The sequence below is a fragment of the Ranitomeya imitator genome, chromosome 2, assembly GCF_032444005.1.
Source record: "Ranitomeya imitator isolate aRanImi1 chromosome 2, aRanImi1.pri, whole genome shotgun sequence".
Classification (NCBI taxonomy): domain Eukaryota; kingdom Metazoa; phylum Chordata; class Amphibia; order Anura; family Dendrobatidae; genus Ranitomeya; species Ranitomeya imitator.
In genome coordinates this window covers 502,370,126-502,442,214 of record NC_091283.1, presented here as the reverse complement: position 1 = coordinate 502,442,214, position 72,089 = coordinate 502,370,126, and the positions used below count along the sequence as shown (strand labels likewise).

Below are 72,089 nucleotides of genomic sequence, written 5' to 3'. Positions count from 1 at the left end.
TTTCCGAGAAAACAAGTGCAGATCTTTTACTGCGGAAAAATAGTCAAACGAATTAGTGGGAGAAAATGTAAGCCCCCTACTGAGAACATCAATCTGGTCCCCAGAGAGAACATGGGTGGACAAATTCAAGACCTGTATACCCCCCTGCGTGCTTACCTGGGCATGACCCCCGGTCTTGTTTGTTTTGGAAAATTGTCTGGTAGCCATTCTCTTATTAGAGTGTCCTGATGAGATAGGGCCACTACTTTGGGAGGTGGTGACTATATCGCCGTCACGAGTGGATGCGTTGGAGTGTATAGAGGTCGACCTTGATCTAGATTGAAGCCCATTTTTAGATCTAGTACGGGATCGGCCAGGTGGATTCTGCCATCTATATACACGTGAAAGTTGCTTATCTTGGACGTCCCGTTGGAACTTTTTAGCTTTGGTGGTTTGGATTTCACTGGCCAGTTTAACAAGCTCAGCATCCACCTCATCATTAAGTTTCTTAAGGGCGTCTCCTGACATCTCTTTTTGTAGAGTTGTCTGTAATCCATCAATTTCCACCTCAATAGAGTCTAAAGAGGTTTGGTTCATTTGTTTGAGGAGACCCATAAAGCCCCTAGAGCATGTACTGGCTAGATCCTCCCATTTATTCTTAAAGTCAACATCCTCCATGGGAAAGGAGGGGAAGACCTGTACCCGAAGCCCCCTTGGGATAAGGTCCGTCTGAAGATATTTAGCCAAAAATTCGTGATTCCACCAGATACGTGTTCTTTTGCGTAACAGGTCTTTAAATCGTACAATGGTCTCCTTAGTTTCTCTGCCGGGTCCCTCAGCACCCCCTTCTGTGCTATTGTGGAACACCTCATCAAGTTGTGCACGCCAAGTGTGGTCACGTGCACGGAAGTCCATACTAGTAATGGGATTAACTGTGAAACACACAGAGACACATATAATTATTAGAGATCCCAATATCATAGTGCTGGTCCGGGTCACACCATGCAACCATAAAGGTGCCCCCGGATCAGACCTACAAGCTCCATATAAACATTTATATTAAACAGGAGAAAAAAAGGAGCATACAGTCTAAATATAATGAAATAGACACGTCTTTATTAGTATACAAAAAGATAAAATACAAACATGATTCTATATAAGGTGCAATCCAGTCAAGCACAGGGGGGGAGGAGCCAACCCCTGCACATCCCATATAGCGTATGACAATGGAAAAATAAAGGGCAAAGAGAAAAGCCCAAAATAGTAGATAGATACTGAAGGGCCTAACCACACCTATGCCTTAAACAACTAGGTTATAAATAGTGGTACTAGGCTAAGAATAGTATACAGTGCACAGCCAAGTGACAGGCACTGTGATGAAGTCCATCAATGAACATATATAGCAGCCAATAATACCACTATTGCGCATATTACGCCAAAACAAAAAGACACATAAACATGGTGGAGAGGCTCACCTACCAGGGATGCAGAGGAAGGGTCCCCCCGGAAGAAAGAAAGCGCCCCGACGCGCGTTTCGCGGCTCCAAAGTGCCGCTTTCTCAAGGGGATAGCTGTGTGCCGGTGTAGGACCTGCTTATGACCCCCCCTAACCCCGGTCACGTGTGCCACAACAACCAATCCATGCGGCCATAGCGGCGCATGCGCACTGCGGAGAGCGGGTCCGGAGTGGAGGCAGGGCGTCAGGCCAGGGGCGCAGGCGCCGGAAAGGAGATCCGGCGACCGCGCACAAGGCACCAAGACGCCCCGCCCACACACCGGAGCCACTCACAAACAGCGCGATGCGCTCAGCCACATGGATAGAGGCAAGTAAAAGATGGACATGGCTCCCGATGGCCAATAGGAGCCATATACCAAGTAGCTGTAATGTAACCTGAGGCACAGCACCCCGCATGGGAAAAACACTCGCAATGGGTATATATAGCCAAAAAATGGTAATAATGTGCAGAGACAATGAAAGCGCAGCCATATATAATATGAGTATGCCAGTATGTATACAAAATATAAAAAAATAAATAGAAAAATGCACACAAACATATGTTGTCCAAAATGCCTTTCGAAAATGCCAGATGACAAATACTGCACAGTCTCTCATAAGATATTCAGCGAAGAGTAAGGATTCATGTAGAGTGTTCATCACACACGATCCAGGATTAGAGGGAAGCCATATACACGGGATATTACTATAGAAAAATAGTAAAATAGATATACAATTAAAATCAAGAAACAGATAATAAAAATATAAAAACAAATCCGGAGAACATGAGGGAACACAGCAGAGACTCACATATAGCTACGCTAAAGAAATGGGGCAAAACTCAGGGACTCATTAAGGCCCCTGGGTGTCAAAGTATCGAGCAAAACAATCCATTTTGACTCGATTTGTGCAAGTCTTTTTTTGTAGTCACCGCCTCTGATGCCAAGATGGAGGACATCAATCCCCCTAACAGAGAGTAATTTGGCGTTACAGTTATGGTACTGCCGAAAGTGGCGTGGGATTGTGTTCAAGTCCACCAAGGTGGGCGCTGTCTTGGCCGCGCCAATGTCCCGCACATGCTCGCGTATCCGAACCCTGAGTTCACGAGTAGTAAGTCCAATATATATTTTTGGACAAGGGCAAGTCGCATAGTAAATAACATTACTGGTGTTACACGTTATGCGCTGTCTAATTTGAAATATTTTCTTCCCATCACTTGAAGAAAAATCAGAGCAGCGGAGGACATTGGCGCAGGCAAGACAACGCCCACATGAAACACATCCTGGACGAGGACCGCCTGTACCAAAAACATTAGGTGGAGTTGGAGTATAATGACTCCTCACTAATATGTCATTAAGGTTCTTGCACCTTCTAGGAGTCATTAAAGGAAAATCCCCCAGGGCAGCACGCAGGGAAGGCTCAGTCTGAAGTACAGGCCAGTGTTTTACAAAAATAGAACGCATGTTCTCCCACTCATGGTTGTAAGTGGAGATGTATCTTATTGGTCCATCTTTGTTATCCTGCCGACGTCGAGAGGTACCATGCAAAAGATCACTGCGTGGTGTGGTCCTGGCTCGATCATAGCCAGCTTTGATGGATCTGTGGCTGTAGCCACGGGTTCTAAAGCGCTGTTTTAGATCACCAGCCTGTTGTTCAAATTTTACCTCTGAAGAGCATATCCGCCGCATCCTGAGAAACTGTCCGACCGGGACGGCCCTCACAGTGGCAGGATGATGCGCAGAAGTGGCATGTAGTAGAGAGTTAACTGAGGTCGGCTTCCTAAAGACGTCAGTCTGGATGCGCCGATCTGAATCAATTTCCAGACGGACGTCAAGGAAGTCAACCGTCACCATGCTGAAAGCATGGGTCAGGCGTATATTAAGTGTGTTGTTATTAAGATCTCTCATAAACTCCTCGAGCTGGTGGACGGACCCACCCCAAAGAAACAAAATATCGTCTATGTAGCGGTACCAGCACAGCACATGGGCAGCGAGCGGCGGGCCCTCGTCGCCAAAGATCTCCCTCTCCCAGGCGCCAAGGAAGAGGTTGGCATACGAGGGCGCGCACGCCGCGCCCATGGCTGTGCCGCGTCGCTGCAGATAGAAGCTGTTCTTAAAAATAAAGAAATTGTGGGTCAGGATATATTCCACCAGCTCGAGGATTAGCTCACATAGAGGGCCGTCCAGGTCGGAGGCACCCAGAAAGCGGCGGACGGCATCTAATCCATGAGAGTGATCAATGCATGTATATAAACTCTCGACGTCGGCAGTAACCAGAATTGTGTCCTGGTCCACAAGGACGCCATCGACCCTAGCCAGGACGTCCGAAGTGTCCTTAATGTAAGACGGCAAAAAGGAGACTGCACTAAAGGAGACTTTGCCGTCTTACATTAAGGACACTTCGGACGTCCTGGCTAGGGTCGATGGCGTCCTTGTGGACCAGGACACAATTCTGGTTACTGCCGACGTCGAGAGTTTATATACATGCATTGATCACTCTCATGGATTAGATGCCGTCCGCCGCTTTCTGGGTGCCTCCGACCTGGACGGCCCTCTATGTGAGCTAATCCTCGAGCTGGTGGAATATATCCTGACCCACAATTTCTTTATTTTTAAGAACAGCTTCTATCTGCAGCGACGCGGCACAGCCATGGGCGCGGCGTGCGCGCCCTCGTATGCCAACCTCTTCCTTGGCGCCTGGGAGAGGGAGATCTTTGGCGACGAGGGCCCGCCGCTCGCTGCCCATGTGCTGTGCTGGTACCGCTACATAGACGATATTTTGTTTCTTTGGGGTGGGTCCGTCCACCAGCTCGAGGAGTTTATGAGAGATCTTAATAACAACACACTTAATATACGCCTGACCCATGCTTTCAGCATGGTGACGGTTGACTTCCTTGACGTCCGTCTGGAAATTGATTCAGATCGGCGCATCCAGACTGACGTCTTTAGGAAGCCGACCTCAGTTAACTCTCTACTACATGCCACTTCTGCGCATCATCCTGCCACTGTGAGGGCCGTCCCGGTCGGACAGTTTCTCAGGATGCGGCGGATATGCTCTTCAGAGGTAAAATTTGAACAACAGGCTGGTGATCTAAAACAGCGCTTTAGAACCCGTGGCTACAGCCACAGATCCATCAAAGCTGGCTATGATCGAGCCAGGACCACACCACGCAGTGATCTTTTGCATGGTACCTCTCGACGTCGGCAGGATAACAAAGATGGACCAATAAGATACATCTCCACTTACAACCATGAGTGGGAGAACATGCGTTCTATTTTTGTAAAACACTGGCCTGTACTTCAGACTGAGCCTTCCCTGCGTGCTGCCCTGGGGGATTTTCCTTTAATGACTCCTAGAAGGTGCAAGAACCTTAATGACATATTAGTGAGGAGTCATTATACTCCAACTCCACCTAATGTTTTTGGTACAGGCGGTCCTCGTCCAGGATGTGTTTCATGTGGGCGTTGTCTTGCCTGCGCCAATGTCCTCCGCTGCTCTGATTTTTCTTCAAGTGATGGGAAGAAAATATTTCAAATTAGACAGCGCATAACGTGTAACACCAGTAATGTTATTTACTATGCGACTTGCCCTTGTCCAAAAATATATATTGGACTTACTACTCGTGAACTCAGGGTTCGGATACGCGAGCATGTGCGGGACATTGGCGCGGCCAAGACAGCGCCCACCTTGGTGGACTTGAACACAATCCCACGCCACTTTCGGCAGTACCATAACTGTAACGCCAAATTACTCTCTGTTAGGGGGATTGATGTCCTCCATCTTGGCATCAGAGGCGGTGACTACAAAAAAAGACTTGCACAAATCGAGTCAAAATGGATTGTTTTGCTCGATACTTTGACACCCAGGGGCCTTAATGAGTCCCTGAGTTTTGCCCCATTTCTTTAGCGTAGCTATATGTGAGTCTCTGCTGTGTTCCCTCATGTTCTCCGGATTTGTTTTTATATTTTTATTATCTGTTTCTTGATTTTAATTGTATATCTATTTTACTATTTTTCTATAGTAATATCCCGTGTATATGGCTTCCCTCTAATCCTGGATCGTGTGTGATGAACACTCTACATGAATCCTTACTCTTCGCTGAATATCTTATGAGAGACTGTGCAGTATTTGTCATCTGGCATTTTCGAAAGGCATTTTGGACAACATATGTTTGTGTGCATTTTTCTATTTATTTTTTTATATTTTGTATACATACTGGCATACTCATATTATATATGGCTGCGCTTTCATTGTCTCTGCACATTATTACCATTTTTTGGCTATATATACCCATTGCGAGTGTTTTTCCCATGCGGGGTGCTGTGCCTCAGGTTACATTACAGCTACTTGGTATATGGCTCCTATTGGCCATCGGGAGCCATGTCCATCTTTTACTTGCCTCTATCCATGTGGCTGAGCGCATCGCGCTGTTTGTGAGTGGCTCCGGTGTGTGGGCGGGGCGTCTTGGTGCCTTGTGCGCGGTCGCCGGATCTCCTTTCCGGCGCCTGCGCCCCTGGCCTGACGCCCTGCCTCCACTCCGGACCCGCTCTCCGCAGTGCGCATGCGCCGCTATGGCCGCATGGATTGGTTGTTGTGGCACACGTGACCGGGGTTAGGGGGGGTCATAAGCAGGTCCTACACCGGCACACAGCTATCCCCTTGAGAAAGCGGCACTTTGGAGCCGCGAAACGCGCGTCGGGGCGCTTTCTTTCTTCCGGGGGGACCCTTCCTCTGCATCCCTGGTAGGTGAGCCTCTCCACCATGTTTATGTGTCTTTTTGTTTTGGCGTAATATGCGCAATAGTGGTATTATTGGCTGCTATATATGTTCATTGATGGACTTCATCACAGTGCCTGTCACTTGGCTGTGCACTGTATACTATTCTTAGCCTAGTACCACTATTTATAACCTAGTTGTTTAAGGCATAGGTGTGGTTAGGCCCTTCAGTATCTATCTACTATTTTGGGCTTTTCTCTTTGCCCTTTATTTTTCCATTGTCATACGCTATATGGGATGTGCAGGGGTTGGCTCCTCCCCCCCTGTGCTTGACTGGATTGCACCTTATATAGAATCATGTTTGTATTTTATCTTTTTGTATACTAATAAAGACGTGTCTATTTCATTATATTTAGACTGTATGCTCCTTTTTTTCTCCTGTTTAATATATCTGCAAATATGTCCACAAAGGAAGTAATCGAGCAGTTTTTGAACTCCAGAAAAATGGACCTATTATTGATGAAGTGGAGGCATTCTAGATGGGCAGGTAGATAAGCAGCAATGAAGCTGTTTGGAGAATACTAGGATTCTCTATTTATGAGCATTACCCACCAGTTGAGCATCTGAGTGTGCACTTGGAAAATGGATAGAGAATTTATTTTAACCCAGCAAACTTGCAGCAGCAGCTCGTAACACCACCTAAGACCACCCTCTTGGCATTTTTTGAGCTGGGTCAACAAGACACTTTTGCAAAAACAATTCTCTACTGTGATTTACCAAAGTACTACACTTGGAATGCCTCCAGAAAAACACTGGAATGGAGGAAACGGGGGCTTTATATTGAAGGCTATCCAGGGGTGAAAGCAACTGATACTCTTGGTTGCGTCTACACTGTTCATCCGTCAAATGCAGAGTGCTTCTACCTGCGCATGTTCATGTTGTCACAGGCCCTACATCATTTTCTGACCTGAAGACAGTCAGAGGCCATGTGTGTGAAACATTCAGGGAAGCTTGCCAAAGAAAAGGACTTCTGGAAAATGATGGACACTGGGACATGACCCTCCATGAAGCAGCAGCCACACAAACCCAAAGCGACTAAGACACCTCTTTGCTATTATTCTAACAACCTGTAGCATTTCAAATCCTCTTGAGATTTGGACAAAGTACAAAACTGCGAGGACATCCTCATGCAGATTAGAAGGGAAAATCCTCAGCAACTCATCAACTTCACTGAGGAAATGTTCAATGAAACTTTAATGCTCCTTGAAGATCAGTGCATAGCAATGCCAGGAAAAGCCTTACAGTTGCTTGGTTTGCCTGCTCCAATAAGAAATTCTGAAGGCATCCAAATGTGTAGGGAGATTTTCATAGAAACAAACTACAATATTGATGAACTGACAGCATTTGTGTCTCAGAACAAGCCAATATTGGTACCAGATCAAAGGGACGCCTATAACTACATTTTAAGTTTCAGTGAAACCAAAAAAGGTGGGATTGTCTTCCTTGATGCTCCAGGTGGAACAGGAAAGACATTTGTAATCAACTTGCTCCTGGCAAAATTTCCACAACAAAAAAAGATTGCACTTGCAGTGGCATCTTCTGGAATTGCAGCTACGCTTTTAAAAGGTGGCAGGACAGCACATTCGACATTCAAACTACCACTTACATAGTAACATAGTAACATAGTTAGTAAGGCCGAAAAAAGACATTTGTCCATCCAGTTCAGCCTATATTCCATCATAATAAATCCCCAGATCTACGTCCTTCTACAGAACCTAATAATTGTATGATACAATATTGTTCTGCTCCAGGAAGACATCCAGGCCTCTCTTGAACCCCTTGACTGAGTTCGCCATCACCACCTCCTCAGGCAAGCAATTCCAGATTCTCACTGCCCTAACAGTAAAGAATCCTCTTCTATGTTGGTGGAAAAACCTTCTCTCCTCCAGACGCAAAGAATGCCCCCTTGTGCCCGTCACCTTCCTTGGTATAAACAGATCCTCAGCGAGATATTTGTATTGTCCCCTTATATACTTATACATGGTTAACCTGTCTCATAGTGCCAGCCCTGTGTGTAAAATTGCCAAGGGATCAGAACTGGCCAAATTGCTTCAAAAATGCAGTGCCATAATTTGGGATGAATTCACCATGTCACACAAAAGGGCTCTGGAAGCAGTGGACAGACCGCTGCAAGACCTGCGAAGCAGCAAATATATTATGGGAGGAGTAGTTGTTTTGGCAGGTGACTTCCGTCAAACACTACCTGTTATTCCAAGATCAACCCCTGCAGACAAACTCAATGCCTGTCTCAAAGCATCGTACCTTTGGAGAAAAGTAAAGAAAATGTCACTGAACACAAACATGAGGGTCTACATGACAGGCGATGTTTCTGCTGGACTGTTTTCGAGCCAGCTGTTGACTATTGGAGATGGCAAGGCACCAGCAAACTCAACCACTGGACAGGTCACCTTCCCAAGCAACTTTTGTTGCATTGTGACTACCATTGAGGAGTTGAAAGCAAAGGTTTTTCCAAACATTCAACTCCACTTCAAAAATTCTGGCTGGCTGTATGAAAGGGTTATTCTAGCTCCCAAAAATGACAGCGTCAACAAGATCAATCTTCAAATTCTAAATCTCCTTCTAGGTATGTGCACAACCTACAAGTCAGTGGCATGTAATTGAGGCAACCATTTTGACAGGATGTGCCACAGGAGAAAATGTTTTCATTCCAACAATTCCTCTCATTCCATCTGATTTGCCTTTTGATTTTAAACGCCTCCAGTTTCCTGTTCGACTGGCATTTTCTATGTCCATCAACAAGGCTCAGTGACAGTCCTAGAAAGTAGTTGGAATCGATTTACAATATCCATGCTTTTCTCATGGTCAACTTTATATGGCCTGCTCAAGAGTTGGAACAGCCAAAAATCTGTTCGTCTTTGTACCTGAAGGAAAAACTAAGAATGTCGTTTATCAAAAGGCTCTTGAATAAGTAGCAGATTACTTCACATTGCTTGGCCAATTTAGCTAAATCTGTGTGGAATATCTCTGGTGTTGAATTATATGTTGTGAAATGCTTCTATTAGCTTAGTTTTTGCCTTTTAATAATTACATTTCTATTTGTTTTGTGGTTTTTGTATGCAGAATACATTTTTGCTAACACATTCTATTTTGCTAACAGCAGTTTTTATCCCGGGCGAAGCCGGGTAGTACAGCTAGTATATTATACAGTGGGGCAAAAAAGTATTTAGTCAGTCAGCAATAGTGCAAGTTCCACCACTTAAAAAGATGAGAGGCGTCTGTAATTTACATCATAGGTAGACCTCAACTATGGGAGACAAACTGAGAAAAAAAAAACCAGAAAATCACATTGTCTGTTTTTTTAACATTTTTTTTGCATATTATGGTGGAAAATAAGTATTTGGTCAGAAACAAACAATCAAGATTTCTGGCTCTCACAGACCTGTAACTTCTTCTTTAAGAGTCTCCTCTGTCCTCCACTCATTACCTGTAGTAATGGCACCTGTTTAAACTTGTTATCAGTATAAAAAGACACCTGTGCACACCCTCAAACAGTCTGACTCCAAACTCCACTATGGTGAAGACCAAAGAGCTGTCAAAGGACACCAGAAACAAAATTGTAGCCCTGCACCAGGCTGGGAAGACTGAATCTGCAATAGCCAACCAGCTTGGAGTGAAGAAATCAACAGTGGGAGCAATAATTTGAAAATGGAAGACATACAAGACCACTGATAATCTCCCTCGATCTGGGGCTCCACGCAAAATCCCACCCCGTGGGGTCAGAATGATCACAAGAACGGTGAGCAAAAATCCCAGAACCACGCGGGGGTACCTAGTGAATGAACTGCAGAGAGCTGGGACCAATGTAACAAGGCCTACCATAAGTAACACACTACGCCACCATGGACTCAGATCCTGCAGTGCCAGACGCGTCCCACCGCTTAAGCCAGTACATGTCCGGGCCCGTCTGAAGTTTGCTAGAGAGCATTTGGATGATCCAGAGGAGTTTTGGGAGAATGTCCTATGGTCTGATGAAACCAAACTGGAACTGTTTGGTAGAAACACAACTTGTCGTGATTGGAGGAAAAAGAATACTGAGTTGCATCCATCAAACACCATACCTACTGTAAAGCATGGTGGTGGAAACATCATGCTTTGGGGCTGTTTCTCTGCAAAGGGGCCAGGATGACTGATCCGGGTACATGAAAGAATGAATGGGGCCATGTATCGTGAGATTTTGAGTGCAAACCTCCTTCCATCAGCAAGGGCATTGAAGATGAAACGTGGCTGGGTCTCTCAACATGACAATGATCCAAAGCACACCGCCAGGGCAACGAAGGAGTGGCTTCGTAAGAAGCATTTCAAGGTCCTGGAGTGGCCTAGCCAGTCTCCAGATCTCAACCCTATAGAAAACCTTTGGAGGGAGTTGAAAGTCCGTGTTGCCAAGCGAAAAGCCAAAAACATCACTGCTCTAGAGGAGATCTGCATGGAGGAATGGGCCAACATACCAACAACAGTGTGTGGCAACCTTGTGAAGACTTACAGAAAACGTTTGACCTCTGTCATTGCCAACAAAGGATATATTACAAAGTATTGAAATGAAATTTTGTTTCTGACCAAATACTTATTTTCCACCGTAATATGCAAATAAAATGTTAAAAAAAAACAGACAATGTGATTTTCTGGATTTTTTTTTCTCAGTTTGTCTCCCATAGTTGAGGTCTACCTATGATGTAAATTACAGACGCCTCTCATCTTTTTAAGTGGTGGAACTTGCACTATTGCTGACTGACTAAATACTTTTTTGCCCCACTGTATATGATCATTGCACTTTTGTATTTTGTATATCTTAACTTTCACTATTTCTTTTCAGATTTTTCTTTATTCTTTTTTATTATTTATTTTTAATTTTCATTTTTTCTCTTTTTATTTTTTCATTTTTATTCTTGATTTTCTAATTTTTCAAAATGTATTATTTTTTAATTTTTTAGTCGCACTCTCTTTACATCTATATTGCTAAATTATTTATGCGCCTTTAATATCAGCTGATCTACATGCCTTATTCAGTGGGTGGTGCATGTGGGCCCGCAGGCACCATTCTATGGCTTTGATTTGTTTGACATTAAGTTTTTACAAAGGTAATATAAAATATGTGCAACCCAAGTAACACGTGGTTTGGTTTGGCCTGTATCGCATACCATTGTGTGTTTTTTGATTTGCGGCACTGGTGGAGCTGGAGATTAGTGGAGGTTTCCACCTCCTCTGATTTGCCACTGACGAACACTGTTCTTACCACCCTGCAGCCTGTCCTGGCTGACGTGAGGCAGGGGCGTGCACAGAGGAGTTGTTGTTCCCATCCTAATGATGTGCATGGTCACATGACACCCAGCCAACGAATCAGAGAAGGGGGTGTGTATCAGTGACGCACACGATCACGTGATCTCTGACCAGTGCCGCTCGGGAACATGCGCACTGCGGTTTGTTACTGTGACCTCACTATGGCGGTTTATACTTCCGGACGGCGGTATGTCACAGGTGATCAGGTTTTTGGATTATGAGGGTGGTATAAATAGATGGTCCCTTTAGCTGTGTTCTCATGCACCCCTTCTGAGGAAGAGATTCTCGAAACGCGCGTCAGGGGGTACGTTGTGGCAGCCTGGACTTTGGCTAACTATGTGTTTTCATTAGTCTAACCTCCATTATGAACTTTCTTTCATTCCATTCTATGACTATGATGTGCAGAGGAATACCTAAGCAAACGTGCTTATTATACATTGCACCTTTCTACTGAAATATTTATACCCAGTCCTTTGGTATGCTCTTGGTCCATATGCATATGCACTTTCTCACTTGATCCATTTTAAGCACTGTGCTTTGTATTTACTCATGGTGGGTTACTACTGACGTTATGTATACAAGTACTATTTTTGGACATGATGCATATCTCTGCCCAATGTTTGCTTGTCCTTTTTGTATGATGTCATCTCTTTTTAATTATGTTTTAAATATGGTTCAATAAAAATTATTTTCATATGATCTCTTTGGAGGACTTTCTTTGTAGGTTGTCCTGATTTTCACGGTCCTCTGTGTTTGCAGTCTAGGGCATATTTTGTGATTAAAAGGGTTATGTCCAGAAGGTGTCCTGTGCTGCAGCCTGTTGTCCATTGTGCTTTATTTTCTTACAGCTTTATTCATCTAACTGCGCCCCGGCACTGACTGACAGCAGGCTTAGCATCAGGGCCAGCTGTCAGTCAATACCAGGGGTGAGATTACAGCCGCTGCTCTCCATACACAGAGGGGTGACTGAACCCATGCCAGCGCTGCCGGGAGGAATAAAGTTCACTTCCTCCTGGCAGCGGGACTCAAAGAGCAAGCACAAGGCAGGTTCAGAATGCTATTAACCTGCAGATTAACCCTATATCTGCTGGTTAATAGCATTTTTCAAATCACAAGTTCCATTTAAAGAGAACCTATCATCAGGGTTATACATATTAAACTAAAGGCATTGCCATAATGGCACTAGTATACTGATTTAATACATACTTTCAGTGAAGAAATCCATAGCCTGGTTTTTATAAAATCTTTATAGTTTTGGTCTCCATCCATCGGGGCAAGCCTGTTGGTAGGGTCTTCGGCTCTGCCATGGCCCCTCTGCTGTCTTCTTCATTATTTAAGTTCCGCGCTGGTGCCGGCCTGGATGCATGCAGTGCTTGTGCAGATTGATCTCTCGATGGGCTTCAATAAAGTGACGCCAGTAACGTTGCATGCGCAGACTGATTTTCTGGCAGTTTTCGGGAAAATAGTGACGGAAGCGGCGCATGTGCAGACTGAGATCTCGACCCAGTCACAAACACTTGGGATACTAAGAGACACACACCTCTTACTGGATCCTCTTAAAAGTAGCAAAAACCTCCATATGCACCTCATCACAAATCTTACTCCAGTCGCGGCCTTGGTATAAGATTTGTTGTGTGCACTACAGCTCATCCTGAATTAGACAAGCGGGCATTGCCATGTCATGTCCTGTCCCAGCTCCTCCACCAATTTTGAGTGACAAACTGGAGTGAAAATGGCAAAAGTCACAAAAGTTTTGCATCTTCTTGCATTTTCAAAGAGTTGTACATCATATTTCTGGCCTAAACATGAATTGGGTCCTATATCTTTGCTTTTGTGAGTTGGGACAGTTGCGTAACAAGAACAGTACTTGGTATAATCCAACCTGCCTGCCGCTTAGACTAAGATATGGGGGCAGTGTTTTCTTTTTATTAAAGAATAACTAAACTGTACCCAGACGCATAGGTACATGTAAGGTCGCCTCCCCATTTATTGCGGGCTTTGATGAGCCTGCAAATTTTCTGGCACATGTCAGCTGATTTCATCAGCTGACATGTGCCCCTAACAGCTGCAGGTGGAATCGTGATCCACCCGCGGCTGTTACCGTCTTAAACTTTGTATTTTTTTCTCACAGCATAAATAAAAAAGAACCTATACATGTTTGGTATCTAAGAATTCATAATGACCTGGAGAATCATAATGGCAAGTCAGTTTTAGCATTTAGTAAACATGGTAAAAATTAAACTTGGAATTTCCCTTTTTTTTTGCAATTTCACCTCACTTTAAATTTTTTTCCCATTTTCCAGTACGCTATATGGCAAAACCAATGGTGTTGTTCAAAAGTACAACTCGTCCCATAAAAAAAACAATCCCTCACATGGCTATATTGACAGAAAAATTAAAAAGTTATGGCTCTGGGAAGAAAAAGCGAAAAACAAACTCAAAAACAGAAAAAACTCAAGGTGGTGAAGAAGAGGTTAAAAGCAGAGGTGTCCATAGTTCAGATATCAGCTCCAGAGTCCGTTCTGTGGAGCACATCATGGATAACTGAGATTAAAAAACATCTGGATATGTTGTATAGGTAATCTAAACTTTACTACTGAATAGAACATGTCATAAGTATCGATGCATCAACACTTAATACCAGCAAAGTTGGAAATTGTAATACAATGTGCTCGAAAGTCCGATGTGTGGATGAAGGGGGGCAGTCGGGGTATCACAGACATGAATTAGGATTGGAGAACGTCTGGATATGTCATGTAAGTAATCTGAATGCTGAAGAAATCATTGCTTTCTACTTCAGGATCATCAGCTTTAGGGCGTGCATACATTGTGTCTCCAGGTAATTCTTCACAGTATCAGTATATATATGGGAACTGTATACGTAACCCAGGTGAGTCGACCAGTATGCACCAACTTTGGGAACATGTAGAAGAGACCTGGGAGCAGATTTTGGTCGAGACATGCTTTCATCTAATTGAGAAGGATTCAAGCAGTGCTGACAGCCAAAGATGGATTTACAAAATACTAACAAATTAATAAAAATTAAACAGGAGCAGAACAGTAACAATGCAGTAACATGACAATAATCTGCTTAACTAATCATATGCTAAATAGTTGCAAATCAAATTTATGTATCGGATAGCCCAGACGATTGTCTATCAAATGATGGTAGTGTCACGATCAAAGCTGTAATAGATGGTGAAATATGGAGCCTGGTAGTCAAAAGTTCAAAACATTGTTACTCTTCTGCTAGACAGTGTATTTGCTTCTAAAAACGCAATATGGATTGGAGTCATATAGATACAATCACAAGCCCATGTCTGGCTGTAAGTACACTGCTGCAGAAGGAGCCTCCCCCCACTAATGTTTCTGCAGTGCTTGATCTCTCAGCAGCAAAATCAAAGGTTGTCTGTGCGATGCATTGCATACATGTACCAGGTCCTCCAGACCCTGAATGCTCCTTTAATTGTTCTATATGCTTTGGATTAGTTTCTCCCCAAATTCGCTCCCAAACATGAACTACAGTATAGAAATGCTGTTCATTAATAGCCTGTGAACCACAAGGCATGGGTCACAATGGCATATGTACATCATGCATTCGTATTTCGTGAAAACCTACAATTTAATCAGTACTGAGCAATGAAAAACTCAAAACTTCTTACATTCTACTTTATCAGAACTTCAACAGTCTACTTGTTAAAGCAGCTGTCCAATATAAGAAAGTGTTTTGTTTTTTTTCACAAAAAGAGCGCCACTTCTTTCAATGAACTGTGTCTGGTATATTCAAATGAATAGAGGATGGGTTGCACTACCAGACGAATACTTTACAGAAGCACCTATACTAAATAGGACAAAGCATTTTAATCTATAAGCTAGTATATGTGCTTACCACTAGATGGCGATGAGGCTCAGCACATACTGAATGACGTCAGCTCCATCTGCAGCAGAAAAGTGTTACAGTGATACCAGTTTATTCAAGAAAATAAGACATTTCTGAGAATTAGACTCCTTTGTATTCAGTGCAGTGACCGGTTATGCACTACATAAGCCTCGCATATACTCAAGCTTCATTTGGATCATCTAGCTAATATTCATGTGCGCAGTAATAGTACGGGAGGTCTGCAAGTACTAGCAGCCACTTTCTCCATTGGGTGCTCAAAACGTCCCTTTGCCCCTTATGAAAAGACAATTACTATTAAAGACATCAAACTTGAAGCTCACAAACTTCAAGATACACCGCCAGATGCACCCCAAATTCACTTGGTATACATATATCCTGATCTAACTAGAGCCTGTAAAGAAGATCTATATGGGTTGATAGACCAGTGGTGTATACACTGCTCAAAAAAATAAAGGGAACACTTAAACAACAGAATATAACTCCAAGTAAATCAAACTTCTGTGAAATCAAACTGTCCACTTAGGAAGCAACGCTGTTTGACAATCAATTTCACATGCTGTTGTGCAAACGGAATAGACAACAGATGGAAATTATTGGCAACTAGCTGTACTACCCAGCTTCGCCCGGGTTCATAGCTGCTGTTAGCAAAATAGAATGTGTTAACAAAAATTTATTCTGCACACAAAAACCACAAAACAAATAGATAGAAATGTAATTATTAAAAGGCAAAAACTAATCTAATAAAAGCATTTCACAACATATATTTCAACACCAGAGATATTCCACACAGATTTAACAAAATTGGCCAAGTAATGTGAAATAATCTTCTACTACTTATTTGAGAGCCTTTTGATAAACGACATTCTTAGTTTTTCCTTCAGGTGCAAAGAAGAACAGATTTTTGGCTGTTCCAACTCTTGAACAGGCAACATAAAGTTGACCATGAGAAAAGCATGGAGATTGTAAATCGATTCCAACTACTTTCAAGGACTGTCCCTGAGCCTTGTTAATGGACATAGCAAATGCCAGTCGAACAGGAAACTGGAGGCGTTTAAAATCAAAAGGCAAATCAGATGGAATGAGAGGAATTGTTGGAATGAAAACATTTTCTCCTGTGGCACATCCTGTCAAAATGGTTGCCTCAATTACATGTGGAAACAGGTTCTTAATCAAGAGTCTTGTTCCATTACACAGCTTTGGTGGATCCAAATTTCTCAATAGCAGAATAGGTGCTCCAGGTCTTAGAAAGAGGTTGTGAGGAGGAAGTCCCTATGGCTCCAAGGAATTGAGAAACTCAGTTGGATAAAATAATGCTTGAGCAGGGTCTATTACTGTATCCTCTGACTTGTAGGTTGTGCACACACCTAGAAGGAGATTTAGAATTTGAAGATTGATCTTGTTGACGCTGTCATTTTTGGGAGCTAGAATAGCCCTTTCACACAGCTAGCCAGAATTTTTGAAGTGGAGTTGAATGTTTGGAAAAACCTTTGCTTTCAACTCCTCAATGGTAGTCACAATGCAACAAAAGTTGCATGGGAAGGTGACCTGTCCAGTGGTTGAGTTTGCTGGTGCCTTGCCATCTCCAATAGTCAACAGCTGGCTCGAAAACAGTCCAGCAGAAATATCTCCTGTCATGTAGACCCTCATGTTTGTGTTCAGTGACATTTTCTTTACTTTTCTCCAAAGGTACGATGCTTTGAGACAGGCATTGAGTTTGTCTGCAGGGGTTGATCTTGGAATAACAGGTAGTGTTTGACGGAAGTCACCTGCCAAAACAACTACTCCTCCCATAATATATTTGCTGCTTCGCAGGTCTTGCAGTGGTCTGTCCACTGCTTCCAGAGCCCTTTTGTGTGACATGGTGAATTCATCCCAAATGATGGCACTGCATTTTTGAAGCAATTTGGCCAGTTCTGATCCCTTGGCAATATTACACACGGGGCTGTCACTATGAGACAGGTTAGGTGGTAGTTTGAATGTCGAATGTGCTGTCCTGCCACCTTTTAAAAGCGTAGCTGCAATTCCAGAAGATGCCACTGCAAGTGCAATCTTTTTTTGTTGTGGAAATTTTGCCAAGAGCAAGTTGATTACAAATGTCTTTCCTGTTCCACCTGGAGCATCAAGGAAAACAATCCCACCTTTTTTGGTTTCACGGAAACTTAAAATGTAGTTATAGGCGTCCCTTTGATCTAGTACCAATATTGGCTCGTTCTGAGACACAAATGCTGTCAGTTCATCAATATTGTAGTTTGTTGCTATGAAAATCTCCCTACACATTTGGATGCATTCAGAATTTCTTATTGGAGCAGGCAAACCAAGCAACTGTAAGGCTTTTCCTGACATTGCTATGCACTGATCTTCAAAGGAGCATTAAAGTTTCATTGAACATTTCCTCAGTGAAGTTGATGAGTTGCTGAGGATTTTCCCTTCTAATCTGCATGAGGATGTCCTCACAGTTTTGTACTTTGTCCAAATCTCAAGAGGATTTGAAATGCTACAGGTTGTTAGAATAATAGCAAATAGGTGTCTTAGTCACTTTGGGGTTTGTGTGGCTGCTGCTTCCCTGAGGGTCATGTCCCAGTGTCCATCATTTTCCAAAAGTCCTTTTCTTTGGCAAGCTTCCCTGAATATTTCACACACATGGCCTCCGACGGTCTGCAGGTCAGAAAATGATGTAGGGCCTGTGATAACATGAACATGCGCAGGTAGAAGCACTCTGCATTTGACGAATGAACAGTGTAGACGCGACCAAGAGTATCAGTTGCTTTCACCCCTGGATAACCTTCAATATCAAGCCCCCCGTTTCCTCCATTCCAGTGTTTTTCTGGAGGCATTCCAAGTGTAGTACTTTGGTAAATCACAGTAGAGAATTGTTTTTGCACAAGGGTCTTGTTGACACAGCTCAAAAAATGCCAAGAGGGTGGTCTTAGGTGGTGTTAGGAGCTGCTGCTGCAAGTTTGCTAGGTTAAAATAAATTCTCTATCCATTTTCCAAGTGCACACTCAGATGCTCAACTGGTGGGTAATGCTCATGAATGGAGAATCCTAGTATTCTCCAAACAGCTTCATTGCTGTTTATGTACCTGCCCATCTGGAATGCCTCCACTTTATCAAAATATTTAGAATTGAGAGTCCTCAGTGGTTAATACCTTTTAATGGCTAACTGAAAAGATGGTAACAAATTGCAAGCTTTCGAGACTACACAGGTCTCTTCATCAGGCAAGACTAAAACAAATTCTGAAGAATCACATATTTATGCACAACATAGCACAGAGAAAAAACAAAAATAAAAAAGGGGGAAAACCATGGATAAGACAGGTGACATGAAGCAGAATTACCATGAGTGATAAACAGTTATGTCCATAAATATTGGGCCAGCTCTTAGATAAGGAATGTTTTATTGCCCTCTGATTAGGTTCTCTGTTGTGATGACCCCTCATAGTCTGAGGGGCAAGTTCCTTAGTTGATGTAAAAAGAAATAAATCCGTGCGACACATTCATTCCTGCATTAAGACTGTCAAAGGTCGTCATCAGTTTATTTTCCCAGACTCTTCTGTCTCTCTGAGATTTGAAGCTACCTTTTAACACAAGTAATTTCATGTCCATAATGTTATGATTTGGGAGACAAAAATGTATTGCCACAGGTAGATCCATTCTTTTTTCTCTTATTGTTTGGCGATGAGAGTTCATCCTTGTTCTCAGTTTCTGCCCTGTCTCCCCCACATACAGACCCCCAGTTGGACATTTAGTACAAATAATTAGGTACACCACATTAGAAGTGACGCAGGTGAAAGTACCTGGTATCTTGTAGTCCTGATGTGAATTGGGGATCTTTATCTTGTCCGTGGTCATTATAAATGGACAGGTTTTACATTTTTTCTGATTGCAAGGAAAGGTACCTGCAGCTGTTGGAGAGGACAGGGAGCTCTTGACAATGATGCTTCTTAGATTTGGGGGCTGCCTAAAACACAGTAGTGGGGGATCTGGAAAAATGGATTGTAATCGGGCATCTTTTTGTAGTAAAGGTTGTAATTTCCATGCAGCTCCCCTTAGCACCTCCAGATTTGGATTGTAGGTAAGTACTAGAGGCACCCAGTTATTTTCTTCTTTAGCTTTGTAATGGAGCAGGTGATTCCTTGATATTCTGGTGGCTCTTGTAATCTGGTTTTCAATTGTTCTTGGATGGTAGCCCTGATTCAAAAAGGTCTTTGTGAGGTGACCAAGGTGTTCATCCCTATCCATTGGGTTGGAACATATACGTTTGTATCTGATGGCTTGGCTGTTGACAATAGAGTTTTTTATGTGTTTTGGATGGAAACTGTCCCATTTAAGGTATGTTGGACGGTCGATTGGCTTCTGATACAGGGATGTCTCTATTTTATTGTTCTGTAACTTAATGATGGTGTCCAAAAAGTTAATTTCAGTGCAGGAGTAGTTGAGTGTCAAGTTGATGGTAGGATGAAATTGATTAAACTGTTCATGGAACTTCTTTAGCTGTGGCTCAGACTCTGTCCAGATGATTAAAATGTCATCAATGTAGCGGTAGTACGCCAGAGGCCTGATGGGACATGAGGACAAAAAGTCGCTTTCAAGCTTGGCCATGAAAAGATTTGCATACTGTGGGGCCATTTTACTTCCCATTGCTGTGCCAGACTCCTGTAGATAGATCTTGTCAAATTCAAATTAATTGTGGGTGAGGATGAATTTTATAAGTTTCACCACAGAATATGCATCAGTCCCTGTGTTTTCCAGGAAGAATTTGCAGGCATTTAATCCATCCTGGTGTGGGATATTGGAGCACAAAGATTCCACATCCATGGTGGCGAGGATGGTTCCTTCTGGTAGAGGACCCATTGCTGATAGTTTATTCAATACAAACAGCTGTCTGTGGATGGATACCATGCTTGGCATAGGTGGCTTTCCTTCATAGGATGCTGCCCTTCCCGTGGTTGTTCCTTCCCGGGGAAAGGCCTGGCTATTCACTGCTTGCGTCGAGAAACACGTGATGGTGTCTCCGCAGCTTCTTTACATGCATCTGCATATTTCCCATAAGGGATGGGGGCAGTGTTCTGGAATCACTGCGTTGAGAAACACGTGATGGTGTCTCCGCAGTGTTGGATGTTTTGGTCTCCCCGAGGCCAATCATCTGTGCCTTTATAGCCTTTTTACTAGGCACTGCTCCTAATAGCCAGATTCCTACTCCACACTGATGAGGGGCAAAACCCCCGAAACAGCTGTCTGTGGATGGATACCATGCTTGGCATAGGTGGCTTTCCTTCATAGGATGCTGCCCTTCCCGTGGTTGTTCCTTCCCGGGGAAAGGCCTGGCTATTCACTGCTTGCGTCGAGAAACACGTGATGGTGTCTCCGCAGCTTCTTTACATGCATCTGCATATTTCCCATAAGGGATGGGGGCAGTGTTCTGGAATCACTGCGTTGAGAAACACGTGATGGTGTCTCCGCAGTGTTGGATGTTTTGGTCTCCCCGAGGCCAATCATCTGTGCCTTTATAGTTTATTCAATAGGTCAGTTGTGTCCTGAATGAAGCTGGGTGTATCCTTTACAAGGGGTTTAAGAATACCCTCTACCCATCCAGATACCTGCTCAGTAAGGGTGCCCACACATTAAATAATTGGTCTTCCTGGATTTCCAGATTTGTGGATTTTGGGAACAGGGCTGCCACTAGAAATTTTGGGGCCCCATACTGGCAAAATTTTCGGGGCCCCCTTGAAACTCCGCCCAGGCTCCACCCCAGCCCGCCTCCAGGCTCCACCCCTCGAACTGTCCACAGTCCCACCGCTCTTTCTTGGAAAATCTCCACTTCTCACCTATCACAGATTGACAGTTCCCATCACCAGATCACACATATAGCCGGCAGCTTTTGTTTTGGCCAAAAGATTTTTTAAGCCGCTACCATAACACGGTAGACACTTTTGGCCGGGCCCAACTCTGCTGTAACCTATTAAATATTTGTTAAAATATGCAATACAATTTAGGTATATTTTTATTTATTTTTCAATTTTTAAAATGACCTATAATACCACATACAAGGAACAAATACCACAGCACTATGACCAGATGACATATTACCACTACAGTGATCGAATAATATACAATACAAGGAACAAATACCGCTACACCATGACCAGACCGCATATTACCACCAATGACTGAATACTACAATACTGATCAGTAATAAAAAAAAAAAACCACAATACTATCACCATGAGTGTGGAGCGCCCCCAGACACAGGGCCACAGGTCACTCGGTACCGGTCCTTTCTGCTCGGTTACGCGGTTGTCACAGTGGCTGGACCCGGTCTTGACCCTGCTAAGGGGCATCCAATAAAGGTGGTGATAGAGTCTGTCAGGGGTTCATGATGCCACCTGTGGTGTTCGGTCAGGGTGACCGACGCTGCTGTGGGGTCCGCTGGGGTGATGGAATGGCAGCTGGATGGTATAACTTCCCACAGGTGAAGTGTGTCCCCAGGGCTTCCCAGATATGTAGGTGGTGACGGTGTCAGGTGCAGGCAATAACGAGGACACAAGGTTGCAGTCTCTTTACCTCTTTACTGAAGGCTTCAATATCCTCAATCCAGAGCACGTTCAACCAGGCTGAGACCGGCCGGTCCGATGGGCACATCCAGAGTTTCCTTCGCAGATAGCGCCTGTGTGTTGTAGTCCCACCCTGCTGAGCATTCGGAATAGTCCTCACAACTGCTGCTCTCGTTCGTTCGTTCTCTACAGCTTTCTCTCTCTCTCGTTCTTTGGTTCCAGATGTTGCTAGTTTCTAACGTCCCCCAGATATGTTATGGCTAGGACGCCACCCATTTGACGGGAAGGCTTGGAGGTCTTCCGGGACCCTAGAGACGCCCCTCTCCCAATGTTGCCCCCTATGTCTTCGTAGGTGTAGAAGGTAGACAGCCAACCTATGATTAACTGTCCAGCGGAATTTGAAGTAAGGCCTGAAGTCAGTTACTCCTACGGTGATCTGGCCACCGACTACGCGCCTCAGTAAGATGTTGCCTTCCCATCTGTGTCCAGCACTCTGCCCCATCTGTTTCCAGCACTCTGCCCCATCTGTTTCCAATCCTGCCCCATCTGTGTCCAGCACTCTGCCCCATCTGTTTCCAATCCTGCCCCATCTGTGTCCAGCACTCTGCCCCATCTGTGTCCAATCCTGCCCCATCTGTGTCCAGCACTCTGCCCCATCTGTTTCCAATCCTGCCTCATCTGTGTCCAGCACTCTGCCCCATCTGTGTCCAGCACTCTGCCCCTTCTGTGTCCAGCACTCTGCCCCATCTGTATCCAGCACTCTGCCCCATCTGTGTCCAGCACTCTGCCCCATCTGTGTCCAGCGTTTTGCCCCTGTGTCCAGCGTTCTTCCCTGGGCCCCCCGGATCGCCGCTCTCAAGGAAAAAAAAAGTTCTTCTTACCTGGCCGTGCTCCTGCGGCGGAAGAAGTTCTCTGTCTCCACGCAGCTGCAGCGTGCACTCGCCGGTGACTGACAATGATGTCAGATGCTGGCGACATGCAAGCACACTGCGGCTGACGTCAGCTGCCAGCCTCAGATTGGCTGGCGGCTGTTAACTATTGACGTGCGGGCCCGCGCACGCACGTCAATAGCTTTAAACAGCTGCAGCGTCGGCGCTAAGGGCCCGGTTAGCCTGCGGCTGCCGGTAGGGGCCTGGTGAGCAGATGAGACGGGGCCTGATGCGGGCCCCCTCTGCCCACCGGGCCCCATACGCCAGTCACGGCCGTCATGCCCTGATGGCGGCCCTGTTTGGTAAGCATGTAGAATGTCCCTGTTCTTGGACTTTCTGGTATCAGGTCATTGGCTCTTATGAATTCGTCGGGCAGACAAGATACCAACTTGTTTAGTTCCTTGTAATAGTCCTGTGTAGGATCCGACTCCAATTTTTTGACAGTCTTAATGCAGGAATGAATGTGTCGCACGGATTTATGTCTTTTTACATCAACTAAGGAACTTGCCCCTCAGACTATGAGGGGTTATCACAACAGAGACCCTAATCAGAAGACAATAAAACATTCCTTATCTAAGAGCTGGCCCAATATTTATGGACATAACTGTTTATCACTCATGGTAATTCTGCTTCATGTCACCTGTCTTATCCATGGTTTTCCCCCTTTTTTATTATTTTTTTTTCTCTGTGCTATGTTGTGCATAAATATGTGATTCTTCAGAATTTCTTTTAGTCTTTGCCTGATGAAGAGACCTGTGTAGTCTCGAAAGCTTGCAATTTGTTACCATCTTTTCAGTTAGCCATTAAAAGGTATGAACCACAATTCTAAATATTTTTCTATCTACTGGCTAACACGGTACCAAGATATATATCTTTCCTGTATCCACTTTATCAAAAATAGGTCCATTTTTCTGGAGTTCATAAACTGCTTGATCACTTCCTTTGTGGACATATTTGCAGATATACACATAAGAGAGAAAATATGCGGCACTCACCCCAATTCAGCAGTGAAAAGCGTGAATTTTAATGGAAAACATAAACAGATGAAAATCCGTTACAACATCAGGTAAGCAGGAGGGTGCGGTGTTGGAGCTTGGACGACGGCCGTTTCGCACCACAGGTGCTTCGACGGGAAAAACCTGGACCCGTCGAAGCACCTGTGGTGTGAAACGGCCGTCGTCCAAGCTCCAACACCGCACCCTCCTGCTTACCTGATGTTGTAACGGATTTTCATCTGTTTATGTTTTCCATTAAAATTCACGCTTTTCACTGCTGAATTGGGGTGACTGCCGCATATTTTCTCTCTTATGTGTATATACGAACTATTGGATTTCATTTAGTATGCTGAGCACCAATACCCCTTAGCATGCGTGACGCCTAGCGCTCTGGATCCTATATTTTTCGTCCTGATTTCTGAAAGCGGTATCGCTCTAGTGCCGTCCTGTTCTACAGTTCTATGCGGCATATTTGCAGATATACTTGATTGATTTCACAGAGTGGCAAGATTCGACATTTATGTGGGCCTGGAAGATTTTTGAGAGCAAAGGGTTGTAAGGCACTACCCACCTGTTGTCAATTTCTATCTCTTGGAGTGATGATCCAATACGCATTTTGAGCTTTGCTGTGAAACCACCATCCCCTAGCTTTCTTCTTCGGTAGACTGGATAGCCATCTTGTCCTGTTTGGGTTTCTTGGACCAGGGATCGTGGGTAATGCTTTAAACACCTGCCATCAATCATACAGGGAGAATTTTCGTTGAGACTCCCACACGGACCATGGATCATGTTTTTTGTGATAGTGTCAAACAGCAATGGGTCAATCTGAAGGTCTGACAATTCGGCACTGATGATATTGTCAATTTCGGTAGGCTGTAATTTTTGCTTCAGCCAGATCAAGATGTGGGCGTGAGGAAGGCCTCTTTTTTGCCATTCAACTGAATACATCCAGCACTGCGTCTCACCATAAATTTGTGATTTTGTGATGAGATTAGTCATTTTTTTAAGTTTCTGTTTGAAACCCAAGGAATAAGGTCATGGCGATTCACTGTTTTTGGCCTGGTAACAGGTGACCTCCAATTTCCTCCCAGGCAGGATTGCAAGTAAAGGTGATGAAAAGATCTGGACGGCCATACTTTCTCACATACGTCATTGCATCCGGTGTGTATTCATGCATGTGTCGTGGGCTTCCAGTGACAGTTGATGGAAGAATAACCATTTTCCCCAACTCTTTTGGATCAGCATCATTTGCAACAGCATCTCTAAGGTGAATATATTCCTCTTCCCTGAGCTTCTTTTGATTTAGTCGGATATATAAAAGACGTTCACTCTCAATCTTTGCATACATGTCAACAATAAATTGGTGGAAGAGGTGTTTGCATTTCAAGATGTTATTTTCCTCTGCAAATCTTGTCATGATCCTATATGCTTAGAAGTCCATGGCAGACACTTTTTTTCCTGAAGGGTTGCCTGTTGTAGGATCTGTCTGAGGTATTCCAAAGTGATAGCCATCCTGTCCCTGCCAAAAGATGATTGGATATTGCAGTGCATCATACGACCTGTGAGTTTCTGCTACTCGTTGCAAACTATTGTTCCTTTTCTGAAGCACAATGTCACGGCTTTGAAAATCATTACCTACAATCAAGATGGCTACCTCATCAAATGTGGGAGAATTGAAACGTCGATGATGTTCACCTTGTGGTGTTTTGTCAGCTCGAATGACAACCTTGTAATCGTCATTTGTCATTTATTCAAGTACAGTCTTGAAAAGTTGAACATATGGATTGCTGGAGTGAAGGAACTGCAAAATAGTGACAATATCAAGGTGAGTGTTAGGAATTAAAGAGCATCTCCGCTGAGCCTCTGCTTCTGCATTTCCCATGAAGAGTTGAAGAAATTGAGGTTCTTCTCCTTGTAATTGAAGCAGTGAGCCAATTGAGTTGTAAACCTGTCCTTGAACTTTAAATGTCGGCATAAATCCTGTTGTAAACATTTCTTTTGTTGCACGAAATGATGTCATTTAGAAGCAGGAGTTGTACTTCCGGATGTTGTCCAAGAAATGCTTTGCTATTGTACTGGTACCTGTCATCAGAGACTCTAGGGGATCTGGTGGTGACAGGAGAGGTGGAAGTTTTATCTTGCCATTTGCACAGCATAAACCTGGCGGTTCATCTTTCCATTTCAGGGCACTGCAGTACATGCAGACCACATCCATTTTTCCTATCTGAACTTTAGGATTTTCCTGATAGTTTATGTCTGACTGGTAACAAAAGGCAGCATGTTTCAAATCTCCAACCACTTCCTGTGCCCTGGTGGAAGAAATAGTAATTCTCTTAGTGGCAAGTTGGCCTTCTCTCTGCTGAGATGACTCATTGGCCCTTGAGGAAGCAGCTCTTCTCTTATCTGCCAGCCTCACTTCCCTCTCCACAGAAAGATCACTGGCTCTTGAGGAAGCAGCTCTTATTTTCATGCCTGCAAGCCTCGCTTCCCTCTCCTCAGAAAGATCATTGGCTCTTGAAGAAGCAGCTCTTGTTTTCATGTCTGCAAGCCTCACTTCCCTCTCCTGAGAAAGTTCATTGGCTATTGAGGAAGCAGCTCTTGTTTTCATGTCTGCAAGCCTCGCTTCCCTCTGCTCAGAAAGTTCATTGGCTCTTGAGAAAGCAGGTGCTGTTCTCATGTGTGTCAGCCTTGTTTCTCGGTCTTCACATTTTTCATTGGCCTGTAATGCAGCTTTTCTTTTCGCATCAGCTGACATTCGTGAAATGGAATTCATTTTCTTGTAAGGCATTATTGTGGTAAAAATAGTCTGTAACTGGCAGTTTCCATATCCTCTCACATAGAGGTAATGTGACTGACATCAGCCTTTCCACCAACACACCCTAAAGGTACCTTCACACTAAGTGAGGTCGCTAGCGAGATCGCTGCTGAGTCACAAGTTTTGTGACGCAACAGCGACCTCAGTAGTGATCTCGCTATGTTTGACATGTAGCAGCGACCAGGCCCCTGCTGTGAGATCGCTGGTCGTGTCAGAATGGCCTGGACCTTTTTTTGATCGTTGAGGTCCCGCTGGGTAGCACACATCGCTGTGTTTGACACCTTACCAACGACCTCGTTGACGACTCAGACACTGACACATAGGCGTTCATTTGCGTTGCCTTTTCCGCACCCCTCCGCTCCGATTGGTGGTCGTTACTGCGTTCTGATTGGCGGTCATGCCTTCAACAGAAGGCGACATAGTAGCGCTTCCATCCTTTGTTCCTGATCGCGTGGTGGTTTGCAGATCGTTGTAGAGTTCTCCAGCCTGCGACTCCTCTTCGATTTATCTATTCTTCAACGGTTCTTCTGACACCTTTTGTGCATGGTAGGTATCGTTTGGGGTCTCAAATGCGTTCCCACCGAAGGGCTATTGTGTCACCTCATAAGGCAAGGCCGCCACCAATCAGAACGCAGTAGCGACCACCAATCGGAACTGAATGGGCGCGGAAAAGGCAACGCAAATGCACGCCTGTGTGACTACAACGTCACACAGGACGTCCCTCATCGAGGTCTGAATCATCATAATAGCTGCCATGTGACAGGTCACAACGACCAACGACATCGTTGTACAGGTCGCTACAGGTCGCCGCATCGCTGCTGCGTCGTTGGGAAGATCTCACTGTTTGCATCTCACCAGCGACCACATAGCGACGCAGCAACGATCCCTGACAGGTTGTATCGTTGTTGGGATCGCTTCAGCGTCGCTAAGTGTGACGGGGCCTTAACTGACATGCTATTACCTCACACAAGCTTTGTTATACTAAGAATGTCCTTTGTTGCCTATATTAACCAATCAGAGCTCAGATTAATTAACTGTAGCAAATTAGAAGCTGAGCTGTGATTGGTTGCTATTGGCAGCCAGATAAATCCCCATCCAACAGAAAGCCCACCCCCCTGGCAGTATATATTAGCTCACACATACACAAAATAGACAGGTCATGTGACTGCAGCCATATTTCCTATATGGTACATTTGTTGCTCTTGTAGTTTGTCTGCTTATTAATCAGATTTTTATTTTTGAAGAATAATACCAAACTTGTGTGTTTTAGGGCGAGCTTCATGTGTCAAGTTGTGTGTGTTGAGTTGCGTGTGGCGACATGCATGTAGCAACTTTTTGTGTGTCGAGTTGCATGTGGCAGATTAGGGTAGCAAGTTGTGTGCAGCAAGTTTTGCGAATGGCGAGTTTTGCACGTGGCGAGTTTTATGTCTGGTGCGTTTTGAGTTTGTGCAAGTTTTGTGTGAGGTAACGTATGCATGTGTTGCAACTTTTGTGGATGAGGCAATTTTTCCGTGTGTGCAAGTTTTGCGTGTTTTGCATGAGGTGTGTTTTGCACGTGTGGCGAGTTTTGCGTGAGCCTAGTGGCGAATTTTGCGTATGGCGAGTTTTGAGTGGCGACTTTTATGTGGCGAGGTTGGTGTATGTGGTGAAATGTGTGCTGAGGGTGGTAAATGTGTTCAAGCACGTGGTAGTGTGTGGCGCATTTTGTGTGTGCGTGTTCATATCCCTGTGTGTGGTGAGTATCCCAAGTCGCGGGCCCCACCTTACTAACTGTACGGTATATACTCTTTGGCACCATCGCTCTCATTCTTTAAGTCCCCCTTGTTCACATCGGGCAGCTGTAAATTTGCCTCCAACACTTTTCCTTTCACTTTTCATTATGTAGATAGGAGCAAAATTGTTTTGTGAATTGGAACATGCGGGGTTAAAATTTCGCCTCACAACATAGCCTATGATGCTCTCGGGGTCCAGTCGAGTGACTATGCAAACTTTTGTCGCTGTAGCTGTGACGGTGCAGATGCCAATCCTGGACATACACACATACATACACACATTCAGCTTTATATATTATATCAAGACACACTAAATAAAGTAGTGGTTCTGCAGGTGGGGACCACAGACCATATCTCAGTACCAATGCTTTCTGTTATGGACCTGGTGGTTAGGAGCACCCGAAATGACCTGATGGTTAAACCGATACAGGACAAGCTCTGGGAAGTGGGAACTCTGCTGACCGCAATCCCTAATCCTATCACACAACTAGAAATAGCCGTGGAGAGTACCTGACATGGCCTAGATGCCTCGACACAGCCTAAGAACTAGCTAGCCTTAGAAATAGAAAATAAAGCCTACCTTGCCTCTGAGAAATTTCCCCAAAGGAAAAGGCAGCCCCCCACATATATTGACTGTGAGTAAAGATGAAAGTCACAAACACAGAAATGAAACAGGTTTTAGCAAAGGGAGGCCAGACTAACTAAACAGACAGAGGATAGGAAAGGTATCTTTGCGGTCAGCACAAAAAACTACAAAAGACCACGCAGAGTGTGCAAAAAGACCCCCGCACCGACTCACGGTGCGGAGGTGCCACTCTGCATCCCAGAGCTTCCAGCTAGCAAAGCAAAATCATGAAAGCAAGCTGGACAAGAGAACAATGAACAGAAAATAACAATCGGGGACTTAGCTTCTTGCAGGAAGAGACAGGTCACCAGAAAGATCCAAGAGCGAACTGAACCAGTACAGGAACATTGATAGCTGGCATGGAGTAACGATCTGAGTGGAGTTAAATAGAGAAGCCAGCCAAAGAATAACCTAGGTCACCTGTGGAAGGAACCTCAGAACCAGCAACTCCACTCACAGCCACCAGAAGGAGTCCATGGACAGAACTCGCCGAAGTACCATTCATGACCACAGGAGGGAGTTCGATAACAGAATTCACAACAGCTTTCTGGCTGATGTTTTGGTCACTTTTAAATGTTGGTTGTGCTTTCACACTCGTGGTAGCATGGGACGGACTCTAAAACCCACACAAGTGGCTCAGGTAGTGCAGCTCATCCAGGATGGCATATCATTGCGAGCTGTGGCAAGGTTTGCTGTGTCTGTCAGCGTAGTGTCCAGAGGCTGGAGGCGCTACCAGGAGACAGGACAGTACACCAGGAGACGTGGAGGATGCCGAAGGAGGGCAACAACCCAGCAGTAGGACCACTACATCAGCCTTTGTGCAAGGAGGAACAGGAGAAGCACTGTGAGAGCTCTGCAAAATGATCTCCAGCAGGCCACAAATGTGCATGTGTCTGCAAAAATGGTTAGAAACCGACTCCATGAGGATGGTCTGAGTGCCAGATGTCCACAGATGGGGGTACTGCTCACAGCCCAACACCATGTTGGGCACTTAGCATTTGCCGCAGAACACCAGGATTGGCAAATTTGCCACTGGCACCCTGTGCTCTTCACAGATGAAAGCAGGTTCACACTGTGCACGTGACAGTCTGGAGCCGCCTTGGAGAGCGATCTGCTGCCTGCAACATCCTTCAGCATGTCCGATTTGGCAGTGGGTCAGTAATGGTGTGGGGTGGCATTTCTTTGATGGGCCGCACAGCCCTCCATGTAGCCTGACTGCCATTAGGTACCAAGATGAGATCCTCAGACCCCTTGTGAGACCATATGCTGGTGCAGTTCTCCCTGGGTTCTTCCTAATGCAGGACAATGCCAGACCTCATGTGGCTGGAATGTGTCAGCAGTTCCTGCAAGATGAAGGCATTGAAGCTATGGACTGGCCAGCCCGTTCCCCAGACCTGAATCCCATTGAACACATCTGGGACATCAAGTCTCGCACCATTCACCAACATCACGTTGCATCACAGACTGTCCAGGAGTTGGCAGATGCTTTAGTCCAGGTCTGGGAGGAAATCCCTCAAGAGACCATCCGCCGCCTCATCAGGAGCATGCCCAGGCATTGTACGGAGGTCATACAGGCACGTGGAGGCCACACATACACAAGAGAACATCCTTTCCTTGTCTTGAGGCATTTTCATTGAAGTTGGATCAGCCTGTAATTTGATTTTCCACTTTGATTTTGAGCATCATTCCAACTCCAGACCTCCATGGGATATTCTTTTTGATTTACATTGATCATTTTTATTGTTCTCAACACATTCCACTATGTAATGAATAAACATTTGCAACTGAAATATTTCATTCAGTGATATCTAGGATATGGGATTTTAGTGTTCCCTTTATTTTTTTGAGCAGTGTATAACCCATCATTTTCCAAATTATAGTGACGGCAGACGGTATGGCAAGGGGCTCAGATGTTATATATCTGTGGTTATGGGATTGAATGAAAACCTGAATTCAGTTATTAAGAGGTGAGCCAATTGTTTGCCCAGACCCTATATCCAGGACATGCAGAATGTGTGATATTTTTATACAATGATAGAAATATTAATGCTTGACGGTGCGATTATTCCCTATAAAAGTTGTCTGAGATAAGACAATGCACTATCAGGAGTGGCGCTATTTCTCATTTCAAAGACAACTTAAAACCTCTACCTGCAATCATTCACCGGAAAGGCCAAAGACATTAGGGAGAGATCCACCTGATGACACGTTCAGAAAGGGATTCTAGGACATCTCTGGAGTAATTACTGCATTTAATCAGTTGGGACGATCATGGTTGTAAGCACACACTCGTATCTCACACATTTGTTCTTCTAGTTAACGCTCATAAATCTGCCACATGGGATATTAAAGAAGGCATGACTTAATTATGGTGCTTAGTCTTCTACAGAATACTCTGTCTCCATGTCCTGCCACCTAATCATCACATGGACTCATTTTACCTCCACGTACTTAATATTTTAAGACCGCAATGTTTACAGTTTGAGTTGGGAAAAAACAGTAGCGGTTACAACATTAGGCAAATATCCATCAGCTTCTGAGGGGGGAGAATAGGGCTCTTTTTAGATCTGCAGGTAAATTTTTCAACATTTGTGGTTTGCTTTGGTTGACCCACTGAACTCAATTTGAAAAATCCACCAGACTCGATAGTTGTTCCTATATTGGTCACTTCAACATGAGGAGACAGGTGTCTGATAGGTGTCCACGTTATGACAGGCATCTGTCAGTAGGACATTGTCAGTGGAGCTCTCCCTCCCACTGTGGAAGGGAGCACCAACAGAAGTGGTCCATTTCTGCACATAAACATTTTGGTGGCATGTGGATGACTTATGATCACATCTGATGAACTTTGCTGCTGTAATGTGCTGCAGATTTTCTGTCTGAAACAGACCATTTCCATTATCTGGGAATTTATCCCAAAAAGAAGTTACAGGGGGGACAGTGCTTCTGTACATTTTATGTAACCTCATGCGGATTCCCTTTGACCCCATTCTGACATGGCAATTTTCCATTATTGGACTTTCGTTTTTTCCTCTTCTTCCAAGAGTTTCAACTTTTTTTATTCATCAAGATAGAAGAACGAACATTTGTTGTATTTTGATTGACAGCATACATTTTACCATTTAGTATACTGGAAAACGGAAAAAAATCCAAGTGCGGTAAAATTGCATTTTGTTTTTACGGCATTCAATACGTAGTACTGTTGTCGGGGTCGTCACGACAATACCCTTCATCCACCAGTCATTCCAAATCATATTAAGAGCATGTTGGTACCGGATAAGAATGAGTCAGACACAATGCTGGTTCAAACTCATTGCATACTCGTGTGTAACGTCACAGCAACAACTGACTTTATTTCCTAAAACACAATATTACATGATCTATTGGGGGAAGGTGTGCAGAGGGCGGGGATAGGCAGGGGTTAAGCAATGTATCTAGTATTCAGTCCTTCTGATTGGCTCTGGCATCTTCTGATGAATCTTCCTTTGTCTACATCTTGTTTTTGAATTCCAGAAAAATGTTACTTGTCCTTCTGGAATGTGCAACTTGTTCTTTCAGCCTGAAAGTGGGGCAAAGGTGAATACTGGCAGCCATCTTAAATACAGTCAAATTTGCATCAGCAAGCATGAAAAAGAAAAACTTATTGTTTCACAGCATAAGAATATATTAAAGTACAAAAAGTATAAAGATATATTTTCACCTTGACAATCCCCCCTAAACACTAAGTTTTTCCCTAAAAAGAAAGATCCTTCGAGACTGTCCATGTGATGGGGAAAAGGGAGGTGGATTTCTTCATCCAGACACCTCAGAAGCTCTCCCCTTGTGAGAGGCCTCCAGGCAGCTGAACCCTTCACTAGCTTCACATGGAGTTCTCCTGCTGTCCCTAAACTAAATCTCTTAACATCATCTGAGAGTAAAGGGTATTGTCTATCTTCTTGAGGGGGACGTACTTAGGGATCTCCCCTGGATCAGTACCATCGTACTCAGGTGAGTCTACTTCTTGGTTGAGAAAGGTGCCAGTCGGAGTTGCCTTAGTGATAATCTTTTTATACAGGGGAATAACACAACAGAGAATTATCGATCCAACTACAAGAAGGGCAATCAGTACCAGACAAGCTTGTTGAAGGAATCCTTTGAGCCCATCCAACCAACCGGAAAAGAAAGATATGTCTACTCCAGCATTAGTTTTTAATTCTGCTTCTAACCCATTTATCTTCTTAAGGGCTATCATGGTCTTTCCATTTACCCGAGTTCTGAGGGATATAGGTACAACATTCCTCTCCCACCATCCCACAGACTCTTCCTTTCTCAGCTAAGATCATATCAAGGGATAGTCGGTTTTGGAGGGTCATTCTAGTGTTAGGGCCCAACTCCTCAACTATACCTTGGAAAGCATCACAGATAAAATTGACAAACCTTTGTTCACTGTAATATATGTAATTGATCCAATCAACATTTTATTAATCTGCACTTGTGGATTAAAGAAGCAAAGCTAGCATAGATCTGGTTCTCGGCTTTAAATTGGTCAGGCACCCCCCTTGGCACTCCAATGCCATCGACATTTACCAATGGATCTTCTTCATAACTCATGTGGAGCTGATCGAGACTTCTCCTCTTTCTGGTATATTCATCAGGTGTCTCTGGATCCCAAGGTAAAATCTTGAACTGCATAGCTAGTTTAACAAGGGTGCATTGACCTATCCAGGCATTAGGCAACCTAGGACGGAGCTTACCATCTCCACATAACCAATAAATGTCGTACATATACTGTGTATGATTAGCTGGCAAGTCAGTATCCAGGGAACTGTTCTCTTTACAGAACCCTGTCTCGAAGACCCCTACTGGTGTACCTGTAGTGTCGTGGGAATTATAGCAGGTATAATTATCAGCTAATACGGTTATCCCTCCTGGGACCTTTAGTGTGGGTGCTTCATGAATTAGTGGGACATAATCTGAGCAATCAGTGGGCTTTAAATCCTTCAACAGATTCATAACACAAGCAGTGGTATTGTCATCAGGAAAAAAAAAAAAAAACAATGCATATGTGTATAGATGTGTATTTGCTGCAGCACAAGCAATACATCCTACAGAGATACTCTGGACTCTCACATTGTATCTTACCCATTCTAACCATAAATTTTTCCTTGGAGCTGTTTGTGTTTCTATGGAGAAGACTTCTTGCCAACTGAGACCTGGAATGGGGATTACTTCGTTAACTATATTTTGCAAACGTTCACCTGGGCCTGTCTTAGCTGTACTGGTAACGGGGGCCTTGGTTGGTCTGAAGCTAATATCCTAGAGCTGTATATGGCCTAAATTACCATAGTATCCACTATTAAACACGTTATGAAAATACCTCCCCAGTACAATTGTTATCTCTGGTAACACATATATAATACTGGATAATTCCCTCTACCACCCGCTGAGTCTCGGGGCACTTGACTACATCGCAGAAATCAAATCACCAGATATTTACCGGGGCCGTTAGGTTTACCCAGAGAATGGTGGCACCGGAATTCTTATTTACAATAGGGGCCGAGAAGGTAGGGGCGAGGATGACCCCAAGCCTCAGGACCAAAAACAACAGCAACATTTTCCTTCGATCATCACTGTGACTAAGCGCTGGTTCGGTCTCTTTTGCAGTGTGAAGCGTGGATCCAGGTGCTCTTTCCTTCAAGTTTTACTGACATAGCTTTTCACGACCATAAAACCACCAGGCTTCAAATTATGACAAATATCGGTTTCTGCTGAATCTGGAAGGAAAAAAGAAACTAAAACATGGGTGTTAGCAACATTTTTTACTAAGCTGAATAACATATTGAACAGCACGGTCAGTTTCCTCTGACAACTACTGAGACTTGAAAATTTGCAACTGAGAACCTAGCACCAAACAATATCTCCTATGGGGACAGGCCATGTTTTGCAATAGGGGTAGTACGAATATATAAGAGCCCTGGCCATGGAGCCGTAGTCTCCTGCATCATTTTGGTCAATTGTCCCTTCAGTGTACCGTTCAGCCTCTTAACTTTCCCACTGGATTGTGGAGAGTATGGAGGGCTACAGTGGATCCAAGCATTGTCAGAACCTCCTGATACACATGAGAAGGAAAGGCCGGGTCTTGGTCACTTTCAGCAACTTCTGGAACACCATATCTGCATATAACTTCCATCACCAGTTTCTTTGCTGTGATCTTTGCAGTCACGTTGGTAACGGGGAATGCTTCTGGAGAACATGTCGACAACCACCAGACAATATTCATACCTTCCAGACTTCGGCAACGTGATGTGGTCCACCTGGAGCCTTTGGAAAGGATAATCGGGCTTAGCAAGATGCTTCGGGGGTACACGTTGAAGTTGACCGGGATTGCAGATCTGACAGATACCTCGATGTGTGGGCCCATGCGCCCACGTGGCAATAGCTTAGGGAGACACACAAGTTGGTCCTTTTCCCAGCGACCAATGTCCATACGTGCTCCATCAGCTTTCCACTGCTTCACTTCTTCCTTTGGAGACATTCTCTGCATCGTCATTAAGCGGTCTCGCGAGGTCCGGCAGAAGACCTCAGTCTGTCATAGATCATCAGGTTCCTGTAGAGTCAGTGTTTCTTGTAACTGTTTACGCTGAGAGCGTGTGGTCACCATAGCCTGTATGGTCTGTTCAACGGGTAGGAGAGCAGCGGCTTTTGCTTGCATATCCGCACAGGCGTTACCACCAGTCTGTGGTCTGTTCCATGGTACCGTGCTCCTTAACTTTGATAATGGCCACCTGAGTAGGTAATTCGATTGAGTCCATGAGGGTTTTAACAGCTTCAACATTCTTCACTGAGTCCCGGCAGTAGTAACAAATCCTCGATTGGCCCATAGGGCTCCGAAATCATGAGCAATACCAAATGCATACTGTGAGTCCATGTATATTAGCCCGCCTGTCTTTGGCTTGTGCTGACAGGGAGGGAGGGAGTGCAGCTCCGTGCACTACAGTGTCTTCTGTAGTAACAGCGTATCCTGTGTGGAGTCTGCCAAAATCATCACCATATCTTGAACAGTCTTTCAGGGCCTTGTAGAGAGGTAGCATTATGCGGGATGCGTCCGGTATTCACTGACAACAATAAGTACATAGTCCAAGGAAACGCTGGAGTTCAGTCTCATCTTTTGGGAATGGAAGGGAGCTGACGGCTATTTTTTTTTCTTTCTTCTGTGAGGTGTCTGGCACCCTGAAGGAGACAGTGACCCAAAAATATCACTTGACCAAGGCAGAACCGAAGTTTCAAGGCCGAAACCCGACAGTTCAGATCTGCCAGATACTTGTGAAAACTAACAGTGGCAACAATGGCTTCCTGCTCTGTCTGTGCACACAACAAAAAACAAAAAAATTACCCACATACTGAAGCAACATATCATAGGAATATTTTAACTGACAGGGTTAGAGACACTATCCCCCCTATTTTTTTTTTTTTTTAAACTGATTGGGAAAGAACATGTAAGATACACGTCTCATTATACTCATCTACATAGGGGTTATATAACGTACGGACCATCTGACCATCGTCTTGGAATTATACTCTGGAGTGGAACTGTGATAATAAATCTGTCCCCAGTAAATTTACCGGACATAAGGGAGAGATTACGAACTGAGCAGTAACTTCAGGGAAAGGTCCCACAGGGATGGGTTTTGTGAGAGTCTATCAATTGGGTCTGCCATCTACTCTAATTAAAACAAGCTCTTGGTCTGAGAATTAACATAGCGAGGCTTGGGAGGAAGATTTCCAGACACAGGGTTAAAATGAATATTGGAGCGTAAGACTGGATTTGTGTAAGGGAGGGGGCTGGAGCTGAAGTCTTCTGCTTCTTGGGCCACTGATAAGGAACCGAGCTGTGTGCCGTGTCCTTGAAGCTGCGGCAGGGGGACTAGAGAGTAAGGATCGCTGCAGCTGCTGATACAGAACAGGTTAAGTTCTTCTGGACTCAGCGCGTACTGAACCAAGGACAGAATATACACAACTCCATATTCTTCAGCGCAGCCGGCCCCCCTTTCTCTGACCCGCAGCACAAAGAGGAAAAGTCAAAAAAACAATTCGGGAAGGGGTTCACCCCTCCCATCGGCCACAAACACACAGATAAGAATTTACAGCATTCCTCAACACAAAAGAAGAAAAACCACAACGCAGCTATTTGACTCCCCCCTCCCATGGGGTGTTTCGGAAAACCACACAGAGTAGCGGAATACAGCAATTCTCAGACTCAATTAATTTCTACAAAACCTTCACACAATTCATATACCAAAACACCTTAGAAAAACCAATGATTGAGATATTTTATAGCCAAACACGGGCTCTGCATCCTTTCATCTTTCCTCTCCATCAACCTTTTTCCATTCCTCGTTCTTTAAAGCTCGCGCAACTCGCAGATGAGCTTGCACTTGTTCTAACAGTCCTTTATCTTTCAATATGCCCTTTTTGTTCTCTATGAAATTGTGCCATGTAGACGGCTGCAATCTCCCTGATGAGAGCAATCCTACATGCTTGTACAATCTCTCAACATTCTTGACTGCCTTCTTCCCCTCCCGTGACTCTACTATTGTCTTGACTTCCACAGCATCCTCATCTAACCTATGGGGCACGGACTTCTTCTTTAAGAGACGTAACATGACTCACAGAATACTACGCCCTTCTGCAGTAGGCCGCTGACAGCGACAGCAACACTTGTGTCCTAACACAGAGCCTCGCGCTCCACGTGTTATGAATAAAGAGCCTCGCGCTCAATATTTTTCCCTAACCTGAACACCAGTGATTACAGTCTGTCCTGTCACGATATTCTAAACGTTGGGAGGCTGTCTCCTAGTGAGACCCCTCCACTGTGTTTCTGGTGGTCCCCCTCTTGGGACGTCTTAATTACCGATATGTGCAAGTGTGTGCAAGTGTTTCTGGTGGTCCCCCTCTTGGGACGTCTTAATTACCGATATGTGCAAGTGTGTGCAAGTGTTTCTGGTGGTCCCCCTCTTGGGACGTCTTAATTACCGATATGTGCAAGTGTTTCTGGTGGTCCCCCTCTTGGGACATCTTAATTACCAATGTATGTGCGTGCAATATCACAGAGGCTACGTCTCCTATCCCAATCCACAAACTTCTCAATCTTTCACTCTATCACTACTAGGCAACAGTCACGGGTAGGGTGGTTGAATGGAGTACAATGACCGGTGGAGGAGGTGTGGTGTACACGAGGACGTGCAGAGTGCGACGTCTCTCAGTTGCTGGTTCGAAGCGTGGCACGGGATCGCGCTCGGTCTCACCACTCGACCGGTCACTCCCCAGACCCAAGGAGACCACAGACTAACCAATAACGGCTGAAACACTGGCAAGTGTGACACATACATAGTATGCATTCTCCACTTACCGTGCTTGGAGGGTGATCAGTCCTTGAGGTCAGCCACTACGGGTGTCGTCCACGGACGTCCAGGTATGGGTCCAGGGGGTCTCGGATCGCGGGCCACGCCCCACGTTGGTTGCGCCAAATTGTCGGGGTCGTCACGACAATACCCTTCATCCACCAGTCATTCCAAATCATATTAAGAGCATGTTAGTACCGGATAAGAATGAGTCAGACACAATGCTGGTTCAAACTCATTGCATACTCGTGTGTAACGTCACAGCAACAACTGACTTTATTTCCTAAAACACAATATTACATGATCTATTGGGGGAAGGTGTGCAGAGGGCGGGGATAGGCAGGGGTTAAGCAATGTATCTAGTATTCAGTCCTTCTGATTGGCTCTGGCATCTTCTGATGAATCTTCCTTTGTCTACATCTTGTTTTTGAATTCCAGAAAAATGTTACTTGTCCTTCTGGAATGTGCAACTTGTTCTTTCAGCCTGAAAGTGGGGCAAAGGTGAATACTGGCAGCCATCTTAAATACAGTCAAATTTGCATCAGCAAGCATGAAAAAGAAGAACTTATTGTTTCACAGCATAAGAATATATTAAAGTACAAAAAGTATAAAGATAAATATATTTTCACCTTGACACTGTAAAACCCAAAAGTTCCAGCAATATAGTTGTTCTAGTCAGTACAATTACAGCAATACTAAACTTAATATGATCATTTTTTTTAGAAACTTTGTAAAAAAAAAAAAAAGTTTTGTTTGTACCAACATACTTGTTTTTACGTCATTGCAGCTGTGTTAGGGCTCATCTTTTGAGTGGAGCACTGACGTTTTTATTGAAATCATTTGGGAGAATATATAAAGATTTGATTGCTGTTTTTCATGGTATTTTGACTACCAAAAAACACAATTTTTATGGACATTGAGATACCAAATTAGTTTATGTATTTATTTCTGATGGTGGAAAGTAGAGGCAATTCAAACTGTTATATAGATTTCCTTTCAAATAAAAAAAAGTTTTTAGTAGTTTCCTTATGGGTTTTGAACCTGCGATTGTTCGGTCACATACTATATACTGCGATACTACTGGTTCCTTGTTATCACTTTGTGGGGAGCCGGTGACTGTGTGCACCAGCGATCGCACCATTTAAATGCCACTATCAACAGACTGATAGCTGCACCCAAGCGCGCTACAGCTGGCATTTGCCACCTGGTATTGTGTACCCATATACAGGGGCCACACTTAAGATGTAATACCTTAAGTCAAGAAAGTGGTTAAAAGTCAAAATGCAGGACAGCTCCTGATAAGGCTCATTGTTAAACCATGTTCACACATTCAGTGTTTGGTCAGTATTTTACATTTTTTGTAAAGGTACCTTCACACTAAGCGATGCTGCAGCAATACCGACAATGATGTCGATCGCTGCGTCGCTGTGTGGTCGCTGGAGAGCTGTCACACAGACAGCTCTCCAGCGACCAACGATCCCGAGGTCCCCGGTAACCAGGGTAAACATCGGGTTACTAAGCGCAGGGCCGCGCTTAGTAACCCAATGTTTACCATGGTTACCATCGTAAAAGTAAAAAAAACAAACACTACATACTTACATTCCGCTGTCTGTCCCTGGCGCTCTGCTTTCCTGCACTGACTGAGCACAGCGGCCGGAAAGCAGAGCGGTGACGTCACCGCTGTGCTTTCCGGCTGGCCGACGCTGACACAGGATGCAGGAGGAGTGCAGAGAAGCAGAGCGCCGGGGACAGACAGCTGAAGGTATGTAGTGTTTGTTTTTTTTACGATGGTAACCAGGGTAAACATCGGGTTACTAAGCGCGGCCCTGCACTTAGTAACCCGATGTTTACCCTGGTTACAAGTGAAGACATCGCTGAATCGGTGTCACACACGCCGATTCAGCGATGTCTACAGGAGATCCAGCGACGAAAGAAAGTGCTGGCCTTCTAGCTCCGACCAACGACATCACAGCAGGATCCTGATTGCTGCTGCGTGTCAAACACAACGATATCGCTAGCCAGGACGCTGCAACGTCACAGATCGCTAGCGATATCGTTGTGAAGTTGTTTAGTGTGAAGGTACCTTAAGACAAAACCAGGAGTGGAACAATCAGAGGAAAAGTATAATAGAAACCCGTAACCACTTCTGTATTTATCACCCACTCCTGGTTTTGGCTTAGAGACACTGATGTAAACTACTGAAAGTGAGAATATGGCCTTATATGATTTAATAGCAATAGGCTGAGAATAAAATCACTAATAACTCACAGCTAAAGTTATTAAACTCTCCTGAGTCTTAAGTTCTCACTTCTCATCAGACAGATAAAACACCTATTATTTCTTATGGAGTGATCTGCTCATAAAACAGTTCTCGGCTTAGTTTGATAAGTAGACAAAAATATAATACTGTATGACTAGATGGGACCCACTGAGAGATTCGCTGTGACGTGGTAGTAGCCTTCATACAGATAGATCAAAATGTAAAACTAAACAACCGTGTGTCCAGTTTGATAAATTTTTGTTTAGCTGCAATAGACCAATGTATAAGTTTTGGATGTGTGGTCCTTAGCCCTGATTCATAATTTGCATTATTTTAAGCCACTTTCCTTTTTAGTCAAGATAGTAGTGGCTGTTATTGGCATCAAATTTATCAAAATGGTACACGCGATCCATAAATTTGGTGCACTGTCAAAAATAGACTTTTTTCCTTTCTTGATCCGCTTTTGGCATCAAAAATAACAAAAATGATGGCAAAGTTTAGGAGTAATTGAAACTACACCAGGGAGGGACTAGAGTGAAGTTGCGCCAAATCGTGCAACCTTTTAAAATTCTGGAATGCTGTAGATAAGCCCCCGATGTATCCTGAAAGATGAGAAAAAGAGGTTAGATTATACTCATTGTCATCGGTGGGGGCGGCCAAAAAAAACAATTGGTGGAGAAAGTTGAACTTAAAGGACCTAGGTCTTTTTTAAACTTATGTAACTACCGTATATACTCGAGTATAAGCCGACCCGAGTATAAGCTGACCCCCCTAATTTTGCCACAAAAAACTGGGAAAACTTATTGACTCGAGTATAAGCCTAGGGTGGAAATGTAGCATTTACCGGTGAATTTCAAAAATAAAAATAGATCATTATTTCCCCATAGCTGTGCCATATAGTGCTCTGCACCGTTCATATTGCCCCATAGATGCTGCACAGATGCCCCATATAGTGCTGTGTGCCGTTCATACTGCCCCATAGATGCTGCACAGATGCCCCATATAGTGCTGTGTGCCGTTCATACTGCCCCCATAGATGCTGCACAGATGCCCCATATAGTGCTGTGTGCCGTTCATACTGCCCCCATATAGTGCTGTGTGCCGTTCATACTGCCCCCATATAGTGCTGTGTGCCGTTCATACTGCCCCCATATAGTGCTGTGTGCCGTTCATACTGCCCCCATATAGTGCTGTGTGCCGTTCATACTGCCCCCATATAGTGCTGTGTGCCGTTCATACTGCCCCCATATAGTGCTGTGTGCCGTTCATACTGCCCCCATATAGTGCTGTGTGCCGTTCATACTGCCCCCATATAGTGCTGTGTGCCGTTCATACTGCCCCCATATAGTGCTGTGTGCCGTTCATACTGCCCCCATATAGTGCTGTGTGCCGTTCATACTGCCCCCATAGATGCTGCACATAAATCTGTGCTGCCGCTGCTGCTGCTGCTGCAATAAAAAAAAAAAACCACATACTCACCTCCCTTGATTGCAGCTCCCAGCGTCCGGTCCCGGCGCCTCCATCTTCCCGGCGTCTCTGCTCTGACTGATCAGGCAGAGGGCGCCGCGCACACTATATGAGTCATCGCGCCCTCTGCCTGAACAGTCAGAGCGCAGACGCCGGGAAGATGGAGGCGCCGGGAAGATGGAGCGACGCCCGGCGGCTGGAACGCGGACAGGTGAATATAACATACTTACCTAGTCCCAGCGATCCTCGCGCTGTCCCTGCCTTCCTCCCCGTCTTCTGTGCTGCAGCATCTTCCTGTCAGCGGTCACCGGCACCGCTGATTAGAGAAATGAATAGGCGGCTCCGCCCCTATGGGAGGTGGAGCCGCTTATTCATATCTCTAATGAGCGGTCCCACGTGACCGCTGAAGAGGGGAAGACGCTGCAGCACAGAAGACGGGGAGGAAGGCAGGGACAGCGCGAGGATCGCCAGGACTAGGTAAGTATACCTCAGCGCCCTCTCCCCCTCACCCGCCGACCCCACCACTACCGTGACTCGAGTATAAGCCGAGGGGGGCACTTTCAGCCCAAAAATTTGGGCTGAAAATCTCGGCTTATACTCGAGTATATACGGTATATATGAGTTTTGGATGAGTGGTCATTGTCTACAGCTGTGATATAATAAATAGTGAATCACAGAATCTTAACCACCCCTAGCACCAGAACAGGATCTAACTAAGACAGCAGCCTGCAGCTCTACATGGGTTGTGAAACTCGAGGCATGGGGCCTGAAGGCCGCATACCAGTGGCTGTAGTTTCCCAATATCTGGAGTTACAGTAAGCAGAGCACCTTCCTAAGGGGTCCTGCTATTTACTCTAAGGTAGCATGGTTTTAAATGTATGGACTTCTCTCAAAGTCACGAGTGACATTAGTTTGCCATATACTCTGGAAAGGAGCAGTACAAAGACAATCATGAACATAAAATGTTTCACTCTTCTTTATTTTCTTTGTATTTGATAAAAAAAGATAAAGTAATAAAAAACATCAGTTGAAACACCAGATTTTCATACACAACTGCACTGAGAATTGTGTTTAGGCCACATTAGCTATAAATATGCAGCATAGAAAGGTGGGGGTGTGGGCAGATTAAAATTGAATTCAGGGTAAAGACTTAAAACCATGCAGGACTTGAACACTGCTGCACTACTGACTCCGCATGAAGCCGATCTACACCCATCGGGACGACACCATTTAATTCCATTGTCAGGTTACAGCACATTGCAGCCAGCTAAAATGCTACATGACGCTATTTCTATGGTGCAGCTGCCCAACCACCATCATGCCAGACATGGCAGTGCTGACAAGAGCCCACAGAGATAGCCGTCAAGAAGAAATATTATGTTGGGATTAAAATTTAGGAATGATTTGAGAGGACTTCCTTCACCGACCCATAGGTGACACTATAACACAGGCAACCCTTATCATACAGATCAATCCTTCCTATCTGCTTCCTCCGCTGGTTGATCTGTAGTGGTTTCCTCCACCGTTCCACTGTTGCTCTCAGACCCAGTGTTGCTGTCACTTGTTCCCTCGTCCAGGGTGCTATCCACCGCTTCTTGTCCACTTTCCTTATCTTCTGGGGTAGATGTTCCCTCCTCACCATTCTGCTGGCTCTCGCTGGTCTCTTCTGTTGGTGGCAAAGAAGGGGTGTCCTCTGGAAGAGAAACTGAAACATATACACTACTCATATAGGAATATAATGGTTGCCAGGTCGCTGCTTATTTGTCCTTTAGCTATATGAAAAGTAAACTATTTTCTAAGACAAGAAACAGAGGCAGAAGCAAAGCTGTTGCATCTATATATATAATTGTCTATGGGTCACTTCTGTCTGTCTGTCCTTCTGTCACGGTTATTCATTCGCTGACTGGTCTCGCCAGCTGCCTGTCATGGCTGCTGCGACCAATCAGCGACGGGCACAGTCCGGAAGAAAATGGCCGCTCCTTACTCCCCGCAGTCAGTGCCTGTTGCCCGCATACTCCCTTCCGGTCACCGCTAACACAGGGTTAATGCCGGCGGTAACGGACCGCGTTATGCCGCGGGTAACGCACTCAGTTACCGCCGTTATTAACCCTGTGTGTCCCCAACTTTTTACTATTGACGCTGCCTATGCGGCAAATGTAATGTTAATAATAATAAAAAATGAAAAAAACCTGCTATACTCACCCTCCAAAGCAGCTCGCGCCGGCCGCCATCTTCCGTTGCAGGTTGCGGTGGCAGAAGGACCTGCCATGACGTCACGGTCATGTGACCGCGACGTCATCACAGATCCTGCGTTCATACCAACCCTGGGACCGGAAGCTGCCGTGGACTACAAGGGCTCCCTCGGAAAGGTGAGTATATGTTTTGTTTTTTTTTAACCTGTGACAAACCTGGCTGGGCAATATACTACGTGGGCTGGGCAATATACTACGTGGGCTGGGCAATATACTACGTGGGCTGGGCAATATACTACGTGGGCTGGGCAATATACAGGTCCTTCTCAAAAAATTAGCATATAGTGTTAAATTTCATTACTTACCATAATGTAATGATTACAATTAAACTTTCATATAGTATAGATTCATTATCCACCAACTGAAATTTGTCAGGTCTTTTATTGTTTTAATACTGATGATTTTGGCATACAACTCCTGATAACCCAAAAAACCTGTCTCAATAAATTAGCATATTTCACCCATCCAATCAAATAAAAGTGTTTTTTAATAACAAACAAAAAAACCATCAAATAATAATGTTCAGTTATGCACTCAATACTTGGTCGGGAATCCTTTGGCAGAAATGACTGCTTCAATGCGGCATGGCATGGAGGCAATCAGCCTGTGACACTGCTGAGATGTTATGGAGGCCCAGGATGCTTCAATAGCGGCCTTAAGCTCATCCAGAGTGTTGGGTCTTGCGTCTCTCAACTTTCTCTTCACAATATCCCACAGATTCTCTATGGGGTTCAGGTCAGGAGAGTTGGCAGGCCAATTGAGCACAGTAATACCATGGTCAGTAAACCATTTACCAGTGGTTTTGGCACTGTGAGCAGGTGCCAGGTCGTGCTGAAAAATGAAATCTTCATCTCCATAAAGCATTTCAGCCGATGGAAGCATGAAGTGCTCCAAAATCTCCTGATAGCTAGCTGCATTGACCCTGCCCTTGATGAAACACAGTGGACCAACACCAGCAGCTGACATGGCACCCCACACCATCACTGACTGTGGGTACTTGACACTGGACTTCAGGCATTTTGGCATTTCCTTCTCCCCAGTCTTCCTCCAGACTCTGGCACCTTGATTTCCGAATGACATGCAAAATTTGCTTTCATCAGAAAAAAGTACTTGGGACCACTTAGCAACAGTCCAGTGCTGCTTCTCTGTAGCCCAGGTCAGGCGCCTCTGCCGCTGTTTATGGTTCAAAAGTGGCTTTACCTGGGGAATGCGGCACCTGTAGCCCATTTCCTGCACACGCCTGTGCACGGTGGCTCTGGATGTTTCCACACCAGACTCAGTCCACTGCTTCCTCAGGTTCCCCAAGGTCTGGAATCGGTCCTTCTCCACAATCTTCCTCAGGGTCCGGTCTCCTCTTCTCGTTGTACAGCGTTTTCTGCCACATTGTTTCCTTCCAACAGACTTACCATTGAGGTGCCTTGATACAGCACTGTGGGAACAGCCTATTTGTTGAGAAATTTCTTTCTGGGTCTTACCCTCTTGCTTGAGGGTGTCAATGATGGCCTTCTTGACATCTGTCAGGTCGCTAGTCTTACCCATGATGGGGGTTTTGAGTAATGAACCAGGCAGGGAGTTTATAAAAGCCTCAGGTATCTTTTGCATGTGTTTAGAGTTAATTAGTTGATTCAGAAGATTAGGGTAATAGGTCGTTTAGAGAACCTTTTTTTGATATGCTAATTTATTGAGACAGGTTTTTTGGGTTATCAGGAGTTGTATGCCAAAATCATCAGTATTAAAACAATAAAAGACCTGACAAATTTCAGTTGGTGGATAATGAATCTATAATATATGAAAGTTTAATTGTAATCATTACATTATGGTAAATAATGAAATGTAACACTATATGCTAATTTTTTGAGAAGGACCTGTACTACGTGGGCTGGGCAATATACTACGTGGGCTGGGCAATATACTACGTGGGCTGGGCAATATACTACGTGGGCTGGGCAATATACTACGTGGGCTGGGCAATATACTACGTGGGCTGGGCAATATACTACGTGGGCTGGGCAATATACTACGTGGGCTGGGCAATATACTACGTGGGCTGGGCAATATACTACGTGGGCTGGGCAATATACTACGTGGGCTGGGCAATATACTACGTGGGCTGGGCAATATACTACGTGGGCTGGGCAATATACTACGTGGGCTGGGCAATATACTACGTGGGCTGGGCAATATACTACGTGGGCTGGGCAATATACTACGTGGGCAGGGCAATATACTACGTGGGCATGCATATTCTAGAATACCCGATGCGTTAGAATCGGGCCACCATCTAGTAGTAAAATAATTGGGAGTAACCATCTTCCTTCATTTTAAACTTGCAGTAACTAGAGTCAGAAGGCAGCATGAGGCCTGCATATATCAAACACAGAGCCGTCACACCGCTAAGAGCTGGCAATATTAAAGCACCAGTAGGATATGCCAATCAGTGGGTTAGGGGTTGGTTAGGTAAGGGTTTTACTTTTGAAACCTAAAAGGTAAAACATTAGTCATGTGACTTTTAAGCAAATCACCGATAAAAACCATACATACGTGTCTCCATCGCCACCTCCTCCTCTCCATTCTTCTCTTCAGTCTTCACCACCTCCTGCTCCTCTTCAGCAGCAGCGGCTGCCGCGGCGGCTGCTGCTGCTGCAGCGGTTTGATTGCGTTCAGCTTGTTCTGCCGCTTCTTTCTCTCGTTCTTCTTGACGCTTGCGCGCCTGTTCTTCTGCCTGAGCAATTTCCGCTGCAATTTTATCCATATCAACTTCCACTTTCAGGCTGCATAGCTGTAAATAGCAAACAAGGGTGAAGACCATGCACAGAAAATCCCACAACACAGGACAATGTACCCTGCACACCGGAAGACCATGCAAAGAAAATCCCACAACACAGGACAATGTACCCTGCACACCGGACACGTCCCGCAACACAGGACAACGCACCCTGCACACCGGACACATGCCGAAACACAGGACAATGTACCCTGCACACCGGACACGTCCCGCAACACAGGACAACGCACCCTGCACACATGCCGAAACACAGGACAATGTACCCTGCACACCAGTAACGTCCCGCAACACAGGACAACATACCCTGCACACCGGACACATCCTGCAACACAGGACAATGTACCCTGCACACCATACACGTCCCGCAACACAGGACAACGCACCCTACACACCGGACACGTCCCGCAACACAGGACAACGCACCCTGCACACCGGACACGTCCCGCAACACAGGACAACGCACCCTGCACACCGGACACGTCCCGCAACACAGGACAACGCACCCTGTACACCAGACACGTCCTGCAACACAGGACAATGTACCCTGCACACCGGATACGTCACACAACACAGGGCAATGTATAAGGCGACTGTTTCCAGCATGTTCAATAAGGGAACAGCTTGACTCTGACAGTGGGTGATAACGCTAGCTCTAACAAGAGCATAGAGAATAGTACAGACAGCACTCAGGAAGCAGAATACTGAAAATTACCCGTTTAAGCTCATTGTTGAAGGCATCGGTACTTTCCAAGAACTTTCTCTTCTTTTCCTGGTGACGATCTTCAATTTGTAACAGCTCGGCTTCCAATTTGCGCTGATGTGAAAACACAGATAAGTCAGGACAAAATGGACAATAATCTTCCCAGACATCTTTCAGACCCAGTAGACATAATGATATTATTATTATTATTATTATTATTAATACAAAAAAAAATACATTTCACTATTGATTTTCTAATTGTCTCTCCAATGTCCAAGCTGAGTAAATGCCCCCAAAGGTGTCCATAGCCTAGACAATGTGTTGTGCCTTAATACTAATGTGTATGGCGCCATTAGTGGTAAACTAGGGGTTAGTACACACCCATTCACCACACCTGCGGACTGGGGTGAGGTTAGTTTCTGCTCAACGTGTTTATTCACGCTTCCATTCAGAGAAAGGGATACAACTTTTAAGTGAGAAAGGAAGCTGCAACTTATAGTGACGAGCGTTTCTAGAAGAAGCTTTTAGTTACTTACCCCTATGAAAATTTACAGCACGCACCATTAATGTCTATGCAGCCGTGTCCAAGCCCCAATCACTAGAATAGAGCTGCACTATATGCAGTAGCTGCATAAAAACTAAGAAAAACAATCTCCATACATTTTTCAGTGCTGTAAAATGCAAAAAAAAAGCCTAAATGGTTTAGGACTTGTTTTTTTATTTTGTACCATAGGCCGGTCAATTTTTAATCCGTAAGCCATCTGTAGGTCTGGCTTTTAAATCTATACAACATCCTTCTTTGAACATCAACCACTGAAGGCCAAATACAGTTTCCTACATTATTACCTGAAATAAATCTGTAGATAACAGATGTGATGATGTCCTTATGGCATCAGTTTAATGCACCCCTTTAATGAGCAAGTCTGATCTGAAACATGGATCATACAAATGTGTGCTTCCATTTTTTTTTTTTTAACACGTGGACTCTTGGTTAGTGTAAAAAAATGTTCATGTGAAATATCCACAGAACTGCAGAATGTGCCATTTTGCATATGGACGTTTAACACTGAACGAGCCTTAGTACTTTTTTTCTTGAGATTTTGAGAGCAAGGGAAACTTTTTATTTTTAAACTAAAACAGATCATCAGTGATAAGGCCCCAAAATACACGATAATGCTTGTGAATCCGGCCTAAATCCGATAGTGTCAGGTGGTCACTTATGTGTTAATGTAGAAACTGACATCAGTCGGTTTTACTCCATAAACAATATAATAATCTGCAGCATTATGGTCGTCTACGAGTACACTGAAGGATGTTATAGAATCCTAGAGGACAATAAGTAGGAATACTATGCGGTCATATGCAAGGAGAATATGGGAAGATATAAATCTGGGAAGGAATCAAGCATGTACTTATTAACAACCACCGCAGGGCTGTTTGCATGGTATCTCTCGCCATAGTCCTAATAAGCAGAGACAAGTGCCAGCAATTGAGTTTTACCCCAGTACTAACCTGATGAACCATAAGGGACTGGACTTGTCTTTTAAGGACCTGCATCCTGGCCGTGGTGACAACAGATCGCACATCGGGCACTACGCTCTCGCTCAAGATTTCACTAATTAGGCGATGATTCCTCTGGAAACGTGCCGCTGCTGAATGCTTCATGGAAAACCCATCATCGTAGTCTTAAACAGAGAAACAAAATGTGAACAGGTTAGGTCAACGTTAGTTATTAGCTGCTTGAGGACTACGCACGCATGTTGTGCCTGAGGTGTGCCAAAATTCGCCAAAACTGCGCCAACGTGTAGACTGACCCAATTTGCAAATGAGCAACTAAAAATCACTCCGATAATTATGCGAATATGCAGCAAAACGATCAAATGGCAGCACGGTTTCCAACCTCTAGTATGCACACAGCCTAACAACTAACAGAACTGCATCTATTAACCTGCTTCCCAAAATCCTGAACGGGTATTAGCATAAAGTGTCCAATGTGGATAAACCGAGAATATTTAGAAAGACATGACTATTGTAAGTGATTTTACTAGTACAGTGTTATATGAAGCAATGTCACATATTATTGCTTGCCTTATTCCTATGAGGCACGAGGGGGAGCCAGATTACCTACTAGGAAACAATCCATAGTATTACAGACATTTCTCTATACGCCCCCTAGCTGTCACTCTAAAATTTCTCAAATTCAGCAGTGCAGATTCTGTGAACACAGAAATTTCTGACCTCCTACTTCTAGTATAAACAATTAGCATGTACATTTTTTTTTTTAACCCCTTACCGGCATCGGACGTACTATACCGTCCGATGCCGGCTCCCCTGCTTTGATGCAGGGCTCCGCGGTGAGCCCGCACCAAAGCCGGGACATGTCAGCTGTTTTGAACAGCTGACATGTGCCCGTAATAGGCGCGGGCAGAATCGCGATCTGCCCGCACCTATTAACTAGTTAAATGCCGCTGTCAAACGCAGACAGCGGCATTTAACTACCGCTTCCGGCCGGGCGGCCGGAAATGACGTCATCGCCGACCCCCGTCACATGATCGGGGGTCGGCGATGCTTGTGAATGGTAACCATAGAGGTCCTTGAGACCTCTATGGTTACTGATTGCCCGTCGCTGTGAGCGCCACCCTGTGGTCGGCGCTCACAGCACACGTGCAATTCTGCTACATAGCAGCGATCAGCAGATCGCTGCTATGTAGCAGAGCCGATCGTGCTATGCCTGCTTCTAGCCTCTCATGGAGGCTATTGAAGCATGGCAAAAGTTAAAAAAAAAGTTTAAAAAAATGTGAAAAAAATAAAAAAAAAACATAAAAGTTTAAATCACCCCCCTTTCGCCCCAATCAAAATAAATCAATAAAAAAAATATCAAATCTACGCATATTTGGTATCGCCGCGCTCAGAATCGCCCGATCTATCAATTAAAAAAAAGTATTAACCTGATCGCTAAACAGCGTAGCGGGAAAAAAATTCGAAACGCCAGAATTACGTTTTTTTGGTCGCCGCGACATTGCATTAAAATGCAATAACGGGCGATCAAAAGAACGTATCTGCACCGAAATGCTATCATTAAAAACGTCATCTCGGCACGCAAAAAATAAGCCCTCAACTGACCCCAGATGATGAAAAATGGAGACGCTACGAGTATCGGAAAATGGCGCAATTTTTTTTTTTTTTTTAGCAAAGTTTGGAATTTTTTTTCACCACTTAGATAAAAAAAATAACCTAGTCATGTTTGGTGTCTATGAACTCGTAATGACCTGGAGAATCATAATGGCAGGTCAGTTTTAGCATTTAGTGAACCTAGCAAAAAAGCCAAACAAAAAACCAATGTGGGATTGCACTTTTTTTTGCAATTTCACCGCACTTGGAATTTTTTTCCCGTTTTCTAGTACACGACATGCTAAAACCAATGATGTCGTTCAAAAGTACAACTCGTCCCGCAAAAAATAAGCTCTCACATGGCCAAATTGACAGAAAAATAAAAAAGTTATGGCTCTGGGAAGGAGGGGAGCGAAAAACGAACACGGAAAAACGAAAAATCCCCCGGTCATGAAGGGGTTAAAGAAAAATTATCGTAATTATAAAAGCTCCCTAAACAGTATTTTTACACAATCTATTCCGAACATTTCTGTGACTATAAATCACTACATCTGAATAAGGTTTTTATAGCATGTGCATTGACCTTTACAATTCCCATTAAGACACATGCATCAGTCTCTGCTACATGTGAAAATGCCCTAACTAAAGCAAACCGGAACATTGGTCAGATTTACTTACCGTCAGGATCCTCGGCTGGCTGGATGCTCATGTATGGCTCGCCCTTATCAATGCGAGACTGGCGCTGGCGGCTTTCTTCCTCTAGGGCTGCTTCAGCTCTGCTTTTGGCATTGATGTACGCAAGATAAGCAGGCGAGTTGTGGTACGTCTTCATGGATTCATTGTACTCAATCTGCAAAAAAAAGCACAGCAGAAACCACAATTACAATCAGATGCACCAAAACAGCCATTAAGTACGCTACAGATTAATGCCGAGAATGACCTCTGTACAGCACCGTGCTTCACTATCCTACGGACACCTAATTGGATCGTTCTAGGACTAGACTTCTGCACAAATTGAAAAAACATTAGCAGTCCATTTTCTTGACTGCCCCGTACATGACAGTCCTGCTAATCACAAGCCATTGCTTCGTCATCCATCTCATTCAGGTTTTTAAAAGGCTGTATGGGATTGGATAAGAAACTCTATGGACTGTGCTGGAATTTTCATTTTACCCCTTTAGTGCGAATGATTAGCAGCACTGCAACTTAGCCCAAGTGTACAGCGGAGACAACACGGAGATCCAAAGATTGCCCACCTGAAAGTGAGGAGCACAGACACACTGCGGCCTGAGGAAAGAAAGACACCAACAAATGCAAACGTATAAAATGCTTCTTTCCTACATCTATCCTGTCCCTACTGGTTAAAGAAACAGATGTTGTTGCAATTTTCCTCGGGAGTCCCAAACCACAGTTTGGAGATCCCTATAGTAAGCAACACTTACTCCATTATGATTTAATAGGCAGTTCTATTATCTACACAACTAACTTAGGTTATAGGAAAGGCAGAGAGAAAATGTCACTCAAAGAACAGCCTGTGCACCATAAGAGCAAAGCAAGTGGCCTGGCAACAGGTAGTGGGACATGGCTTCCCCAAGAGGAGCCATGAGGTCCTTTTTTATTGTGTTGGTGTGGCTGTTCTGTGGAATGTTAACTACACACACCAACACAATCTTCTCTATTGGTGTACAAAAACAAGAAGCTTCAGGCCTTTTTCACAAGTCCGAGGTTAAAGAACACATCCCCACCTTACTTTATAAGTCTTTTCATGTGTCCACATGGTCTGACTTGAGGATCCAAAGTGACCATTCAAGTAAATGGGTTCTTAAAAAAAAAAAGAAAAGAAAAAAAAAGAAAAAAAAACACATGGATCTCACAAAAGTTGCATTCTCGTGCTGTCTATTTTTCACTGACATACACTAAGGGAAGCTGGGGAAATCTTCTGCTTTCTTTCCTCATACAAGAAAAAAAACAAACGCACGGGTGGTATAAAAAGACAAAATCGGGATCCAGTGCACAGATGAAAAGTAGTCTTATTCTGAAGGAGTAAATTGGACTACACTGTCATCCAAGTCTTGAGACCACTACAGTCTATTGATGGGGGGGGGGGGGGGTCTCAGGTAGCTGTGTCCTATATCCACATGCAGGGGCTAGGTGGTTGCTAAACCCAGTGATCCCGCAGACTGAATATAGGTCAAAACACTAAGTTCTTAGGCAACAAATATCATATTTTCACCTGTATCATAAGCGAAGTCCAATCCGAGGACTTATCTTTACAAATTGCTGCAAAAATAGAAAATGCACAGTAATAGTGGCCATCATATACATTTGTATATGGAGATAACTAAGCAGCCTCTCACAATCTGCGGTATGTCAGTGTATGGCATATTACTAGGATCTGCAGTGAAAGGGGGGAGTCATTGGGTGTATAGTCCTGCTTCTCCAGATTTGTAGAAAAAGAGTGCTGCTCATCGGACACTTTAATAAACCTATAACCCTTTTATCACTGTTGGTATACCACACCAAACTCTAGTTTATTTGCACATTATTGTAGTTTGTGAAGTCATCACTTTTGCTGTACGTGGCGACCACATCACGAACAAGCATCATGCACAAAACTGCAAAATGCACAACACATCTGTACGGCGGCCCTACGCGCAAGAGCGCCTGGCGGCGGCCCTACGCGCAAGAGCGCCTGGCGGCGGCCCTACGCGCAAGAGCGCCTGGCGGCGGCCCTACGCGCAAGAGCGCCTGGCGGCGGCCCTACGCGCAAGAGCGCCTGGCGGCGGCCCTACGCGCAAGAGCGCCTGGCGGCGGCCCTACGCGCAAGAGCGCCTGGCGGCGGCCCTACGCGCAAGAGCGCCTGGCGGTTGCCCTACGCGCAAGAGCGCCTGGCGGCAGCCCTACGTGCAAGAGCGCCTGGAGGTGGCCCTACGCGCAGTGAAGCCATGTTTATTTTTATTATTTTTTTACAGCTTTACTTTTAATTAAGAAAGAGGGAGGGACAGTGGCAATTCAAAATGTTATAGTTTTGTAAGCTTTTTTTTAACCTTTACATTGTAGTCCTCTTAGGGGATTTGAGGTTGTGGTGGTCATTGAACGCTGCCATAGGCTGGTCCTCACAAAAGCATTGTCATGGCTGCCACGGGGAGCCTCATAGGGACCCTGGCTGCCAAGGCAAACAATCAGCATCTCAGAATTGCCTCACAAGGGGAAAATAGGCGATCGACGTGAAGAGCGGAGCGCCCCATGGACAGCCATCATCTGCCAGGAAAGATGCAAGACAACTCCTAAGTCTGCATCAAAGAAGAGAACGCGATGTTGGACGTACCAGTACATCTAATGTCAGGAAAGAGTTACTGGCTAACCCCTTCACCACGGGGTGATTTTCCGTTTTTTTCCCTCTCATTCCAAGAGTTATAACTTTATTTTTCCACACGAGGACTTGTTTTTTGCAGGACGAGCAGTACTTTTGAGTGACTCCATTTATTCTGACATATTGTGTACTAAAAAGCGTGAAAAAAAAAAAAAAAGATTCCAATCCACAATTTTATTTTCCATGTTCAATATATGGCAAATCTGACCTGGCAATATGATTCCCCAGGTCAGTACAAGTATGCAGATACGGGTGCCAATTAAGTAGCAAGCTTTTGAAGGTCTTACCTCCTAATTTCGTTCCTTTTTGGTCATAGATATTTTATAATTTTCTTTTTTTAAGATTAGTTATCATTTACCAGTTGTCAATGGCACATCATATTGCAATTTTTAAGGGAACCTGTCACCCCCAAAATCGAAGGTGAGCTAAGCCCACCAACATCAGGGGCTTATCTACAGTATTCTGCAATGCTGTAGATAAGCCCCCGATGTATCCTAAAAGGTGAGAAAGAGGTTAGATTATACTCACCCAGGGACGGTCAACTGCGATGGGCGTCGCGGTCTGGGGCCTCCTATCTTCTTACGATGACGTCCTCTTCTTGTCTTCACGCTACGGCTCCGGCGCACTTTGTCTGCCCTGTTGTGTACTGCAGTACGCAGGCGCTGGGCCTCTCTGACCTTTCCCGGCGCCTGCGCACTGCAGTACTTTGCTCTGCCTCAACATGGCAAAGTACACCTGCGCCGGAGCGTGAAGACAAGAAGAGGATGTCATCGTAAGATAGGAGGCCCCGGACCGGACCGCGACGCCCATGGAAGTGGGACCACCCCTGGGTGAGTATAATTAACCTCTTTCTCACCTTTTAGGATACATCGGGGGCTTAGCTACAGCATTCCAGAATGCTGTAGATAATCCCCTGATGCTGGTGGGCTTAGATTCGATTTTGGGGGTGACAGGTTCCCTTTAAATGTTTGTTTAATATTTATCATCATGCATATTTCGCTTTATGTATGGCATGTTATGCGGTTTACCGATCAGATTAATTGATTTTATATTTTGATAGATCGGGTGTTTCTGAACGCAGCGATAACGAATGTGTGTGCGTGTGAAAAAAATTTTTTTTATATATATAATATATATATATATATATATATATATATATATATATATATATATATATATATATATATATATATATATACATACATACATACACACACACACACACACACACACACACACACATATATACATATACAGTACAGACCAAAAGTTTGGACACACCTCATTTAAAGATTTTTTTTTTTGTATTTTCATGACTATGGAAATTGTAAATTCACACTGAAGGCATCAAAACTATGAATTAACAAATGTGGAAGTGTATACTTCACAAAAAAACTGTGAAACAACTGAAATTATGTCTTATATTCTAGGTTCTTCAAAGTAGACACCTTTTACTTTGATGACTGCTTTCCCCACTCTTGGCATTCTCTTGATGAGCTTCAAGAGGTACGGTAGTCACCAGAAATGGTCTTCCCACAAATCTTGACGGAGTTCCCAGAGATGCTTAGCACTTTTGGCCCTTTTGCCTTCACTCTGCAGTCCAGCTCACCCCAAACCATCTAGATAGGGTTCAGGTCTGGTGACTGTGGAGGCCAGGTCATCTGGCGTAGCACCCCATCACTCTCCTTCTTGGTCAAATAGCCCTTACACAGCCTGGAGGTGTGTTTGGGTTCCGGTGGTTGGAACCAAAGATCTCAAATTTGGACTCATCAGACCAAAGCACAGATTTCCACTGGCCTAATGTCCATTCCCCTTTTCCCCATAGTTTGTAAGCTTGCGAGCAGGGCCCTCACTCCTCTTGGTATCTATTTTGAACTGTGATTTCTGTTATGCTGTAATGTCTATTGTCTGTACAAGTCCCCTCTAGAATTTGTAAAGCGCTGCGGAATATGTTGGCGCTATATAAATAAAAATTATTATTATTATTTATTATTCTTTAGCCCAAACAAGTCTCTTCTGCTTGTTGCCTCTTCTTAGCAGTGGTTTCCTAGCAGCTATTTTACCATGAAGGCCTGCTGCACAAAGTGTACTCTTAACAGTTGTTGTAGAGATGTGTCTGCTGCTAGAACTCTGTGTGGCATTGACTTGGTCTCTAATCTGAGCTGCTGTTAACCTGCGATTTCTGAGGCTGGTGACTCGGGTAAACTTATCCTCAGAAGCAGAGGTGACTCTTGGTCTTCCTTTCTGGGTCTTCCTCATGTGAGCCAGTTTCTTTGTAGCGCTTGATGGTTTTTGCCACTGTACTTGGGGACACTTTCAAAGTTTTCCCAATTTTTCAGACTGACTGACCTTCATTTCTTAAAGTAATGATGGCCACTCGTTTTTCTTAGCTGCTTTTTTCTTGCCATCTATTCAGTAGGACTATCAGCTGTGTATCCATCAGAATTCTGCACAACCCACCTGATGATCCCAACCCATTTATAAGACAAGAAATCCCACTTATTAAACCTGACAGGACACACCTGTGAAGTGAAAACCATTCCCGGTGACTACCTCTTGAAGCTCATCAAGAGAATGCCAAGAGTGTGCAAAGCAGTCATCAAAGCAAAAGGTGGCTACTAGAACCTAGAATATAAGACAATTTCAGTTGTTTCATACTCTTTTGTTAAGTATATAATTCCACATGTGTTAATTCATAGTTTTGGTGCCTTCAGTGTGAATGTACAATTATCATAGTCATGAAAATACAGAAAAATCTTTAAATGAGAAGGTGTGTCCAAACTTTTGGTGTTTACTATATTTAATAGTCCTGCATGACAAACAAAGATTGGAACAGCACCAGGGCTCGCCTTCTGGTTCTATGCCCCTTTGCTTATTTCACCGATATATACCAATTGCGTTTTCCAGATAAAGCTACTGGATACGGTGCTCTGCTCAATAAGTAACAGTAATCTTCATATCTCATCAAAGGATAATAAAAGAAGCGGCACTCACCAGTTTGCTGAAAAAAGTGTCTTTAATGCAGCCTTAATCCATGCTTACAGGCTATTCAGACACGTTGCAGGTGATTGTGAGGGTGCGGGGAGTGAAGGAGGACGTCGTCCTCCTTCACTCCCCGCACCCTCACAATCACCTGCAACGTGTCTGAATAGCCTGTAAGCATGGATTAAGGCTGCATTAAAGACACTTTTTTCAGCAAACTGGTGAGTGCCGCTTCTTTTATTATCCTTTGATGAGATATATTTAATAGTCCCCTTAGGAGATATGGAGATGCGATATTCCAATCGCCAGTGCTATACATGGCTCTTTTATGCACGCCGGACATAGAGGGTAATGCTAAATACTACTGGCATCACAGGTATGAAGATATCGGAGGACAACACTAAATACTACTGGCATATAAGACATTTTGAATCCAATTAATCCCATCCAATATTATGCAGCCTGGGACCCAGTGAACAGCAGTGTCAACCCTCACACCTCAGAAGAAACAGCGGCTGAAGCCTTCAGTGGCTCTAATGAGATTTTTTTAGGGATATTTTTCAGTTTTCTGAACACTAATGCCTCGTACCTTTTCAGCTTCATATTCGTTCAAGTACTCTTGCTTCTCCTCATCGGTGAGGTCACGCCACATACCACCAATGATCTTTCCAATCTCCCACAACTTAAGGTCAGGGTTGGACGCCTTCACTTGGTCCCAGACCTATTCAGAGACATTAAGGGTGGCGGAGAGGATTTTTGTTTTATTAAATGTCTACAGGATTTTCTTGGTGCAGCGTGTACTCTGGAGGTGTTCTATAGGAACAAATCGGGCTTTTGGAGAAGCTAATGGTATGGAGACAAATAGCTGTGCCTCCAATACTGCAGATCCATCACTCACCTTCCTGCTGTATCTCATGTATGGCATCAGCGGCTTATCTGGAGGCTTCGGGGGCTTTGGGATAGTGATCCCAGATGAAGCCTGGAAGAGAAGATCATGTTAAATCAAGCTTAAGTCTTTGTAGAGATCATAGCTTGTCACTCACTATAGCATGTGTGCCACAAACAGCGAAGCCATGAATTCACATTGATGGATGCCATGTAGTCTCTTCTACTAACCACTCACTACTGTATCTATGACACTGGGCAACACAGGAGAAGAGGTTGTATTGGAATCATCTTATTGTAATAGACAGAATAAAGTATCAATCAGGAATACTCTACAAGATCTTTAGCTGTATACTAGCCAGCAAGAAAAAATAAAATGCAATTCAATTACAGAAAATGTCAGGGTTTCATCCAGAATAGGCCACCGAGGCCTCTAGTCTGCAGCACTGGTAAGAAAGTTACAGATCCCAGCGATGCTCACTATCATATATGTGCTTGGCCTTGGTAGACTATGCAACTACAGCAAAAACTCGTCTGTCACAAGCAATAAAAGGAGATATCACAGAAAGGCCATCCCGATCTAAAACAATGCTGCCGAATGCCGCAGGTCGGGATATTCTTGATCGTGCCTGTCCACTTGCTGGGAAGAAGTGAATAAATGACCAGGGCCGTACAGGACTAACACTGATAGCTCCAGGACGAAAAATCAAGTTATAGTTTGTGCCAAGAGCTAAATGCTTTAGAAATTAAAAAAGAAAAAAAAACATTATAAGCACAAAAGAACTATGGTATGTTTGTTTGCACTTTATAGAGGCCCTGTCACCAGTTTTCACTTTTATCATATTTCCATTGTATTTTTTTTTTTTAAATTCCTCCGCACGGCTCCAGATATATGATATGGGCCTTTATATTTAGTGTTGATTTTTATGATCTTAACTAAGTGGGTGGTCGCTCACGGAATAATGATGCATAGCAATATCCTACATATTACTCTTTAGCCAGAGTAACTATAAGGGACCATAATTACATGATTGTATAATAAAGTTAGACATTTTGTACAAAGAACCATACACAAATGCCAAAAAGATGTATCATTTAAACACTTATTAAAAAAAAAAAAAAAAACATTAGGACATACTAAAATACTGAGGGCAATGCTCACATTAGAACTATATTAGTACAATAACACTATATTTATAGAGCGGAAATCATGAAGCTACCCGAAAATCTAAAAAAAATATAAACAGACACTACAAAAATAATAAAGTACAAATCTCACATTAATTCCAGTAGCAATGCATCTTCTGTGTACCCCACAAGTCACTAATACAATATAGTACCCACCAAGCGCAATAGCAAGTTACGATGTGACCCTGCTGCACATTTACCGTCACTACTGTCTAAGTATGCAGAGCAGCCGAAAGACACACACCCAGAGAATCGTACGAGCCACGCCACGTTGGCATTAGCACTAAATAAAATGACCTATAGTTCTGGAGCCGCATGGTGGATTAAAAAAATTAATTACAAGAGAGTTAGACCTCTAGATAGAGACTGTTCATAACAAGGCTTAAGAAACAACCTCTTCACATCTGTGGATTTTATGACATACATCCCATATGTTACAAAATGTGGTAGCAAATAGGGTCACTCTGTAAGCAGAAGCCTTACCGCAGAGGATTAGTAACACAATCTGTGGGTTTTTTGGGTCAGCAGCTGGAGTCCCACTTACGCATAGGGTTAACAATGCCTCTTAGCCCACGCTGGTTAACCAGTCAGTACCTTTACCACACTGCATGGTTAACCCCTCTTTAGGGGAGAGGTCAGACTCCTCCAGAAACACAAACCCATCTTCCGACTGTGCTGCAAGGCCTCGGGTCACACATAATTACAATCTCCTACCGTTACCCTGCTGTTGCTGCCTGGGTTCCCTCCCAGCCTGTAGTTGTTGTAGGCAAGATGACTGTATGGATTGTATCCCACAAACCCTGGTGTGCTGGGCAATTGCTGATGGAAACAAATGAGACAAAAACACGAATGAGAAATGAGTTCAAACAAAGGAAAGAAAAATTATAGAAACTGAAAAAAAGTTACAAAATGAAAATGATATTGCATATGGCGTGTATAGGAAGCTGTGGGATATCCATCATTTGAGGAAACACAAGAAAAGCTTGTGGGCCAGTAGGAGCCCATTGCTCCAATATTAATAGATCCATTTTGTTGAATTACTGTTGAATTTTTTTTTTTTTGTTTTTAAAGTTGTCATCTGATTCATGTCACCCAAAAAGTCAGGTATATTATTCTGATACTCTCCGGCACTTCACAGAAAATGAATTTAGAAACTCCAGCGGAGGACCAGAGCAAGAGACTACAGTAGACTCTTCTCAGCACTGCTGCGGGTAATTAACAGGTCTCCACCGAACTTGTACATAGGGAGAGACCAATCATTGGCAGCAGTGCTGGGAATCGCTGGCCGCACTAGTCTCAGGCTATGGTACCCAGCCGGATCTTCTAACAATATTTACTCATGTGCGACCTCAATGGGGCAGCCAGGCTCTGCTTCATGCACTTTGGACAGCACAAATCAGTTGACAAGTTCCCTTTACATGTTTTAGGCTAAGTTCACACTGGTGTTTTTACTGCATTTTTTATGCTAATTTTCAGCTGATTTTTACAGTACCAGCAAAGCCTATGAGATTTCAGAAATCTCATGCACACACATTGTTGCTTTTTTTTTCTCATCAGTATTTTGTGCCTTGCATGTCACTTCTTTCAGCGTATTTCACCCATTAACTTGAAAAAAAAAAAAAACACACACCAAAAACAAAGGTATTGTGTTTTGCAGCGTTTTTTTTGTGCCAAAACCTAATTCTATGGAATAGGACTTTTTTTCCACACTAAACTTTATCAGCGTGCACAAGAGTCAAATCTAGCATGGCAAAAAAAAAGCATCAAATAGGCAGCAAAAAGCGCAAGAAAAACAGGCTTTTTCTGCAGCTTCTTTACTGCCAAGAGATCAGGTTAACTGCAGAAATAAAATGCTGAAAAAACGCCCAGTGTGAATTTATCCTTAAAGGAAAAAAAAAAAAATCTGACACTAAGGATCATTATTTTCCTAAGCATTAATGTCCCTTCAGGCATCCTACAAGATATCAACGTAAATCTGGCCAATCACTGATTTGCGCTGGGAAGTGGGTGACATACATCTGTTGCCATTTACCTCCCACAGGATCTAAGAATTAATCTGCTTTTTCCATCCATGATAGGGTAAAGTCTTATTAAAGCCAACATGGCGGTCTGATACAGCTCATTTCCGCACTGAGTGATGCCGGTGAAGACAAGTCTACAAGTATCTGTAGATGTGAAGTCACGGGCACTGCTCATTGCCACACCTTCCTTAATTAGATTATTTCAACAGTAACGAATGTTGGCAGGCTAGTATATAAAACTGGGCATGTGTTTTAACTGATAGACCACAATGTCCTAAGAAGTTGGCTGGGTTTCAAATTTTCATAAGATGGTCAACAAAAAATTGTAAGTGAAAGAACATTGCCCGGACGATCCTTCATCCTCCACAGTGACAACGAACATGTATGGTCAATTTCACTGACTGAAGGTTCAACATTTGCTCAACCATCAACCCACTTCTATGTGACGTGTGTGGCCACCATTAGACGGACTTCCTTCCTGCTGTCCTATATTTGATGCTTCAGGTGGTTTACAAAGAATCGTTTTGGTCTGTTAGAGTACATCGGGGGAAAAAAATTGCAAATGAATTCTGCATTTTGCTGTAAACGCCAGAAGACTTACCAAAAGTCAAGATCCCTGTGTGTGCAGGGACGATAACCTTTGCTTCCAAGGCTTACAAAAGCTACAAGATTTTTATGTTTGGGCATAGAGATGAATATAAAGATTCCCAAAGGTGGAGAGTGATGGTAGTCTGTGTGGGCACAAAGGAATAACTCAAGCTAGATGTAAGCAGTTATCCTCACGTGTATAATGAAAGCAAAAGGGACTAAGAGCGCAAGTCTGTTGATTATTATAAAAAGGTCTTCATCTTTACAGCTTCTCATTTATGCAAACATAAAAAATATACTAGCTTTTAGATGACTAGACAAATAAAATTTAGAGTTTTGTTTTTATGGGCTATGGCATATTACCTATATGGGCAGAAGTAAATCACAGAGAACATGTTCCCTCGCCAAAGTGAAGGGCGGACAGCAAAGAGCAGCTCTGGCGAGCCAGTCTCTCTAATGTATTACATTGGTGGCCATTTACAGGGAACCTGCCACGTAATATAACACTATTAACCTGAAGATATGTGGTTACTCTGTACGTTAATAGCACTCTCACACCGAGAGTCTCACTGCGGGGAGAAAATAAACTTTATTCCTCCCGTCAGCGTTGTGCTTTCAGTCACAGCTCTGTAAATGGAGAGCAGTGGCTGCAGCCACACCGCTGGCACTGACTGACAGCAGGCTGGAATGCTGAGCTGTCAGTCACTGCGAGAGCCGCGATTGCAGCCACCGCTCTCTAAACACAGAGCGGTGTCTGAAACCGTGCTTGGGTCATCCCTACAACTGGAAAGTAGGCTGAATGGCGAAATGTAGTTAATTTCCTCCCAGCAGCGGGGCTGTCAGTGTGGCGACCATACAGTGTCAGAATGCTATTAACCACATATATGCAGGTTAATAGCATTATTTTTATAGCATTGAGCGAACGTGCTCGGATAAGGTGTTACCCGAGCATGCTCGGGTGCTAACAGAGTATCTGTGGTGTGCTCGAACACTATGTTCAAGTCGCTGCATCTACATGTCTGGAGGGTGTTTTACAGCCAAAACACCTGCAGGGATTGCCTAACAAACAAGCAACTCCTGCATGTGTTGCAGTTGTCGAACTTCCGCCAGACATGCAGCCATTCAGACTCACTAATTATTTTACATGACAAGTGCCCTTTAAATGATTAGCGGCTACGTGATATCACATTTATACTGCCGGGTTACTATTTAAAAAGTGTTAAAATCAAACTAAAACAGGGTTGTGGGCATTTGGGCTACCGCTTTTTCCAATGGCTGCACGAGATGAGAACATGTGATCACTATCTCAGTAGTGGGAAAGGTTAGATACTGAAAGACTAGCCAGAAATCTAAGTGTGAGAAATGCAATATATCACACAGCAAAAACAGCAGCAAGCACACGGGTACCAGAGACATACACGATGACTGCACACAGAACAACATTTAGATATATGAATAAAGCAGGCGGGGGGAGGGTTCGCTTTATATACAAAGCTGAGCAATCAGGGGAATGGAAACAGAAAAAAAAATAATTTAAATCACATAAAAATGTGATTAAAATTAGGGCACATCCATTTTCTGGGTTTTCTGAGTTGACAAATGCAAATCGTTGCTGGCTCTATGGCTTCTCAGGAGTGTTGTATGAGGTGTGAGCACATCAGGTGCAAGATAAAGGCAGCCACAGGTTTACTTTAGACTGGAGAGGTGATAACCTGCCGCTGATCTATGCTACAGCCCTGATGTGCAATGTGTGAAGCACTGGTAATAGTAATCAGCTTCACTTACTGTTGCAGGTGCCGGGGTAGGCGGCGGGGCGTACGACGGCCGCTCTGTTGGAAAGAGAATAATGTTAAATTGGAGGGAAGTAAAAATAAGTGCATAATAATTAGTCACTTTAAATGTCAGCAAGCAAAAGCTCCTGTGACACGTCCATCCATATTCTACAAGTAAGGCTATGCAGCTGTAAAAGGTAATCCATACTAGCTAAGCATGAGATTAACTGGGATATATAAGTCCACTTGTTTGTTAGGTTAGACCCCACAGAGATAATGTAATAGTCTGTGACCACATTGATCCTGAGAACGGGGCTCTGGAGCCCAGGATGGGTTCTATAGAGTCCGGTCTTGAATAGAGCAGAAGTGCACAAGTTCTACCTCTATGACATTTATTGCCCCTGGACTGCCAGAAATAGCCGAGCACGGCTCTCTGCAGCAGTCCCATACACAATGAATGGAGCAGATGTTGAGCACGTACACCTCTGCTCAAAGTGCTTCAAGATAGGAATCTGCATAGACTCGATCTCAGGATCAATGGGGGTCCCATGGGTCAGGCCCAAGCGATCAGCAAGTTATCCCCTAATCTGTACATAGGGATACTATTTTGAAGATATATCTAGTACATGCATGGTTTACAACGTTATGCTTTAGTATAGTATTTTTTCAGTTTAAAGTTAATGATATGCCCGTGCTCGGGGGCGGCCTGTGGAGGGTCTTCATGTGATGCTCTGATTAGGTATTCATAATTCAGACTGGTGACAGGTCACAGCTCCCTCACTTGCATGTAGAAAAGCCGCGGAGACACCATCACGTGTTTCTCAACGCAAGCAATAAATAGCCAGGTCTTTCACCGGGAAGGAACAACCACGGGAAGGGCAGCATCCAAAAAGGAAAACCACCTATGCCAAAACATGGTATCCATCCACAGACAGCTGTTTCGGGCACGTGATGGTGTCTCCGCGGCTTTTCTACATGCATTTGCATATTTCCCATAAGGGATGGGAGCAGTGTTCTGGATCACTGCGTTGAGAAACACGTGATGATGTCTCCGCGGTGTTGGATGTTTTGATCTCCCCGAGGTCATTCATCCTTATGTTTATAGTCCTTTCACTAGGCACTGCTCCTAATAGCCAGTTTCCTACTCCACACTGATGAGGGGCAAATACTCCGAAACAGCTGTCTGTGGATGGATACCATGTTTTGGCATAGGTGGTTTTCCTTTTTGGGTGCTGCCCTTCCCGTGGTTGTTCCTTCCCGGTGAAAGGCCTGGCTATTTATTGCTTGCGTTGAGAAACACGTGATGGTGTCTCCGCGGCTTTTCTGCATGCATTTGCATATTTCCCATAAGGCATGGGGGCAGTGTTCTGGATCACTGCGTTGAGAAACACGTGATGGTGTCTCCGCGGTGTTGGATGTTTTGATCTCCCCGAGGTCATTCATCCTTATGTTTGCAGCTCCCTCACTGACCTGCCCCCTAGCTTACATAATAAACAGTTTATGTACATTGAAAAAAAAATCCCCTTCTGCAGGCAACATGATCAAGTGTTATGTGCAGGTAATTTTTTCTTTTTGTTTATACTATACATTAAAAAAAAAACAACTGATAGCTACTACTGCGCAGGCGACGCAATAAAAAAAAAAAATGTCCTCCTACAAGATGGGATTTTTCTTCATATATAATTCATTATGTAAACTAGGGGGCAGGTCAATGAAGGATCAGTGACCTGTCAGAAGCCATACTGATGTAAATAGCTAATCAGAGCACCACATGAAGACCCCCACAGGCCGCCCCGGGCATATCATTAACTGAAAATAAAGATTAAACAACCACAAGACAGATTTCATCAACCAAGGTATCATTGTAATCAGTGTAATGGCGCCTGACATTGTCTGCAGGTTACTGTGCACAATCCTGCTGACAGGTTCCCTTTAAAATCTTTTAAAGCAATAAGAGTCTTGATCCCAGAGACCTCTATCGATCGTTCAAAAGCCTGCACAGAAGAGATCTGCAAGTATGGACTCATTAGTAGAGCCGGCTGAATCCGATCTTACGAGTTCGGCGTTCATACCGAACAGTTATTGTCTGGTGCTAAAAGCTAAACACGGACTTTCACCGGAAGTCAGTACCGGGGTCAGAGAGAATTTTTTTCCATTTCCAGTTCAGGTAACCTTTATTTTCAATTGGTGTTGGTTCCCGAACCAAACTTTGAAATAAAGTTCTGGTCAGATAATAAAGTTCTGGTCTGCCCATCCCTACTCAATAGGTCTGTACAATGCTGTGCTCGCACTTATGCAGGGAGTTTCTGCAGTCTCGAGCAATTGGATGGGTTATCAGGACCTGGCCTCCCCCATCAACCTGTAACACATATACAGGCACAAGTTGTTCGGCCTTAGGCTACGAGTCTGAAGCCACTATGTGCACTGCACGCCGTGAGGACCCTCCGATGCTGATGCCAGGAGGTGTGTGACCGCAGATATGTAATTTGCATACATGCAGTCATGTGCCAACTACATTGGCACAGCCTCGCTCAGTGCAGCTAAATTAAGCGAGGCCAGACAGTCTAGTGGGAATGCGGTCAGGAGAATGCAGATCACATACATGAAGTCACATGGCTGCCATTCCTGGCACCTGCATTGGAGAATCCTCACAGCGCGCAGGAAATGCAGTGAGTGACTGCAGACTTACAGCGTAAAGCCGAACACCTATTGCCTGTAGATGTGTTATAGCTTGGTGGGGGAGGGCAGGTCCTGATAACCCATAGACTTCTTAATGAACCTGTACTTGCTGAGCTCTTCGGCGCAGTCTACAATTAAAATAAAAAAGCCACCGACACAGGTCAGATATAAAAGAACAGGTACGCTTTATAGCTAATGCAAAACCACTTACTTGACATGTTTGCTGATTACTTCTCCAATCCCAACATTGATCCTGGAAAGGGGGGAACAAAAGAGAAAAAAAAAAAAAAATCAGTGAATCTAAATGTACAAGAGCTTTATCCTGATGACGGCAGCGCCTTACCATGCACACTACTGCTCCATCCAAAGTCTATGGAATGGATGGAGAGGAGATCCAGGGGCCCAGAAGTGGGGGTCCCTGCAGCAAAACTCCCATCCAGATTACCACAATGGGAGTTTGAGTTTTGCAACAGCTGAGGGCGAGCAGTGGGTGTGTATAACAAATCTGGGTGTCACACGCTCACTGTATACAGGGGCACAGGCCGCACTACTGCACGCAGGAGGCCATTGGGATGCTTTCCTCAGTTACCACCATGTCCAGTGCCCCGGCCACTAGGCCGCAAAGCCTCCGCTCTCGCCACTCACTACCCGGCTCTATACCCAGTGACCCGGTATTGCTCCACCTTGTGTGGCCCGGTGTCCCCCGGTCTCCTCGGCCGCCGTAGCCCCGCACTCACCTCGCCGCCTCAGCTCTCCAGCTCCGGTCTATTGTTTCTCTCAGGAAGAGGCAGTCTTCATTTCCGTTGTCGCACTTTCCACAAAGTAGCTCGAATTACGGCACCAGAGTCATGAGGTCGGCGTGTGCAGACTGACTGCCAAGTACAACCAGCTTGAGAAGTGTTATTACCGAATTCACTAATTTAGAGTTTGGTGTGAATATTGGAGACTAATTTTTTTGTGACGAATGTGCCCTAACGAATTTGTAGCTGGTGCTTGATTTTTTTGCATTAATATTTCATAAAATGGAGAATATCTATTACAAATAAAAGTCGCGGGCACAGCTATTTTCTGAGCAGTTGAACACGCAGTACAGTCAATCAGTGCACCAGACTTCACGCTATGAGCCGACGAACCCACTGATTGCCTGCAGCGCTGTCTACATGACGTAACGGACACCGGTAGCAGCAGCGGAGACTCGATGCAGGACCCGGATAGGGAGGGTGTTGAAACAAACTGCAGCCGGGGAACAGAAGTTTTCCAAAACTAGAATAACCATTTAGGTCCTGCCAATGACTTCTGGAAACCAACACTTCAAAATAGTTTAATTTGAATTATTACATCAGGATGCTTCATCACCAAACATGGCCGGGGCTGTTTTATTTATAGTCCACAAATCGAAGAGAAAAGTGATCGAACGCAAGAGTCACAATTAGGGTTGAGCGAAACGGATCGTTCATTTTTAAAAGTCGCCGACTTTTGGCAAAGGAGGGTTTCATGAAACCCGACCCCTGTGTGGGGTCGGCCATGCAGTACGCGACTTTCGCGCCAAAGTCGCATTTCAATGACTCGAAAAACGCCATTTCTCAGCCAATGAAGGTAAACGCAGAGTGTGGGCAGCGTGATGACATAGGTCCTGGTCCCCACCATCTTAGAGAAGGGCATTGCAGTGATTGGCTTGCTGTCTGCGACGTCACAGGGGCTATAAAGGGGAGTTCCCGCCGACCGCCATCTTACTGCTGCTGCCGCTTCGTCAGAAGCAGGGATAGCGTTAGGCAGGGTCCATTAACCACCAAACCGCTTGTGCTGTAGCGATTTCCACTGTCCAACACCACCTTCGGTGTGCAGGGACAGTGGAAGCTACATTTTTTTTTTTTCCTCAGCGCTGTAGCTCATTGGGCTGCCCTAGAAGGCTCCCTGATAGCTGCATTGCTGTGTGTACGCCGCTGTGCAAACCAACTGCTTTTTTCAAAGCACAAATCCTCTTGTTCCTTCCTTTCTGCACAGCTATCTTGTTTGTTTGTCCACACTTTTTATTTAATTTGTGCATCAGTCCACTCCTTATTGCTGCCTGCCATACCTGGCTGAGATTACTGCAGGGAGATAGTAATTGTAGGACAGTCCCTGTTTTTTTTTTCCTCCCTAAAAAAATAAGTTGTGGGAGATTAAGATTGATTAGATTTCTGCTAGAGTGCCATCCCTGTGTGTGCCATCTCTCTCACATAGTGGGCCATAGAAAGCCTTTTTATTTTTCTGGTTTTTTTTTTGTGGGGTTTATAAATTCTCCCTGAAAAAAAAAAACAGTGGGAGATTAATATTGGCCTCTGGGCTTGTGTGCCAGTCCTGAGTGTGCCATCTCTCTCTCAAATAGTGGGCCATAGAAAGCCTATTAATTTTTTTTTTTTTGGTTTCTAAATTCTCCCTGAAAAAATTAAAAAAAATCAGTGGGAGATTAATATTGGCCTTTCTGCTTGTGTGCCACTCCTGACTCCTGGGTGTGCCATCTCTCTCTCTCTCTCAAATAGTGGGCCATAGAAAGCCTATTTTTTTTTTATTGGGTTTCTAAATTCTCCCTGAAAAAAAAAAGAAAAAGTCAGTGGGAGATTAATATTGCCCTTTCTGCTTGTGTGCCACTCCTGACTCCTGGGTGTGCCATCTCTCTCTCTCAAATAGTGGGCCATAGAAAGCCTATTTTTTTTTATTGGATTTCTAAATTCTCCCTGAAAAAAAAAAAAAATCGGTGGGAGATTAAGATTGCCCTTTCTGCTTGTGTGCCACTCCTGACTCCTTGGTGTTCCATCTCTCTCTCTCAAATAGTGGGCCATAGAAAGCCTATTTTTTTTTTTTTATTGGGTTTCTAAATTCTCCCTGAAAAAAAAAAAGAAAAAGTCAGTGGGAGATTAATATTGCCCTTTCTGCTTGTGTGCCACTCCTGACTCCTGGGTGTGCCATCTCTCTCTCTCAAATAGTGGGCCATAGAAAGCCTATTTTTTTTTTATTGGGTTTCTAAATTCTCCCTGAAAAAAAAAAAAAAATCGGTGGGAGATTAAGATTGCCCTTTCTGCTTGTGTGCCACTCCTGACTCCTGGGTGTGCCATCTCTCTCTCTCAAATAGTGGGCCATAGAAAGCCTATTTTTTTTTTATTGGGTTTCTAAATTCTCCATGAAAAAATAAAAAAAAATCAGTGGGAGATTAATATTGCCCTTTCTGCTTGTGTGCCACTCCTGACTCCTGGGTGTGCCATCTCTCTCTCAAATAGTGGGCCATAGAAAGCCTATTTTTTTTATTTGGTTTCTAAATTCTCCCTGAAAAAAATCTAAAAAAATCAGTGGGAGATTAATATTGCCCTTTCTGCTTGTGTGCCACTCCTGACTCCAGGGTGTGCCATCTCTCTCTCTCAAATAGTGGGCCATAGAAAGCCTATTTTTTTTTTATTTGGTTTCTAAATTCTCCCTGAAAAAATCATTTTTTTTTATTTGGTTTCTAAATTCTTCCTGAAAAAATCATTTTTTTAAATTTTGTTTCTAAAGTCTCCCTGAAAAAATAAAAAAAATCAGTGGGAGATTAATATTGCCCTTTCTGCTTGTGTGCCAGTCTTGACTCCAGGGTGTGCCATCTCTCTCTCTCAAATAGTGGGCCATAGAAAGCCTATTTTTTTTTATTTGGTTTCTAAATTCCCCCTGAAAAAATCATTTTTTTAAATTTGGTTTCTAAATTCTTCCTGAAAAAAATCATTTTTTTTTATTTTGTTTCTAAAGTCTCCCTGAAAAAATAAAAAAAAATCAGTGGGAGATTAATATTGCCCTTTCTGCTTGTGTGCCAGTCTTGACTCCAGGGTGTGCCATCTCTCTCTCTCAAATAGTGGGCCATAGAAAGCCAATTTTTTTTTTTATTTGGTTTCTAAAATCTCCCTGAAAAAATAATTTTTTTAATTTGGTTTCTAAATACTTCCTGAAAAAAATCATTTTTTTAATTTTGTTTCTAAAGTCTCCCTGAAAAAATAAAAAAAAAATCAGTGGGAGATTAATATTGCCCTTTCTGCTTGTGTGCCACTCCTGACTCCTGGGTGTGCCATCTCTCTCTCTCAAATAGTGGGCCATAGAAAGCCTATTTTTTTTTTTTATTGGGTTTCTAAATTCTCCCTGAAAAAAATCTAAAAAAAATCAGTGGGAGATTAATATTGCCCTTTCTGCTTGTGTGCCAGTCTTGACTCCAGGGTGTGCCATCTCTCTCTCTCAAATAGTGGGCCATAGAAAGCCTATTTTTTTTTTAATTTGGTTTCTAAATTCTCCCTGAAAAAATCATTTTTTTTATTTGGTTTCTAAATTCTCCCTGAAAAAAATCATTTTTTTTAATTTGGTTTCTAAATTCTTCCTGAAAAAAATCATTTTTTTTTATTTTGTTTCTAAAGTCTCCCTGAAAAAATTAAAAAAAATCAGTGGGAGATTAATATTGCCCTTTCTGCTTGTGTGCCAGTCTTGACTCCTGGGTGTGCCATCTCTCTCTCTCAAATAGTGGGCCATAGAAAGCCTATTTTTTTTTATTGGGTTTCTAAATTCTCCCTGAAAAAATAAAAAAAAAAATCGGTGGGAGATTAATATTGCCCTTTCTGCTTGTGTGCCACTCCTGACTCCTGGGTGTGCCATCTCTCTCTCTCAAATAGTGGGCCATAGAAAGCCTATTTTTTTATTTATTGGGTTTCTAAATTCTCCCTGAAAAAATAAAAAAAAATCAGTGGGAGATTAATATTGCCCTTTCTGCTTGTGTGCCAGTCTTGACTCCAGGGTGTGCCATCTCTCTCTCTCAAATAGTGGGCCATAGAAAGCCTATTTTTTTTTATTTGGTTTCTAAATTCTCCCTGAAAAAATCATTTTTTTAATTTGGTTTCTAAATTCTTCCTGAAAAAAATCATTTTTTTTAATTTTGTTTCTAAAGTCTCCCTGAAAAAATAAAAAAAAATCAGTGGGAGATTAATATTGCCCTTTCTGCTTGTGTGCCAGTCTTGACTCCAGGGTGTGCCATCTCTCTCTCTCAAATAGTGGGCCATAGAAAGCCTATTTTTTTTTTATTTGGTTTCTAAATTCTCCCTGAAAAATCATTTTTTTAATTTGGTTTCTAAATTCTTCCTGAAAAAAATCATTTTTTTTTTATTTTGTTTCTAAAGTCTCCCTGAAAAAATAAAAAAAAATCAGTGGGAGATTAATATTGCCCTTTCTGCTTGTGTGCCAGTCTTGACTCCAGGGTGTGCCATCTCTCTCTCTCAAATAGTGGGCCATAGAAAGCCTATTTTTTTTTATTTGGTTTCTAAATTCTCCCTGAAAAAATCATTTTTTTTATTTGGTTTCTAAATTCTTCCTGAAAAAATCATTTTTTTTAATTTTGTTTCTAAAGTCTCCCTGAAAAAAATAAAAAAAAATCAGTGGGAGATTAATATTGCCCTTTCATGCTTGTGTGCCAGTCTTGACTCCAGGGTGTGCCATCTCTCTCTCTCAAATAGTGGGCCATAGAAAGCCT

The 72,089-nt window shown here is 43.9% G+C and overlaps 1 protein-coding gene across 4 annotated transcripts; it reads right to left on the bottom strand.

Moving 5' to 3' along the window:
* Nucleotides 1–43,199: 43,199 nt before the first annotated feature.
* On the bottom strand, nt 43,200–67,436 carry SMARCE1 (SWI/SNF related BAF chromatin remodeling complex subunit E1). Of its 4 annotated transcripts, none has more exons than XM_069751595.1 (11): nt 67,315–67,436; nt 66,789–66,830; nt 63,912–63,955; nt 60,232–60,336; nt 58,343–58,423; nt 58,034–58,165; nt 51,768–51,939; nt 49,491–49,663; nt 47,991–48,092; nt 47,035–47,272; nt 43,200–43,946 (listed from the first exon to the last, which is right to left on the bottom strand). In XM_069751595.1, the coding sequence occupies exons 2-11, from the start codon at nt 66,793–66,795 to the stop codon at nt 43,711–43,713; spliced, it is 1,290 nt and encodes a 429-aa protein (XP_069607696.1). In that variant the 5' UTR covers nt 66,796–66,830; nt 67,315–67,436; the 3' UTR covers nt 43,200–43,710. The 4 variants fall into 4 exon arrangements, with proteins under 4 accessions (XP_069607696.1, XP_069607698.1, XP_069607697.1 ...); XM_069751597.1 differs by having other exon boundaries at nt 43,200–43,934; XM_069751596.1 differs by having other exon boundaries at nt 60,238–60,336.
* Nucleotides 67,437–72,089: the final 4,653 nt, after the last annotated feature.

What these genes read in the sequence shown, in the direction of transcription:
- SMARCE1 (XM_069751595.1), bottom strand. An exon ending in AGTCCCTTATGGTTCATCAG is followed by an intron (nt 48,093 to 49,490) that starts GTTAGTACTGGG and finishes TTTTCACATCAG; the next exon opens with CGCAAATTGGAAGCCGAGCT. An exon ending in TCAACAATGAGCTTAAACGG is followed by an intron (nt 47,273 to 47,990) that starts GTAATTTTCAGT and finishes TGCTATTTACAG; the next exon opens with CTATGCAGCCTGAAAGTGGA.